Source organism: Rattus rattus, chromosome 2 (genome assembly GCF_011064425.1).
Source record: "Rattus rattus isolate New Zealand chromosome 2, Rrattus_CSIRO_v1, whole genome shotgun sequence".
Lineage (NCBI taxonomy): Eukaryota > Metazoa > Chordata > Mammalia > Rodentia > Muridae > Rattus > Rattus rattus.
Window position 1 is genome coordinate 101,265,934 of NC_046155.1, and position 62,171 is coordinate 101,328,104.

Genomic DNA, 62,171 nt, shown 5'->3' on the forward strand with positions numbered 1-62,171 from the left:
CATAGAAGGAATTCGGTAGTGCTCCATCTGTTTCAATTTTGTGGAATAGTTTGGATAATATTGGTATGAGGTCTCCTATGAAGGTCTGATAGAATTCTGCACTAAACCCGTCTGGACCTGGGCTCTTTTTGGTTGGGAGACCTTTAATGACTGCTTCTATTTCCTTAGGAGTTATGGGGTTGTTTAACTGGTTTATCCGTTCCTGATTTAACTTCGGTACCTGGTATCTGTCTAGGAAATTGTCCATTTCCTGTAGATTTTCAAGTTTTGTTGAATATAGGCTTTTATAGTAAGATCTGATGATTTTTTGAATTTCCTCTGAATCTGTAGTTATGTCTCCCTTTTCATTTCTGATTTTGTTAATTTGGACACACTCTCTGTGTCCTCTCGTTAGTCTGGCTAGGGGTTTATCTATCTTGTTGATTTTCTCAAAGAACCAACTTTTGGTTCTGTTGATTCTTTCTATGGTCCTTTTGTTTCTACTTGGTTGATTTCAGCTCTGAGTTTGATTATTTCCTGCCTTCTACTCCTCCTGGGTGTATTTGCTTCTTTTTGTTCGTGCGCCTTCAGTTGTGTTGTCAAGCTGCTGACATATGCTCTTTCCTGTTTCTTTCTGCAGGCACTCAGCGCTATGATTTTTCCTCTTAGCTCAGCTTTCATTGTGTCCCATAAGATTGGGTATGTTGTACCTTCATTTTCATTAAATTCTAAAAAGTTTTTAATTTCTTTCTTTATTTCTTCCTTGACCAGGTTATCATTGAGTAGAGCATTGTTCAGTTTCCACGTATATGTGGGCATTCTTCCCTTATTGTTATTGAAGACCAGCTTTAGGCCGTGGTGGTCCGATAGCACACATGGGATTATTTCTATCTTTCTGTATCTGTTGAGGCCTGTTTTTTGACCAATTATATGGTCAATTTTGGAGAAAGTACCATGAGGAGCTGAGAAGAAGGTATATCCTTTTGCTTTAGGGTAGAACGTTCTATAAATATCCGTTAAGTCCATTTGGCTCATGACTTCTCTTAGTCTGTCTACGTCTCTGTTTAATTTCTGTTTCCATGATCTGTCCGTTGATGAGAGGGGGTGTTGAAATCTCCTACTATTATTGTGTGAGGTGCAATGTGTGTTTTGAGCTTTAGTAAGGTTTCTTTTACGTATGTAGGTGCCCTTGTATTTGGGGCATAGATATTTAGGATTGAGAGTTCATCTTGGTGGATTTTTCCTTTGATGAATATAAAGTGTCCTTCCTTATCTTTTTTGATGACTTTTAGTTGGAAATTGATTTTATTTGATATTAGAATGGCTACTCCAGCTTGCTTCTTCAGACCATTTGCTTGGAAAGTTGTTTCCCAGCCTTTCACTCTGAGGTAGTGTCTGTCTTTGTCTCTGAGGTGTGTTTCCTGTAGGCAGCAGAATGCAGGGTCCTCTTTGCGTATCCAGTTTGTTAATCTATGTCTTTTTATTGGGGAGTTGAGGCCATTGATGTTGAGAGATATTAAGGAATAGTGATTATTGCTTCCTGTTATATTCATATTTGGATGTGAGGTTGTGTTTGTGTGCTTTTCTTCTCTTTGTTTTGTTGCCAAGACGATTAGTTTCTTGCCTCTTCTTGGGTATAGCTTGCCTCCTTATGTTGGGCTTTACCATTTATTATCCTTTGTAGTGCTGGATTTGTAGAAAGATATTGTGTAAATTTGGTTTTGTCATGGAATATCTTGGTTTCTCCATCTATGTTAATTGAGAGTTTTGCAGGATACAGTAGCCTGGGCTGGCATTTGTGTTCTCTTAGGGTTCTGTATGACATCAGTCCAGGATCTTCTGGCCTTCATAGTTTCTGGCGAAAAGTCTGGTGTGATTCTGATAGGTCTGCCTTTATATGTTACTTGACCTTTTTCCCTTACTGCTTTTAATATTCTTTCTTTATTTTGAGCGTTTAGTGTTTTGACTATTATGTGACGGGAGGTGTTTCTTTTCTGGTCCAATCTATTTGGAGTTCTGTAGGCTTCTTGTATGCCTATGGGTATCTCTTTTTTTAGGTTAGGAAGTTTTCTTCTATGATTTTGTTGAAGATATTTACTGGTCCTTTGAGCTGGGAGTCTTCACTCTCTTCTATACCTATTATCCTTAGGTTTGATCTTCTCATTGAGTCCTGGATTTCCTGTATGTTTTGGACCAGTAGCTTTACCGCTTTACATTATCTTTGACAGTTGAGTCAATGATTTCTATGGAATCTTCTGCTCCTGAGATTCTCTCTTCCATCTCTTGTATTCTGTTGGTGAAGCTTGTATCTACAGCTCCTTGTCTCTTCTTTTGGTTTTCTATATCCAGGGTTATTTCCATGTGTTCTTTCTTGATTGCTTCTATTTCCATTTTTAATTCCTTCAACTGTTTGATTGTGTTTTCCTGGAATTCTTTCAGGGATTTTTGCGATTCCTCTCTGTAGGCTTCTACTTGTTTATTAATGTTTTCCTGTGTTTCTCTAAGGGAGTTCTTCACGTCTTTCTTGAAGTCCTCCAGCATCATGATCAAATATGATTTTGAAACTAGATCTTGCTTTTCTGGTGTGTTTGGATATTCCATGTTTGTTTTGGTGGGAGAATTGGGTTCCGATGATGTCATGTAGTCTTGGTTTCTGTTGCTTGGGTTCCTGCGCTTGCCTCTCGCCATCAGATTATCTCTAGTGTTACTTTGTTCTGCTATTTCTGACAGTGGCTAGACTGTCCTATAAGCCTGTGTGTCAGGAGTGCTGTAGACCTGTTTTACTGTTTTCTTTCTGCCAGTATTGGGGACAGAGTGTTCTGCTTTCGTGCGTGTAGTTTTTCCCCTCTACAGGTCTTCAGCTGTTCCTGTGGGCCTGTGTCTTGAGTTCACCAGGCAGGTCACTTGCAGCAGAAAAGTTGGTCTTACCTGTGGTCCCGAGGCTCAAGTTCGCTCGCGGGGTGCTGCCCACGGGCTCTCCGAGGTGGCAGCACCCAGGAAGATCTGCGCCGCCTCTTCCGGGAGCCTCCGTGCACCAGGGTTCCAGATGGCCTCCGTGTTTTCCTCTGAATCAGCAATGTGTGTAGAGAGCAGTCTCTTCTGGTTTCGCAGGCGTGTCTGCCTCTCTGAAGGTTTAGCTCTCCTTCCCACGGGATTTGGGTGCAGAGAACTGTTTATCCGGTCTGTTTCCTTCAGGTTCCGGCGGTGTCTCAGGCAGGGCTCCTGCCTCACCTGGGCCCTCTCCCACGGGAGCCCAGAGGCCTTATACAGTTTCCTCTTGGGCCAGGGATGTGGGCAGGGGTGGGCAGTGTTGGTGGTCTCTTCTGCTCTGCAGCCTCAGGAGTGCCCACCTGACCAGGCGGTAAGGTATCTCTCCCACGGGTTCTGGGAGCAGAGAGCTGCTGCGGGCCGGGATCCGCGGGTGTCGAGACACCATTTTTAAAGGTAATGTATCTGGAGGTATGGTTATGCAGAATGCTTAAATTTTGCAAAAGTAATTATATATATATATATATATATATATATATATATATATCATGGAGAGAAAGAATGAGAGAGAGAGAGACGAGACAGACAGGGACAGAGACAAAGAGATACTAGAAGAAAAAGTATCAGCTTAAAACAAACATAGGAGGGAATGTTTATTGGTTACAAACAAATGACTTAAGTACGGGATTGGCTGATGATGCATGGTTCCAGCAACCAGTCATTTCACAGCTTTATCTATTTTAGATGAAGTTGCCTGTAAACGTTACATCATCTGTAGACCCTTGATTCAGTTCCAGCTACTTAGGCTTACCTTAAGATAAAAGCTTCATGCCCTTCCATTTCACACTGTAAACTATAATTTCCATGTACTTCCTAAGCTGTCACGACCAGAGGACCGCACTTAGCAAGCGTTCTGCTGACAAAGAACTATGTCTTTTCAAAATTTGAGGAATAGGAAACAGCACACAAAGGGGACCTATTTTCCCACAAGTCGTAAACCAGAGAAAGCCCAAAGTACCACACAGTAAAGTCTTCTACTCCTCTAAAAATTACTCAGGTAGCCTTGAGCTCAATGACAAAGTGCTCCCTCCTTTGCCCCTCTCCCCAGACTCCAAGAATGTGCTCATAGAGGACTTATAGAGATGGAATTTCTTGAAAATGTGAAGGAAAGAAAGGTGCTTCCTAAAAAGTGAAATATGGCAGGATAGACACCAAAATCTGGTCGTGCGAGCTGTCTCCTTAGCAATTCTTAGTGCCTGAAAGGTAAGACAGGTGTGGTGCCCAGCGACTCCTCAGAGACCCCAGTCGGGTACATGCTCCACACCACCCCAAATGCGCTGTCCCGTGAGTCCCCTTGCCTTCAGTCATCAGCTTCATCTTGCCACCGACCCTCTCCCAACTTTACTCATTCTGTGACTTGAGGCAGGAGAGTTGCCATTTAAAGGTGTTTGCTTACAGCTACTATTAAAATGAGGTTATAGAGAATCTCCATAACTCTAGTAGGACAGAATAGACTCTGTTCCACAATGGTTCTGCCTTTTAAATTCCAGTCCAAATTCCTTTCGAGCCATTTTAAACACTGACAAGTATCCCCAAGTCCCACATATGCCTCTTTAAAATCAAGTCCCTGTGCTACTCAAAACCTAGTTGCCTTTCACTAATGCATCATTTTCCATTCCACTGAGGTCATGTGACTTGGTTCCTTTTGACTACAGCAAATCACACCACACTTCTGTCGTCCAAATTTTCTGCATGACTTCCTCCTTTGCATTCTGTCTTTCTCAGTCTGTCTATTCAATCAAATCCCTCTTCCACAGATTACTTCCCCCAGGAACACTGCCCTTCGCCCTTTGTTCATCTGCATCAGTTGGGTACCAGGCTCTCCTCCTGTCATAAGGTTGGTCTGCTTAGTCGTAAATCGTCTGAGGCGATGCACCAATAACAAATTGTATCTTAAAAACCCATGTACTTCCCCCTGGTACATTTACATCACCAAGGTTTTGGAAAATGGATGTAGGAATAACACATATTTTCTACCTCTTGATCTAGGACAAACAGAATTATAGTAGTGTTTAAGTGGTCACTTTCTTTAATAACAAAAAGGGGAGAGGCATATATTGTGATAATCATACCAAGCAACACATTTATATTATGAAGTATACTTAAGAAATTGCATTGATACTAATTTGATGTTATTGGTGTGTGTGTGTGTGTGTGTGTGTGTGTGTGTGTGTGTGTGTGTGTGTGTAAGCTAAAGGTCAACACTGTCTTCCTTTATTGCCCTTCACCTTACTGAGTTCCTCTCAGTGAAATGGAAGCATGCCATTTTGGCTCAGCTGGCTGGCCAGCCTGTCCCAGAGACTCACCTACGTCTGAATCCTCACCACTGGAGTTACCGACATGCATCACAGTGTATGCCTTTCTTCAAGGGTGCTAAGGATTGAAATTTAGGTCCTCCTGCTTGCACAGTTAGCTCTTTACCCAGTGAACCACCTCCTTCCTCTATATAACTTTATCTTTTCAAAACAATTTAACATGTTTTTAATGGCATTACTATTAATTCAGTTGTGTTAAGGTGACATTACCTATAGCAAACCAATGGTAAATTAAGGTAGAGCCTAATGCTCTACTGAGAGATGTTCTGAGGGACAAGAGACATAGATAATGAACCTCTGTCCTTCCTGGAGGTGGCTGCTAAACCTGGAGATAGCATCGGAGGTTAATTGGGTAGCTATTTGTCCAAAGTTTTACCAAGTACCTGGCAAAAAGAATGCTTATTTCAAGTTGCAGTAACCCTATGGTTAGCACCCTCTACACATTCTAACGTTCTGGACCGAGTTCAAAGCCAGCTGCATGCTGAATAGATCAATGGCCAGCAGTACCAGGTTAGTACAAATATAAGCCACATGCATGGAAAAACTATTCACCTATTAAAGAAACTGGAAAGCAAAGCTTCTCTCAGACATGTTTTGGTTGGTGCGGGTTTGGGTGGATACTGACTTAGGGTTTCATCTATGCTAACCCAGTCTGAGTTGTAATACTAGAAAGGACCACAGCTTATGTCTAAATAAAACGGAAAAGATGGTTAGTCCAGTTAATTCTCTTTAGTAACTTCAGCTCCACCACGCCATGTTTGAAGTACCACATTAAGCTTTCTTTGCCCCCACCCCTCCTCCCCCAGAGAGTGTTTCTTTGTGTAAGCTCTGCTCTCCAGGAACTCACTCTCTGGACCAGGCTGACCTCAAATTCTAATACCTACCTGCTGAGGGCCACCATGCCTGGCAATTTACTTATTCTTTTTTGAGACAGGTCTTTCTACATAGCTCTGGCTGTCCTGAAACTATGTAGACCAGGATGCCTACTGAGTGCTTGGAATTAAAGGAAGGCACCACCATCCTGGCTCTTTGTAAGTTTGTGGTCACAGAGTAGCACAAAAAAAAGTGAAAAAAATAACTCTACCATCAAATTACACATTTAGTCCTTTTAACAAACATTCTTCCATCTAGTCTTCACTCTATGATAGACACTAGCACATCTTCCTTGTACATCCTGGTCCCCCAGGAACATATACACTCGAAACATACACATTTAATGCATTAGGAACAGGTTTAGTTTTGCCTTTTCATTGTTGACCATGGATATTTTTCAATGTAGGTTAGAACCTGTCTGGTAAGATAAATCTTTTTTTCACCCAACTGATACCATCCCAAAAACCTTTATTACAAAACAAAGTCACTGTAGCATTCGAATCTACAAAACAAAGTCACTGTAGCATTCGAATCCTAGTTTCCAAACTAAAACACACACAAAGCCGCCCCCCCCATTCAAATTCCCTATCACTTAGTACTAAAGCTTTAGTAGCTACTAAGAACTCTGTCTGATTAGGTTGAATCCTGTTTCTGATTTGAATTTGTTCAGCAGGTCACTTGAAATCTTAGGCCGTTAAGGGTAAGGACCATGTAAATCTGTCTTCTAATTTTATCAAATAGAATCGAGCTTCTTATGTATGGGTTGTGAAGTAAAGCCAAGAAAAATGAGGTCATACACTTCTATTCCCAATTTGCTTTTCAATACTTCAGATATAAGAAAATATATTACAAAATAAACATTCTGGGGCCTTATTAAACTGTCTTCAGCATTAGTTCACGTTATAAAAACACTTTCAGCAGAGTATAAAAAATGAGAATCTGAGCTTAAAGAAACAACTACATTTTAAAGTAGGGCTATATCAACTCTTCCAAAACCAGCCTAATTTTCAGAGAAACTGTAGCCTATATATTCATATATCCAAACGTTTAAATGAACTTAGATAATCATCAGTTACAAATAGCCAGAAGAATTAATTTCGCTTAGGTAAAATGGAATCTGGTTGTTAATCACGCCACTGTTGGCAAACACTGCCACCTGGCGGTCATTTCTCGATGGAGGCTCTGCTACTAGAGGTTTGCTCGGGAAGCTGAAGGAGTGACCTCGGGTGCCTGGACTACCCCTCATCTCCATCTTACTGAATCACAATGTGCATGAATGAAGCATGACAGTGTTATTTTCTTTCCTGTACTAGATACTTGTTAACACTGAGGTAGGAACCCATTCTAGAGTCATCCATACACTCTTCATTCTCTCTCTCTCCCACCTCCCTTAGCCACACTTCTGCTCAAACCCGGGGAAAGCTGACAAGTGTAAAAACCCTGGTAGGACTCTCTAAAACTTCTTTCCCCAGGAGCACACAGCCAATGAGAGCAGCAACGGCATGAGGCTGCGTAACTACCCCTTACTGCTTTATCTCGGCCACAGAAGTCTAAGGAAACGGAAGGTTCATTCCAACAGCCAAATAACTGTATCGCCTCACGTAATCCTAAAACCAACTCACCAATGCAGTAAACGCCAACTGTGATGTGTGCAGAAGGGGAGAGAGAACTACTTATTACACGTGAAGCCAGGACTGAGGCAAGTCACCAACGTGATTAAGGCAGAGCTCGAACATCACAATGAAATAAAAATGATGTCAATGTTTTATAATTACTGCTAATGAAGTTTTTTTTAACACAACTTATTTTAGATTTAAATCAGTTATCAGAGTGCTTAGCGGAATTACTATTAATTAGTCTTTGGAAGCCATTGCGTCTAAAGAGGGTTTATTTCCATAATTTCCATAAATACTGGCTTTGGTCTAAAAAAGACCAATATACTAGCTAAAAATAGAATTACAATATCTAAAAAAAATATACAGATCAGAAATTTATTAGTCTCCCCAAAAGCTGTCTGCTTCCAAACTCGATTTGATATTCTGCATGTTTTCCCTCCGCTGCTTGGTAAATATATTGGCTTCTCCTTTCTGCAGCCGGCGTCTGGCAGCTGCCTTCTGCTGCCTCGTCAGCTGACGCTTCACCTTCTGCTTCACCAGTTCCTGAAAAGAGTTTGTAAGTTAGTGTCACTGAGAACCATCTTGAGAAGGAGCAGAGAAATCATTAAAACAAAGATTTACAACCCTGGTATCTTTCAAATTTACATGCTGAAGATGAATTTTTAAGATCCTAACACCACCATAAGAACTAGTAGATAAACCAGGAGAAACTGTTATGGCTGCATTCCTTGCAGAAATACAGATTATACAGCAAAAGCGGTCAGTTTAAATTACCAACCACCACAGTGCCACCTAGTGACCATCATGAACACTGAGGGGGAAAACCAAGATGAAATCTTTTTCTTCTTTCTTAGTAAAAAACATGGTTTTGTAATTGATTACTTGTTTGCTTGTCCATTCGTCTGTCCATCCATCCATCCATCCATTCAATTTTTAAGGTAAACTCTCATGTAGTCTGGGTGCCCAGGCTGGCCTTAAACTGGAATGTAGTCAGATAACCTGGATTTTCTAGCTCCGCCTTCCTTTCCAAAGGCTGGAATTACGTAACAGCACCTTGTTTGTGGTGCTCTGGATAGAAAAGAGGACTGAGAGCAGCAGTCACTCATGGGAAGTCTTCACAGGGTTTTCTAGAGATACAGAACAATGTCTCATAAAAATATTCTCCCATTGATCTAGCCACATGTATATTTATTAAAAGGCAACAATTAATTATTTAATTCTGTTACATGTTTTCAAGAAGAAAATTTATAACTGACTGACTTGTTAAGAGTTTATATATAGCTTAATAGCCAATAGATAGAAAAGCAAGAGAGCACAAAGGAGGAGAGCTAGGAAGGATCAGGGGTGAAGGGAAACTGAGATCAGAATGTACTGTGGGAAAAATTATTTCCAATTAAAAAAGTTCAAGGCCGGGTTTGGGGATTTAGCTCAGTGGTAGAGTGCTTTCCTAGCAAGCGCAAGGCCCTGGGTTCAGTTCCCAGCTCCAAAAAAAAAAAAAGAAAGAAAAAAAAAAAAAAAGTTCAAGGCCAGCCTTGCCTGCACAGAAATCTTTGTTCATGGAGTTAGGCTGAAGGTCTGATTCCCCCTTAGGGACAGGCTCATGCACTACAATTCACAAAGCTCGGGACAAATCCTTGAAGACTAAAACCACAACACACTTTTAAGATCAACCCCTGCCTGGTTAAGTGGAAAGAGCCCGAGGAGCCCAGCACCTATTTAAATAAGCACAGCCACACACAGAGGGCACAAGTTAGAACCTGATTCGGATTTTGTTTTTATACTGTAAAATCAAAGAAAGAGGGCCAATAAATCCCAGGAAGAACAGAGTATAAAAGCAAAAAGGTTATTATGAAGTGCGAGAGATCTATAATGAAGACTATCTTTTAATATAATACACGCTTCTCAGGTTTTAATTTTATGTTTAGAAAGACAAGTAAATTATCCAATCCTTAGAAAGAGAACGTGAATACAATTACGTTTTGAGAATTCCACCATTATTGGTCTGGCAAATCCTAAATGTTTCTGAAAAGCCCCAGAACTGTAATATAAACTATTAACTATTTTTCATGTTATTCTGTTGTGCATGCACGCACGCACCCTTGTGTGTACAGGTGTGTTAACACATGTGTACTTTTTTTTTTTTTTTTTTTTTTCCGGAGCTGGGGACCAACCCAGGGCCTCGCTTCCTAGGCAAGCGCTCTACCACTGAGCTAAATCCCCAACCCCTAACACATGTGTACTTATGGGTACTGAAGCCAGGTCAGTTATGTAGCCTTCCTCTACCACTCCCCATCTTGTGCTCTCACTGAACTAGGAGCTTAGCAAGCTCCAGGAACTCTCTGGCCTCCATCTGTCTGTGCGGAGTTACAGACATATCCACTACGCCTGGCTTTTTATGTGCACTGGGGACACACTCTCATTTAATGTTAGATTTCAGTTTATCCAAAACATCCGAACATCCCGTAATAACATCTGAATTTCTATAAGCTTAGAAAAATGAAGTTATTCCTCTCTTGTATACAGCCATTTCACCGTCTCATTTCTTCTCAACCATTTCCTTCTTTGTTCACTATGAGGAAATTATCTCTAAAAATTAGCTTTAACAACACAATTTACTTACACAGAAGAAATGAACACAACAAAATTGGCTTTAATGTATTAAATTTGATAAATTACTAATTTGTTGCACGGCTACTGCCAAGTTTATTTTCTTAATGATAGACAGAAAATAATTTTAGGAAGCACAATTAAACAGTAGTCTTCAAAACACTGCACAATCCTGAAGTGAGGCAGGTGGGCGGGTTGTAAACTTACACAGTGGCTTCTGTTGACTGCCAAAGAATCAGGAAAGGAAGCAAACCCAACAGATTTGCTTGATTCCTGAGAGAAATAATTACTTGTAAATCCCCGCTCTTTCCAAATGTCAGATATGAATGAGACCAATCATCGTGACCCAAATATGCATGGAGTTAGAGAGAGGTCACAGAGAGGTGTCTGCTTCGTGGGGTGTGGTGATCTCCACAGCGTGTCCTGTCTAGAAAAATCCCTCTTGTACACTGTTTGGATTCAAATGCTAAATGCCCAAGGAACCAACGAAACCCTCATAGCAGACATTTAAAATCACCTATTTCCCAAATGTAAGCAGTGAGGGTGGAATGCCTCTACACTTCAGACATATTGCTACCTTTGTGCAAAGTCATATAACCTTCTTTGTTAAAAACAAAGACTGAATCACATGGGGAACTACAAAAATCCCATCTGGATGCAAAATAATTAACATTTTATCCCTAAAATTCAAACTAATTTATATCTGCCTTGTCCCTGGAAGCTTTGTTTATTCCAGGTGAACCCTCTTGTCTCTTACTAAACTTCTACACGCTTATATTTTTATAAGGTTAACATATGAGATCCAAGTATCTCAATGACCTCAAGTCCTCACAGTACCAGGGTCATGTTCTGTCCGCCGCTCTGGCACGTGTGGTACTTACTGGAGGGATTGTGGAGCAGCTCAGGACACTGCCGGTAGAAGTAACACTCAAGGTTCTTGTTCTATGCTGAGTAACGCTACTCACACTGTCTTCATCTCTAGAAAGATAAAATTTAAAAAACAATTTATCTTGTTAATTTTTATAACGAAAGATTAATGTGTATTTTTCTGCAGTGAAGCTTGAGAAGAAATGCCTCAGAATTATATTTATGAAAGTGTGAGTGCAGGTACCTGTAACTCAGTCCACTGTATTTTAACATGCATAGAATGTTCTGACACAATGTTGCCATCAAACTTTCCAAATAGAATGTTTTGTAACTGAAATGTATCCATTTCCTTACAATTCATTTGTTTTTCACTAAATTATAAAAATCTCTTTCTCACACTCTTCATATCATTTTGCCACATTCTAAACAAAAGCAGACAGAATACAGATACAATATTCTCATTCTCTTTGTGAGACTCCTTTGTATCCAAGGCTGAACCTCCTACTTCAGGCCTCTAGCCCTCAACACTAGTGCAAGGATTTCCAGTATATACCACCATGGCCAGCAGAGACAGTTCTCAGAAACTGCACTGAGTCAGAATAAATACTATCATCATGGACAAGTCTATACTTTAAAGTGCTCAATATTTTAATATAAACATGTACATGAACCCAGAAAACATTAACTTTTAATAGCCAGTATTTTTCTGAAATATCTATTTTTTAAAATTACATTTATTTATCTTTCTGTGTAGATGGCACATGCCACAGCATGCATGTGGAGATCAGACAACAATTTGTAAGAGGCAGTTTTTGCCTTCCACCATGTGGGTCCTGGGAATCACACTTGGGTCAGGCTTGGTAGCAAGTGACTGCGAAGATAAAGGTGTTCTTAAGACGCACAGATTTAACTGGTGTGGAGGAAGATCTGGAGGTGGTAACTCTGGAGCTGGCCCTGGTTATGAAAATGAAGTGAACTGGATTGGATATGGTAACCAGAGCAGGGACCACGGAATTGGTTATGACGACTACGGAAGAGGAAGCTATGGGATGTGGACATTGTTATCAGCAACACTGTAAATTTGGTCCAGTGAACACTGGAAAACTTAGTGGTAGCAGGAACACAAGGTGGAGGAAACAGGTACTGGAGATAGTTGAGGAAATGGTGGCTATGGAGAGAGAGGCTAATACAGCTTCTTACTTGCCATGGGTTCCACAGTGCACTCGGAATAGGACAGGAACCCAGAGGAACAAAATCACTTCCAGTATGGAAAAAACAACGATAAAGAAGGCCTATCTGAGTCATACAAACATCTGCAGTGATATGGCAGAAGACAGCAGAACAGACAGAGAGCGGGGCTCTTGGCTTCTCTTTTTAGTGGCTTCTAAGAGCGTAGACAGAGCATTCCCTTTTTGGTAATGCTAAGATCTCAGGTGATGTAAAATTTTTTTTTTTTTTTTTTGGTTCTTTTTTTCGGAGCTGGGGACCGAACCCAGGGCCTTGCGCTTCCTAGGTAAGCGCTCTACCACTGAGCTAAATCCCCAGCCCCATAAAATTTTTTAAAAGTGTTTTTCAAAGTTTTGAAAAGTATCAGTTGGGATCATGATACAAGGACACAAAGTTTTTGTTTTCTTAAAAATTAGTTAAGCCATTATATACTTAAAGTTTAATAAAGTAATTCTAAAGCAGTAAGCGATGTGCCCCTCTGAACAGGCACTGGAAAATGCGTAACAATACTCTGTTGATCTAGTTTTGTCAATAATGTTTCGACATAAATGAAATCACCACTGCAATAAACTATTGCCTGCCTCTGCATAAACTATCCCAAGTCTAGAAATTAGGTTTTAGGATGTTTGCTAATATGAGCTTAACACTTTCAAGACAAAAAACAAACTTAAAACATAATACTATTATGTGGATTTAAGTGCGCGTGAAAAAACAAACAAAATGCTGGAAGTCCCCAAGCTCCGGGAAACATGCTCTGTAGAAAGTCAGCACAGCAATAACATTTACCGCATGTCTCACATGCTCACACCCTCTGCATAATTTATACATTAAACTCATCAATGAAACAGAACTATTTACCCTGTCTAAAACCAGACCTACTTATTAAGAGATGTACATTAATTCAGTGAGGCTTAGTTTAAGGTAGAAGTCCGTGAAATTTAGTCAATAGAGTAGTGGAAATTAGTTTAATTGAAAAAAGACAAATTTGTTTTAATATGATAAAGTTAACTTTCATTTTTGCACACGATGATGGATGACACGATTATGTCACAGTATTTTTTTTTTTTAAATATATCCCCTTTCACAGAATCAAAGATCTCAAGATTAATGGTAAAAGCAAACAAAACTATACCTGAAAGGCCTGAACTCCTTGTTCAACGATGACAGGGCGATGAGATCGGGGAGTTCATCCTCCCCCTCTGCACAGCCAGCAGGGCTGCTCTGAACCGGCTGGCCATCATGCCTGGGATCATCTTCAGTTCTAGTGCTCTCCTCAGAAACCTCAGCAACAGACTTGTGGGTAGGAACCTGCCTTCCCACCTCTTCTACAGCTTGATGTAACTTAGTTACTTCAAAACTGGACACATCAGCACTCCCCTCAGGTAAGCCGTCTTCCTTCGTCTGTTTGCTGTCTGCAGATGAGAAGCAACAGGGGACACCTGACTCATCCGCTGGGTTTGGTTCATTTTCCAATTCTGACTTCCGAACTTTGGCTCTTTCTAACATTTCTTCATCAGAGAGTGACAAGTCGGATTCCTCTTCTGTTTCAGTAATTTTATCATCTGGACCTACTGGATGTAGCAGTTCATCATCTGCCTGCATTTCCTTCGTGTAACCACTGGCAGAGACCTCAACATCGAGAGAATCCTCTCTCCTAGGGAGCGAAGGAATCAGTATTAAATAACACATAAAAAAGATATCCGAGAGGAATAGCACCACTCTAATAAATGTGAAGAGTTCAGTCGGTCTTCCATATTTTAATTTTAAACACGCGATTTAAATTACTCAACTATGCAAATATGAAATTTAAATAAAATAAAAACACAATTAATAGTAAATTAACTTTCAAAAAAGAGCTAAAGATTGTTGTTTAAAATATGCAGCAATAAAACTCAAAACAGAGAATATCTTAAAAGCATATAAAGCCAATAGAGAAAGATTAGCTCAAGAAATATAAATAATATGAATAAAAGAACCACATCAGGCTGTAGACGCGGCTTAGCACAGCTACTGTCCTGGTGGAAGGGGCTCGTTCCGACCACCTACTCTGGACTAACCCTTCCGGCCTCCGCTGGCACTTGCGCTTCTCTGCACTTATGCAGTGAGCTAGTCAGTGTCTGTCAACTCAGCACAGGCTAGACTCCCACGGGAAGGAGCCTCACTGGAGAAAATGACCACGCTGGCTGGTAAGTCAGTCTGTGGGCATTTTCTTGATTCATGACCAACATGGTAGAGGCCAGTTCACTGAGGGTAGTGGCACCTTCTGGAAGGCTTAAGAAATGAAACTGAACAAGACACAGCACTCCTCCATGGCTTTCCCTCCAGTTCCTGCCTCCAGGTACTGCCCTGAGTTCCTGCCTCAGCTTCCCTGGATGAGTCTGTAATCTGTGAGTCGAACAAACCCTTCCTCCCTAAGCTGCTTTTGGTCATGGTGTTTCATCACCACAACTGAAACCCTAATTAAGACACAGAAATACACATAATAAAGCACAAAACTTAAAAACAAAAACAAAAAATCATCAATTTCATTAAGATTTGACCCTTGATTTCTTAAAAATAGGTATGAACATTTGATACAACATTCAAAATAAGAAGGTAAATTCAACATCCAAAACTACAACTGTAGAGTCTGGAGAGACAGCGCAATGGTTAAGAGCGCTGGATGCTCTTCCAAAAGTCCTCAGTTTGATTCCCAGCAACTACCTGGTGCCTCACAACCATTTACTATGGGATCTGATGCCCTCTTCTGGCACGCACCGTATATACAGACAGAATAATCACACACACATTGTCTGGACACTCACTTTAGAATTAAGCAAATAATCTATTGGAGGGGCTCTATCATGATAAGCAGTGCTGAATACAGACCTGATGTCACTGAAGGTTGGGTAGAGCTCACTTTCATAGTTAAAACGTTTCAGGAAGAACTCTCGAATGCATTTAACATCTCTGTCAAAATACCTGTAAAGTAAAACACCCAATAAATTGTTTTCTATTTAGGGCTCATTTACCTACTTCTATACAGGACACATACTCTTTCCGCCTCTGAACAAGCTTTGGTCTTAAAACCCAAACTTCTTCTTGAGGTCCTGTTTGAATAAAAGACTCTCTGGCTAAGAAAGCTTGATTTGAGTGGTATGGCCAAATTCTTTTAGTGATATCTACATTGTAGTTTATGTATACATAAGATAGGTGGACAGTCCGTTCCACCACGCACAGGACTAGTGTGATGATTGGGTTTAAAATTGGATCTAAGTATATTTTTTCTTTTAAAGATTTTTTCAAGATTTTCTTACAGGGTAAATTCTAGTATTTAAATATCCCTTAATTGAATAACAAATCTCCATGATTAAAACCATTTACTGATCCAAACAGAAAACTGGAAAATTATAAATAAAAAGTGATTCTATGATATCCAAACTCATCCAAAACTCAAATCAGTCTTAGCATATACCATTCAGCGTTCGGGTGGGAAGTGGAAACCATCTGTGGAAAATCAATCATGGTGATGTGGTCATCTTTGTCCAACATGAGGTTGAATTCATTGAAATCTCCATGAATCAGCCCATGGTTTCCCAGTTTGACTATCAGTTCCATAGCTTCGTCATACACTGCTGCAGGGTCTTCCACATGATGTATCTGACACCTGAGAGCACCAACAGGCATGTGTACACGGTCATCATTTCCATTCCCGATCTTGCCAGCTTCCTCCTCATTCTCAGCACAGGTACAAGTTCCAACTACTAAAAGGTCACATACCCTGTTCCAATCCTGTCTGCTTCCCACTATCACGTCCTTTCTCACATCTTCCTTACAGCTCACCTCTATTTACACTAATTACTCCATTTCCTAATTTCACTCCTTCTACTTTCAATGATCCATTTTTAATTTAATAGACTTCCTTCCACCCCGTTTGAACAAAATAGTCAAGACTTATTTTTTCTATGCTGCTAAATTCTTATTCATTTCCATTTCTAGTCAGTTAAAGTCTTTCCTCTTCTTGAAATTTCTTTCTTTTCTGAATTATCAGGGGCCAGGCCTTTCAGATTTTCTGTCCTTATCGTATATCACTGAAGCCAAAGGCCTCACTATGACCGATTTCCCACTTCTTTAACGTCCAAATGCAACCCATGTAACTATGTTGCTGCCTGGAGAACACAGCCGAGAGTCTGGGCACCTTCCTCATTTCTCTGGCTGTCTCTGAGATCAGAGCTATTACTATCTCTTGCCTGGACGGCTCTAGTTTTCCTGACATATCTTCCCTCATTACTTCTCAGCTCTTACTGTCCACAGCTCCCCTTCCTCCTGCCCCAGTCCACCTAAATCACTCTGCTCTAAACACTGGTTTGTTCCATGGCCATGAGCACCCACAGATCAATACCCTTCCTTTACCTGGACTATTGCACTTACTGATACACTAGATATTACTGTTTAGTCTGAGGGCAGGGGGAGCTCTGTCTTATTCACTGAGGTGTTTGGTATGCAACAGATTCTTCATAAATACTGAACAAATCAATGAACAAATGGCACAGATTACAAACTGGATGGAACTGGGTTTCCAATTTGCTTTTTATACCTCTTTAGAAATTTTTAACCTCTAAGAAGCAACATGCCATTAGCATACTTTACTTAAAAACCACGAGCCTTAAATTCTACTGGGACCTCTGCTTTTAAGCTTAATGGGTACTCACAGGGGGTGGCCATTGATAATACTCAATGGGTACTCACAGGGGGTAGCCATTGATAAGCTCCATGATCACTGCATGGCGATTGTAGTCAACTGGCTTTGGAACTGGGAATTTCCGCTCATGTAATGCCTAAACAGAAAAACATGAGAAGCCAATAAAATCATGTTGTTAAAAGAACAAAAGCATGTATCTTCCTTAAGTAAGGCTTTAGAAAATTTAGTCTACCTTAGGGTATTTAATACATGGTTTAGTTACAGTAAGAACTAGCTATACATAAAAACAATACAAGTTTCTTTGAATTAACTTTCCCTCTTAAAACATACAATTACTATGTATTATGTACATTAAGTCATAAACACACATGTAAAAAATTGTATAGTTCTTTAGGATATTTCCTTTCTATTGATCTGTGGATATGTGCTTACAATATTGTAATAGATTTATGTTTCCTGGCATAAGAAGTAAGTTATCTCGAAGGTCAGGCATTTTAGTCTGTAAATCACTGATGCTGCTCCTCAGAATGCACCGTATGATATACATAAGTGACAAGTGGATACAGTCTAAGCCGGAAGGGCCAATATCAGACCAGATGCTATTTATACCAATGCTTAATTTAAAAGTATCTACAGTGGATGTAGATATTTTATTTCAATCTGAACCACCTTTGTATTTTTGGTGATCAGTTTGCAAAACTCTCTTTAATTAAACTATGTAGTACAATTGAATTAGTATCAAAAGTATAGCCAGGACAGTCACTTCAATACCACCTACACACACACAGAGCTCACATCCATTCATGTCTTGGTCAATACTTGGTCTTCTGCAAAATCCTTTCCTTAAAGTCCAATCATATCCATTTATGAATTCACTCAACTCTCATTCACTTCATTCTATCTTCTTCTTTACTTTAACCTTAATATCTAAACTGTTCTCTGTGTCTGCTATCTTTCACAACTTGAAGCGGTCTAAACTGGCTAGCCCTTTGCTATCTGTTCCTTTACCTTGCATTAGCGCAGTACTTAATTTTAAAAGCTTTCTGCCAGCCACCACCTTCTGTGGATAGGAACTGACAAACACTCTACTTCCAGAAAATTTTATTTTATTTTATTTTTAAAGAGTTGCGCATCAAAATGTCTTGGCAGCAAAACAGCATAATATAATCTTAAAAATTATAAATGGCTGTCTCCAACAGTGTTTTTTAGCCTGTGGGGTGCAAATGGCCCTTAAACAGGGGTTGCCAAAGTCATTGAAAAACAGATATTTATATTTACAGTAGCACAATTACTATGAAGTTATAAAGTAGCAATAAAAATAATTTAATGGTTGGTGGTCACCAAACCATGAAGGACTGTATCAAAGAGTTGCAGGATTAGGAAGGCTGAGAACTACTGGTCTAGAATTTATGTTACAGTGTAACTCTCAAGTCACACCTTAATCTTTATCTTACTCTTTTTCCTCTTGGAAAACACTGATGCATAAAAAGCACCCACTACAGTTTGGAGGGAATATCTAACGATTTCTTACAAGGTGCTAACTTACAGTATAAAAGAAAGCAGTGTAACATAAGAATTGCTTATTTATGCTGCTTTAAGGGATTCTCCTAACACTATTAACAACTCAAGGGCCAGATTAAATAAAGTATTCAATCAAACTAAAGCCTAAGTTGTCATGATGGCCTAGTGGGTATCCCATCCCGGAGATGCTCAGTGGAAGGAAACAAGTGAGTCCCGCAAGTTGTCTACACATACACACAAATATAAAAGCAAACACTAAAGTAATGAATTCTAACACAGGGAAGTAGATCTTAACAAACGCCACTAGCCATAACTATGTTCTTTTCTTCAATTTAGTTGTGAAACAAGATTTCCAGATACCATTTTCAATAAAAAGGGCATTCAGAGCCACACCTGAAATTTGCATTACAAAAAACAACGGTTTTAAGAGGAAGCTGCTGGGAAAAGAGCATAATCAAAAGAGTTGATCCCAGGGACTGTGTATGTCTGGGGTCAGATAGATAGTTGTCATTGGGATTTTTATAAGTTTGACTAAAATGAGCTACGTTTTTCTTTCTTTCTTTCTTTTTTTTTTTTTTTTTTGAGAAATGTAAAATCATTAAAAAGTACCTTCATATAGGCAAATTCCTTCATGGCAGAGAGACGAGATAAATAAATCCAAGAAACATTATGTCTGTGCTTATGGTAATCACGCTTGTTTTTCAGATTTCGAAAGGAGGTTCTCCCCAGTCTGTGCAGCTTCAGTGCAAACTGCTGCCCTTCTTCATTTGCAACAATGTAAATATCTAGAGCAAAAATGGTAAAGGCATCGTTAGGATACTTTTGTTACAACTGGTGGAATGGTTCTACCTTCCTCTGCTTTCATCTGTATCCAGTGTCTTTCCTACTGACAGTCTTCGGCAGTTCGCTTCCTATCCTAATGACCACCCAGAGTGTGTTCTCGTGTAACTGTACAAAAAAGGCAGAGAGGTACTTCACCAATAGGTGCCCCTGCTTTCAAATACATTACATCCTCAGTCCAAGAGAGGCTAATTTAATACCTTCTATTTGATGACCAATAGGTTAGAATGTCAGAACATAACCGTATAAATAAATCTCCTTAATAAGCAGTTTGCCAACTATCAAAGTTATTTGTAATGCTGACATTTAGAACACACTCTTAAGTATTTTAAGAAATTTTCATTATATTTGTATTAAAAACAGACTGTTATACCTTACTGACAGAATATATATCATCAATCAGTAAATATTTTTGAAACTTGGTAATATCAAAATTTATGTATTTTTACCATTGTAGAATGAATTGTGCTTCTCAAAAATTCCCACACTGAAGCACTAGATTCTAATGTATATATCTAAAGGTAGGGACTACCATTACTACTCACAATGAGGAATGTATGAAACTCAAATCACTACTGCTTGGAAACTGGTAAAAATCAACTGAAGAGTATGTACCCACTGAAAACAGTGCACAATTCTGAAACAGGTATCAGCAAGAGTGAAGAGCAGACAAAAATTAAAGTACAGAACCCTGAGTAATGCTCACTTTCCCTCTTGGTTACAATCATATGTGAACACAAAAACAATCCTGAATACATGCAAATGCAGTTGTATTTACACAGAAAATTTCTCAGATTAAATAAGAAATAGTCTTAGCTATGGGATCTAATCAGCAAAACATTAACTGAAATGTGGATTTAAAATAACATTCATTTTATCGTACTTTCTATTTTTGCAACATTAATGCTTACCATTTTACCATTTAACCAATTTCTTACTATTAGAACGTACCTGACTCTTTGCCGACACCTATCTGGTTTCCAACAGACTCAACTACCTGTCTGGAAGACAGGGTTTTCAAAGCTAGGTAATCGTAGCCAGCGTTTGTCAACCGATAGCCCTGGACAGCTAGACAAAAATGAGGTAAGGGCATTAGTTGTACTGTAGCAACGGGACACATTCACGCAAGGCAAGCATTTAAAGACAGGAAGTATTAGCTAGAGAAACTGAATGACCCAGACTTGGAAGTTTGCAGTTTCTTCTCTGTTATAATGTGATTCATGTATAGATACTGTTTGAGGGTCTGTGACAAGATAATGTGCAAAAACTAAAAGGAAGTATTTAAGCTCAAAATATTTTACGTTGAACTGACAATGAATTCATGCCTGTTTTTGTATATACCCATTACCGCCTTTACTTTTCCCAGTAACTACTTTACCTTATATTTATAAAAGATCTGTGACAGGTTTTCAAGCCTTCAACCCTCATCACAGATGGTTTGAGAAGTGACCCTCTGGAGTCCTGTGACAGGCTGAATTTTCCAAAGGTGGTGGTAATGGACAACTATCTGATTTCTTCTGCAATGCACTCTAGACACTTTCTCTGTCCTTTGGGTGGGCTCTGGGATTGGTTTGACCAATTTGAATGGCAGAAGAATGTGTAGGTTCATGGCTGCCTAGTCAGGCAACCTGTATGCCATGCCCTTTGAAGGCTAGCTCTACAGAAAGCGGATTAGCTGAAGACTGACAGATGTCACATGAAATACTTACTTTTAGTACGTTCCCATGCTATAAGTTTATGCTTCACCAATTCTCTTAAGATTTTATTACAGCCACCGTGTTTCAGGCTGGCTATAGAAGCAACCAAACTGCAGGGAACAATCTCATGGTTTTTCATGCCCATTTCAACCTGAAATTAAAGGAATCATTAGGATGCGTAAGTAACACAGAGTCTTGTCTATTAGAATCTTGCTAGGAAATGAGCCTCTCAAAACTCTCCCAACTGAGTAGATCTCAAGTCACAGCTGTGTAGCCTAAAAGTCCGAGATTCTGAGAAATGTACTGTTAAGCAAATGGAGGCCACAAAGTACTAATGGACACTAGCCTAGCTATGCTGTCACTACACTGCATGATCTCAGGGGATTATTGTTGAATACATGTCCTGTGGCAAAAGAAAAAGGTTAAGGCAGCATGTGACTAGAATTCTATAAGACAGTTATTCTTGTCTCTACCATGTTAAATTCATTCTTGATAAACACAGTTAATAGTGATTGCCTCTCATGTTTTCAAAAACTACAGATATTCCAGATATTAAGCATCAATGAGAAAGCACAGTACATAGGCATGGACTTTGGTAACTACTGGGGAGAATTTTTATCCCTGGAGAATCAGAAGCAGCAGCTCAAGGCAGAACAAGAATTCTAGCTGAGAGATCATTTTCAAGAAAGGAGAGACATGTGAGAATGAGTACAAGGAAAGGACACAAAGTATTGTTGGAAGGAATTTTAGAAATGGTATCTACCTAACACAAGGGACAGATGACATAGAAGCAATTAAGACGTGATGACTGGTAGAGCCCATGCAGTTAAGGCCAGAAAACAGTTCTGCCTAAGAAACAAAAGGGCAAGTGTTTTATACTGAGAAAACTGGGAAACTCTTAAAGAAGCATTCGCAAAAGAGTTATGTAGAGAGAGACAGGTAGAGTGGCACGTGCCTCTAACCACAGCACTCTGGAGCTGAGGGAGGCAGATTTCTGAGTTCAAGGCCAGCATGGTCTACAGAGTTCAGTTCCAGAACAGTCGGGGCTACAGAAAAGAAACAAACAAAGGAGAGACAGAGAGTGGGAGACAGACAAACGTAAGAGGTTACATTTCGGACATTAATCTAGTAGAAATATACAAAACTAAAATGGACAAAAACTGGAAGGAATGTACTGGAGAATTAACACAGTGCTCTAGCTGTGGTGAAAACAGTAAGCAGTAAGGGCGGTGGTAACAAGAGGAGGGGATTAAAGAGTTCTGCTCCTTCATATGGGGTAGATGTTCCTTGTGTGGAGGGCTGAGGTTCATGTCAGGGTCTTTCTAGACTGTTCTCCATTGAATTAGGAAGCAGTGTGGAAGAGTCATACAACAACATATGAGAGGGTAAAAGGAATGAAGAGGGGTTGGGGATTTGGCTTTGCGCTAGGCAACCGCAAGGCCCGGGGTTCGGTCCCCAGCTCCGGAAAAAAAAAAAAAAAAAAAAAAAAGGAATGAAGAGTCAAAATTTTAAAGCAAAGAAAAAGGGTTATTAAAATATAAATGAGATGGGGATGTGAAAAACTGGGGGAGGGAGAGTTTACACTAAACGTGCAACAAGTCAAAAAAAATGACAATGGATACAGAGGCAAAGAAGTCCACAGACAGAGGGAGCGGGCAAGGAAGACAGCACTGGTAGGCAGCATCCATCTGGGTCCTAAACGTAAAGTTCATTGACTATGTAATTCTTTAGGGAGCTTAGAAATTCTTGAAGAAAAATCTTTTACTTTGGTGTCCCACCATAACTGAGCACTAGAAAGTTTTAACTCATAACTTATTTTTATGTTCTGTCCCCACTTCCCCAATCCTCCAACACCGTTGACCCCATTTTTGTCAAGACGCTGAGAAATGAGTGAATGTGCTGAGAAGGAAAGTCATTATTTAAAAATAGTATTTAAGGAAAAAGTCTAGGTTAATTAAGCTATAGGAAAAAGGAATTACATGCCAAAGTTCATATGGACCTTACAGTTGATTAATTTGGAAATGTTACTATGCTACAAAGGCTTAAAATAATACACGAACCAAGCAACTCAGATAACATATTCTATTATGTAACATAGTCCTTCTTATTATTAAAAGCCAATAACGTCTAAACAAAGACAGACTTATTCTAACCTTAGCTATATGTCCGATCTCTGTGCCTCTCAATACTAAAACTACACAATCATATTTTGTTGTTTTTCTAATGAAAACAGTCATGGGCTTCCATACAAATTGTTTACTAGGCCTGCAAGGGTTTATATGGTTTTAAGGGTTTATACGTATGTCCCCAACCATTAGAACCAACCATACTTTTCTTTTCTATGAAGACTTTCCCTATCATCTTTGGGTTTCTGCTCATGTGCCTCCAACTCTCTCCAAGGACACCTATTCTCCTGTAGGTAATATTTCCTTGGTTCAGAATTGGGGACAAACTTTGTAGTTTGATTAACAGCAAAGATAAGATTCTTGGATTCAGTCTCCATCACTATAAAACTCAGTACTCTTCCCTCACCTTCCAACACATGGATACTTTCTATTCCTTTATCCTTTGTTACCTTCACGGTATAATTACATTGTTAACATATTTATTGAATTGCTCCTGGAGGAAGAGGCATCCCTTATCCTCCTTTGTTTTGCACTCTGCTGAACAGCCTAAATTTGTCAGTGAAACCTGACAAATGTGTTTTCTTCAACATTATGTGGCTGGATCTATTACTGGGGGCCCAACAGGCTTCCTTCGAGGATTTAAACCCCCCCCCGACCCCCATCCCCTTTGGAAGCCAAAGATCAATGCAAGCACGTCTGGAGCAAAAGAAGAAGAAAGTAAGAACCATGCTTAGGAAAAGATAGTTCTTTTTCCACTAAAACTTCATGAAAATCAGACCTTGGTGTCCTTTACTGAGACCCCAGCTTCGGCAAACAATCCACAGATCAGAGCCCTCACTCAGCTCCCAGCGGCCTTAGAATAGCAGGAAGAGGACGTCACCGAATGGATAAGCAAGAAAGGTGTACTCCTTACCGCAGTCAGAACTCTGAAGTCATCGCGACTCATGTACCTTAGCTTGGCCACATTCACCTTCCCCATGCTTGCGCAGCTCCAGCACCGACACTCCCGGGGAGGACGCAAAGTCGCTGGGTAATCTCGCAAGCCTTCCGCCGCCGCCTGCCCGCGCACGCGCTCTGTATTTACGGTGCTTCTCGCTAGATAAGAACACGTGCTCCAGTGGCACTGAAAAACGCTATATTTTCTTGTCTTAGTAGCTAAAAATCATGCAGAAGTGATTTTTCAGCCTGTAAATAACCACTTTACATGCGACTGATTTGGCAAGTTGCAAATGTATTACATAATGTACCTCGTTACTTTTCAAAGCTGCTAGGACCTGATCGGAAATAAGGCCGGGCTTCCGCATGCAACTGTCTTACGTCACGAGAGGGGCGTGGCTTATCAGTTCCCTGCCAACTCTAGGTTTAGTGCAGCAACGTAAAGTCAGGGAAGAAAGTGTGCAAACCAGAACCCAGGCCAGCAAAGTCACTGGGAAGATGACCAAAGAGCGCCACGCACGGTCTCTCGGCTGCCCCACGCTTGTCTGGCGAAGGACAACCGGGCTAGGGGTTGCCCCGCTGGCCTAAGACGTGGATCCTAGGACTGGTTAGGCGGAGCTGCTCACCCAAATATCCAGTGTCCGCTTCCAAAGAAAGCGCGCGCCTGGATGTTTCTGGGGCCTAGGAGCATTTGGAAGGCTTTATGGGCGTTTTCCATACTGAACTTGCAGCTCTTCGCCATGCGTACCTACTGGTAACCAAGAGAATGTACCCAGGACAAAGACGTTTATACTGTTTATACCTTCACGACAGCAGCAGCTTAGTAGCAACAATGTGACTCGTATGACATTCAGTATCTGTGTTTCTCATTTCACGAATTATTTATATTTCAGTCCTTAAAGGTGCAGATCTTTTCTGATGTGCTCTTAGGTTAAGCTTGGGTTCTGTATATTAGCGTCCGCTGTTATGATCTGCTTTATCCTTGGGAGATTGTAATTACTTTTTGCGGGGGGGGGGAGGTACTATATGCAAACTACATTAAGGATTGGGATTAAGATACTCTCAGGTTCCTTCCCTGCTCCACTTCCGGTTTCCAAGAAACAATGTATTCATTTCCTTCTTTGGAGAGTGGTGCTGAGTGTTGTTCCAAGGAGCTAGAGGGCAGATAGCAGACTGTAGTATCCGATGTCTTTCCAGATAAAGTAGTTGGTACTTAAAATTATCAAATCGAACAAAAGAGCAATCCTTTGTCATCTCTATGCTCCTGCCTTTGCGGCCTTGTATACTTGAATTACCGGATACTAGGCTTATCTAATTAGGACTTAACTAATTAAGACTTTTCCAATTAATGAATTTTTCTTTCTACATTAACATTAGAAAAATGTAAAAAAAAGTTTGACGAAGCTTTGATCATCTGTCTCCTATCAGCCACGACTAATTGAGTGGATTTGGATCCAAGTTCTGCAATATTGGAGTAGAGTCCAGATTTCCCATCTTTTCAATATTTTTTTTTTCAAATAAAATTTTCTTAGTAATCAAGTCATTTATGAGGAAAGGATTCAAATTCAGTCTTCCTTTCTCACCACACTTAAACCAGTGGTTCTCGACCATGCTAATGCTGTGATCCTTTAATACAATTTCTTATGTTATGGTGACCCCAACAATAGAGTTATTTTTGTTGCTACTTCATAACTGTAATCTTGCTACTATTATGATTTGTAATGTAAATAAATATTTTTGGAGATACAGTTTTACCAAAAAGGTCTGGACCCACAGGCTGAGAACTGCTCAAACAGCCTATTGTTCATTCATTCACCATTTATCAAATACAGATACCAGATTTTTGGTAGGCCCCAGGGAAACTCAATCCCAAGTCCTAAAACTTAAACTTATGGGGAGGAGATATGTAAAAAAACACTGGATGTAACAGAAAAGCCAAGGACTCAGGATGTTGAATTTCCTTTTCCCAGACTTTGCCACTGTAGTCAAGCTCATAATACACATTTTGCTTCTCATAAAGTAAGGATCTTGTGTCTAAAGTTCTAACGTTTTTAGTCTGGAATTCAGTGTATTTTTTTTTTTTTTTTTTTTTTTTTTCTCGAGCTGGGGACTGAACCTAGGGCCTTTACGCTTTGCTAGGCAAGTGCTCTACAACTGAACTAAATCCCCAACCCTGGAATTCAGTGTATTTAACACTATATCATCCTTTTGAATCAGTTTATAATCATATCTATTTGTTCTTATGCAACTGCCATAGACAATTGTCTTTGAAAACTGGGTGGTGGCGGTGGTGACACGTGCCTTTAATCCTAGAATTTGGGAGGCAAAGGCAAGCAAGCTCTTGAGTTCCAGGCCAGCCTGGTCTATAGAGTCAGTTCTAAGACATCCAGGGCTACCCTGAAAAAACCTGTCTCCAAAACCAAAACCAACCAACCAAAACCAAAGAAAGAAAGAAAGAAAGAAAGAAAGAAAGAAAGAAAAGAAAGGAAGGAAGAAAGAAAGAAAAGGAAACAGCTTCTATTTTATACAACTGGTCCAAAAATACTTTCTACATTTTCAGTTCCTAAAATGGGTTCTAGTTATATTTAATGAAAGGCAGTCACCATGGCAAACGTCCAAATATTATAGTTTCCCCCACAGACAAGTTTATAAATACTTAGAAATATCTGTTGGAACTCTAACATGCTTTAGAAAATTTTGTAACAAGGCTCCCGACCTGAGTAAGCCTCCAGACCTTAGCACAATTGACTCCATGATGGAAGTACGATTCAGGCCACAAAACTCAACAGGTAGACAATACCGTAGACAATACCACTTGCCAAAACTAAAACAAAGGCCTAATCCATCAAAGTCCATAGTTCTGGGAAAATATCAAAATGTACTATTCATTGCTTTTTAGCTCTTTTAGTTTCACTTCTGGCTAACTGTTCTTGTTAACCAAAGTGTGTCAAATCAGAACATTGTTTTTGAGAAAGGCTCAGGGCTGCACTGGAATCTCAATCCCACTGTAGTTGCCAGCCAGCTAATAAAGACTTCCTATTGGCTTAAACCCATGACCAAGCAGTCTTCTCTGGTGAATACCACACAATAATTTTTGACATGTGAATGTTTCATGCTGGTTTTCAGAAGCTACTGTTTCTGAGACAGGTTCATGGTTCATATGACTTAAATGGCTTTCCCTTTCAAATAAGTCTTCAGTGAATGCAATTGTTGGTTCTCCTCAAATGTTCAGCTTGGTTAAGCTGCTGTAGACAGTCAAAGGACACCAAACATGTTGAAATCAGCTTTTTAAAACAGTGAAGGGGGTTTCCTATGTCACTATTACACCTGATACCCCTAACTCATTTCTGAACCTGGAGTGTGCTTGCCAAGGAAGTCAAAGGTTGTCCTAAAGTGATGTGCGGCCGTCACTCTTAGTTCTTGTTGAGATGATTTGTTTTATAGAAGCAAATATAACATATGCCTGTACGAAATAAAAGCTTTTAGAGGTCATCAAAGCATAGCTTGGTGTTGACCACTTTTAGACTTCTCACTATTTCTACAGATATTAGTGGTGGTACAAGAGGTATGGTTTGCACCTCTCGTAAAGTCACTGAAACAACTGATTGTTCAGCTTGTGAATAAATGGAAGCCATTTGGACTTTGCTGCCATGGCTGCTTTGGTCAGTTTTCTACCCTTGTGATTCATATCACATTTTATTTTTAGTTTTCTAGGGAACCCCTATATTGTTTTTCAAATTTGCCAGACAGATTTACATTTCTACAATGGATCAATGGATACAGAAAAAAATGTGCTATATACACAATGGAATATATTAACCCACAAAGATGAATAAAACGGTGACATTTGCTTGAAAATGAGTGGAATTGGAGGCCCTCACATTAACAAAATAAGCCAGATTCAGGAAGAAAAACATAACCTATGCTGAATGTGGGTTTTAAAAAGTCATGAGAGTCGGGTTGGGGATTTAGCTCAGTGGTAGAGCACTTGCCTAGCAACCGCAAGGCTCTGGGTTCCGTCCCCAGCTCTGGAAAAAAAAAAAAAGACATGAGAGTAGAGTAGTGGGCTACGGAAATATGGTTATGCCATCTCATGAAAATATTCCTGTGAATACATTAAGTTACATTAAGTGTTAAAACTATCCTGGGTAAAACTGGACTCTGTACTAGCCCTAAATTCCTAAGGTAAACTGGTCCTATACAATATGAGCTAAAGGTTACCTGCCTGACCATGTAGCTGTTACCTCTCCACTACTGTAAACAGCTTCTGCAAACAACGCTTGTTATCTGTATACATTACAATGGTGGTTTTTTTTACCCTTAAAAACTTAAACCAAATGGAACTCAGGGTTGCTTCCTCTTAATCTGCCTGGGACTGGTGGTTAATGAAGACTCCATTCTGCTTACTTAGGCCTCTTGGGATTTTTTTCTCTTCAGGTGCCCTGTAACAGTAGAAGAGGACAGAAGAGAGAGAGAGAGAGAGAGAGAGAGAGAGAGAGAGAGAGAGAGAGAGAGAGAGAGAGAGAGAAAAGAGAGGGTAAAAGGCAATGACTATAAAGTACATAAAAATGCATGTGTGATAATTGCCTTGTAAAAGTCACTATTTTGTGCAACGAATGCATGCTAATAAAAAGTACATTCATAAGATGGCATTAGGTAGTTCAATATTCATTTTTATTTTGAACTCATTCATGATTGTTGGCAGAATCTGATTGTCCCAAATACTGATGATTTCATTTTTCTTATTTTCAATAATGGCTACTCATTACCAGCTGGACACATGTTCCCTGAACCAGTGACTGACTGTCTTTTTAAGTCTTACTAGAGTGAGTTCTGGGTTGCATACTTAAGTTTTTACTAAGGGCATAACCCATATAAATTCTGAAACAGTATGAGTCTTGCATTTAAAATAATTGGGCATACAGTTCCCTCTTTGCTCAGTCTAATCTCCTGTAGATGGATTGAAGCAGCTTCAACCATGCAGCTGACAACAGTAGTCTAAGGGATTGTCTGGAAGTTAAGGTAGAACTCTCATTCCTAGGGAACCTCACAGGGAAGGCTTCCTTCTCATACTGCTCTACCTACTTACTCTGAATTTCACAAGAGAAAGGCTCTCTATTTGTGCTATTGTGGAGTCTTTGATTACATGACTTTTTAGTTCAATATATTCTGATTAGTTTCCCCCTCCTTCAATTCCCCCAGATCCTCCGTGTTAACTCAAGAGCACCACACCTTTTCTTTCTCATTAGAAGAGCTGGGTGCGATGGTGCCCACCTTTAATCCCAGCACTCTGGAGGACAAAGGCAGGTTGAGTGAGGCTTTGTTGGAGTAGTTGTGGCCTTGCTGGAGTGTGCCACAGTGTGCCACTGTGGGTTTGGGATTTAAAATCCTTATCCTCGCTGCCTGGAAGTCAGTCTTCTAGCAGCCTTCTGATGAAGGTGTAGAACTTTCAGCTCCTCCTGCACCATGCCTGTCTGAATGCTGCCGTGCTCTCCCATCTAAGGAACTGAACCTCTGAACCTGTAAGCTAGATATAATTAAATGTTTTCTACGAGTTGCCTTTGTTATGGTCCTTGTTCACAGCAGTAAAAGCATAACTATGGCAGGGAGGCAGCCAAGAACCAATGGAGGAGACCTTGGCTGGGACTCAGTACACTGATTATATGGAACCTGAAGAGGCCACATCCTGTAGCCAGGCAGGAACCCCAGTGGAGACACCAACCCACTCACAATTTCAACCCAAAATTTATCCTGTCTACAAGAAATGCAGGCATGGGCCAGGGAGCAGAGACTGAGGGAATGGCCAACCTATAACCAGCTCAACTTGAGACCCATCCCATGGGCAAGCACCATCCCTATTAATCATACTCTATTATGCTGGCAGACAGGAGCATGTTGTCCTCTGAGAGACTTCATCCAGCAGCTGATGCAGACAAATACAGACACTCACAGCCAAACAGTGACTGGAGCTTGGGGAATCTTATGGAAGAAGAGGAGGAAGGATTGTGGGCCCTGAAGGAAATAGGAACTCCACAGGAAGACCAACAAAATCAACTAACCTACACTCTTGGGGGTCTTAGAAACTGAACCATTAACCAAAGAACATACGTGGGCTGAACCTAGGCCTCCCTGAACATATGTAGCAGATGTGCAGCTTGGCTTTCATGATGGTCACGAACAACTGGAGTGGGGCCTATCCCAAAAGCTGTTGTTTGTACTTGTATGTCTACTACCTGGGCTGCCTTATCTGGCCTCAGTGGGAGAGGAAGCACCTAGCCTCACAGAGACCTGAAGTACCTGGGTGGGGAGGGATACCCACAAGGCCCGCCACCCACTCAGAGGAGAAGGGGGGGCATATGGGAGAAAGGTTGAGGAAGGGGTTGACTGGGAGGGGGCCAGTGAGCAGGAAGTAAAGTGAATAAAAATTTACTACGAAATAAAGCTTACTACAATAATTAAAATAAAAAAGAAACAAAGGAAGAAAAAACGCAAAAAGAGCACAAGAGACAGAGATAATGCATTTATATTATATATACACAGAAATCCCATAGAAAACAAAATTGGAAACCATAATGTGTAAGAAAAATATCTGTAAGGTAAAAAATGCCAAGAAAAACTTTTGTTATTTGTTTTTTTCCAGAGCTGAGGACCAAACCCAGGGCCTTGTGCTTGCTAGGCAAAGGCTCTACCACTGAGCTAAATCCCCAACCCCTAAACTTTGAAAAATAATATTAAGTTCATTTTCTGCTGGCCTTCTAGTGTTGGGAAGGTGCTTGCCCTTAAGTGTGTTTTGTATACTCAATCAGATTCAGTAGGAGAAAATGAATTCCTTCTATGTCAGCAGTTGTCAACTGAAGATAGCATTTGGGTTAGGGATGGGCTGTGCACTTCTCCTCTCAGCTCTGGGATCCCATCTCGAGTGGACATGTATGCACCCTATGCGTGCTGCCACAGTGTCTATTTGACTTTTTAGGGGCTTTCATCCTGTTGTGTCTAGAAACTCTTGATTCTTGGATGTCTTCCACTCTCACCAGTTCTAACAATCTCTCCACCTCCTTTTTCACAGAGTTCCCCAGCCCTGAGGAGGAGGGATCTGATAAAGACATCCCTTTTAGGACCCAGAGTTTCAAGAACTCTCACTGTGCATTGTTTGACTGTAGGTTTCTGTATTTGTTCCCATCTGCTATAGGAGGAAGCTTCTCTGATGATGGCTGAGCAAAATACGGATCTATGAATGTAGCGTTGTGTCGCTGCATTCCTTTTTTTTTTAAACAGACTTAATTCATTTATTTTTTATGTATAAAAAAAAACCCTTATGTGGTAGCCACAGCTGCTGCCTGCATCCTCTGAACAGAGACACTGGTGTGGGTTTTCACAAGACAGCCAGTGAATTCTTGATAAGGGGACTTGGTGAACACCGTCTCTTTCCAGAGGTCAGGGGTCAGGTAGCTGTAGGTTTTGGAGATGACATCAAAGGTGGCCTTGGCAAAGTTGCCCAGGGCTGTAGTGCAACCCCTGGCTGTAGTGTAGCAATAATCTATACCGGCCATCATCAGTAGCTTCTTGGGCACAGGAACAGAGACAATGACAGTGTCTCTGGGGGCAGGGACGAGACGCACCAGCACAGAGCCACAGCGGCCTGTCACCTTGCATGGAACAGTGTGGGGCTTGCCAATTTTGTTCCCCCAGAAGCCTCTCTGCATGGGGATGATAGAAAGCTTGGCCAGGATGATGGTCCGTCAGATGGAAGTGGCAACCTCCTTGGAACACTCAACACCAAGACCAACGTGTCCATTGTAGTCCCCAATAGTGACGAAAGCCTTGAACCTGGTCCGCTGGCCAGCCCGAGTCTGCTTCTGCACTGGCATGATTTTCAGAACCTCATCCTTTAGAGATGCACCCAGGAAAAAGCCAATAATCTCAGATTCCTTAGTGGGCAGGGAGAACAGGTAGATCTCCTCCAAGGACTTGGTCTTCATGTCCTTAACCAGGCGGCATAGCTTGGATGGGAATCCACTCCTTGTCTTCAGCTTTACCTCCCCGAGCCCCACGGCCTCGACCACGACCGACTGTGGCCCCTAAGACCGCTGCCGAATCCTCCGCAGAAGCCTCAGCGGCCTCCTAATCCTGGGCCCCCGGGGTCCTCCGGGCCCTGTCCCTACACTGGCGTCATCCGCCATTGGTGTTTTCCTGAAGAAGAAGGCTAATTCCTTTAGAAGAAGTGTTAGGTTTTCCCCCTTGGTCCGTGGTCTGTCTAGTGTAAGGTTCTTGGTCACCTGAGCAGCATCAGGCATGCATTTCGTCTCATGGAGTGGGCCGTCAATCAGGTAGTGGTTGATCGCTCCCATGTTTGTGCCACTATTACAGCAGTGTATCCTTCAGGCGATTCGCTACTGTTGAGCACAGGGTTTGTAGCTTGGTCGGTATTGACCTTTTTCCTCTGGTAGCACGCAGTGTACCTTCCAGTACTACATCAGTCAGTAGAGACGACGGATCTAGCTAGGCACCACTTTGACTTCTCCATGTTCAGTGAGTTATGTCGGCGTTGTCTTCAGCAAAAGGACTTAAGAATCACTTTGTAGAGCGCAACCAACAGCCTTGGCAATAGATTCGATCGTTTGGGAATTTTTATGAGGCCCCTCTGGTCAACAATTCAACTAGATTTGGCCCATTCCTGGCACTGGAGGCTTCACTTCGTTCTGAGGATATTTAGTTATGGATTTGTCTTCCTCCTTATTTGCTGATACCACTTAGATTTCTTTCATATTTCCTCAGTGTCTTAAAGCTGTATTGTCCAAGTCTTTTATAGGCTTGCTTACAGTTACATCTAGATAGTTTTTTTTTTTTTTTTTTTTTTTTGAGGCTATGGTGAAAGTTATTGTTTTTCTTATTTCGGTATTTGTCATTTGTATATAGAAAGACTACTGATTTTTGTGTCTTAACTTTGTAATATGATGGTTTGCTGGAAGGGTTTTTTTTTCTTTTATCAGCTGTAGAATGTTCCTGTTGTTTAAGGGTCATTTATGTATAAAATTCTGAAATCCACAAATAGAGATACTTTCCTTTGATCTACTTCAGTTGTCTGATTGCTCTGGCTAAAACTTCAAGTACTATATTGAATAAGTAGGGAGAGAGTGGGCAGCCTTGTCTTGCTTCTAGTTTTAGTGTAGATGTTTGAGTTTCTTTATGCTTTGGCTGATGTTGGCTTTCTGTAAATTGACTTTATTATTTTGAGGTATGTCCCTTTTCTCGCTAGTCTCTCCAGGACTTTTATCATGAAGGTGTGTTGGATTTTGTCAAAGGCCTTTTCTGCATCTATGAGATGATAATATGGGTTTTGCCTCTCAGTCGTTTTCTGTGGTGGATTAAATTTATCAATTTACATATGTTGAGACATCCCTGTATCACTGGTATAAAGCCTACTTGCTCATGATGGATGATGTTTTTCATGTGTTTTTGGATTCAGTTTGCAAGTCTTTTATTGAGGATTTTTGCATATATGCTCATATATGCTGTAGGGAAATTGCTCTGTAATTCTTTTCCTTTGTTAGTCTTTGTGTGGTTTAGATATCAGGGCAATTGTTGCCTCATTAAAAAGAATTAGGCCGTGTTCCTTCCATTTCTATTTTTGGAGAATTGTTTGAGGAGTACTGGCATTAATTCTTCTTTGAAAGTCTGATAGAATTCTGTGTTGAATCCATCTGGTCCTTGGCTTCTTTTGGCTGGGAGACTTTTTCTTTCTTCTATTTTACTAGAGTTACAGCTTCAATTAAATTGCTTATCTGATCTTGATTTAACTTTAATAGAATATATCAAGTATTAAATAGTACACATCAAGAAATTTATTAATTTTATTCAAAATTTTTCCAATTTGGTAGAGTACAGATTTCTAAAGTATATCCTTATGATTTTCTGGATTTCCTCAGAGTATGTTTTCAATGTCCTACTTTTTGTCATACACACAAAAATTGGTTGATTGATTTAACTCTTAGAAGTTTGGAGGTGACTTTGTGAAAGAGGGATTCTAGCTTCTGAGGCATGATCACTATCTGATCATACAGGTATCTCATGGCAAATGCTGGCCAGGACCACTGACTCTATGACCTGGTACCTGAAGGTCATAATGAGGGTGAGCTAAGGAATACAAACTGTAGTTAGCATAGTTTAAATGATTCAGATAAAGCATATGAAGGAAACCCTACCCTTTTCTTCATGGTCAAAATGCTTGTGCAAACCAAGTTCCACATCTTAACAGAGCACCTGATATTTTTCTTAGTGGGGAAAGACTAATGGCTCTGGTGTTAAGAATAGCAATGAAATAGAGATGTCAGTTCTAAAAACTTCTCTTCAGTTCATACAGAGGATAAAACAGGGGCAATAGACAAGAAAGGCAGCATAAGGCATCCAGACCAGGAAGGATCTCTATTCACAAATGACATAATTTCTATGCAGAAATTCCAAGGCATACATACACAGGAAAAAGATATATTAGAACTAATGAGTTCAGCATGCTGTGAGATATTTGGTTAATGTGAGCTGTCTTTGATGAGAGGAGAGCGAGGAGACAGCAGAACTAAACAGTACTGGGACACAAACAGCATTGCTAGAAAAGCTGCTGAAACTTGAACTTTGGTTCATTATTCCTTGTCTTTTTTTAAAATCCTCATAGTTATTTATTTGAACTATGTAGTCAATGGCAACCCGATGTTAGGTAGCTAGAGGACTACCAGAAGTCCTACTGGCTTGCCATTTGTTCTCCTTTTACGTCCTTTTTACTGTCCTTCCTGTTTCTGTGTTATTCCTTTAAATTCCCATTTTGATAAATAGACCATGCTGATAGAATTTTAGATTAGAGATTATAGGAAGTGACACCATATGTGTAACACCCCTTCAAGTCTAAAATGATCTCAAAGCACAAAAGTTTCGAGACATCTGTCATCTACACGTTTTCTTATTTATTCTGTGTGTTTTGAGTGAATTTTGACCTTTACTCCTCATAGAGAATCCATTTATCAATAATGCTGTGTGACCAGAATTTTATAGCTATCCATTTATTTTTCTTTTTAAAATGAGCAGTTTTTATATTCATCAACTCAGTCACCATGTGTTGAATCCCAGAACAGAATTCATGTTTTTATGAGAGCAGATTATCGATTGGTTGAGAAATGTGAACATTAGTGTTTATCTTAGCCAGTGTTCTCTTGCTGTGAAGAGATACCATGCCCACAGCAACTCTTATAAAATAAACCATCTTATTGGGGTTTGCTCACAGTTTTAGAGGTTTAATGCATTTTCATCAGGGCACACAAGCAGATATGTACTGGAAAAGCACCTCAGAGTTCAACATCTGGATAGGCAGGCAGAAGGAAGAGAGAGACTATGGGTTTGAAATAGATTTTTGAAACTTCAAAGCCTATCCCCAGTGACACACTACCCCCAAAAAAGTCACACCTCCTAATCCTTTCAAATAGTTCCACTCCCTGGTGATTAAGTATTCAAATTTATGAGCCTATGGAGTCCATTCTCATTCAAATTTCCACAGAGTTCTTGATCCATTGGGTAATCCCAACACAGTAAAACCCACTACTCACATTTTAATTGTATATTATAGATTATTTTGTCTATTAACACCCATAAAACTCAGATGAAGTTTCTGTGCTACAAATGGTAAACTTTTTATGGGTGTTTTTGTGTGTGCTCATGCTATATGTGGGTATGAGAAGTGTAATTAAGGTGCATATGTTGAAGAGTTTTGTGTGAGTTGGGATAGGGACTCCTCATCAACTGAGGGCCTCTCTCTTACTCTCAGTACCCTTGCTGGGCTGGGGTGGGTGGTCCAGGGTTTCTTACTCCTTGGAGGCCATGTAGGCCATGAGGTCCACCACCCTGTTGCTGTAGCTGTATTCATTGTCATACTAGGAAATGAACTTTAGAAAGTTGTCATTGAGAGCAATGCCATCCCCAGCAGCAAAGGTGGAAGTGGGAGTTGCTGTTGAAGTCACAGGAGATAACCTGGTCCTCAGTGTAGCCAAGGATACCCTTTAGTGGGCCCTCAGATGCCTGCTTCACTACCTTCTTGATGTCATCATACTTGACAGATTTCTCCAGGCAGCATATCAGATCCACAACAGATACATTGGAGGTAGGAACATGGAAGGCCATGGTGGTGAGCTTCCCATTAAGCTCTGGGATGACCTTGCCCACAGCCCTGGCAGCATCAGTGGATGCAGGGATGATATTCTGGGCTGCACCACGGCCATCACGCCACAGCTTTCCAGAGGGGCCATCCACAGTCTTCTGAGTGGCAGTGATAGTGTGGACTGTGGTCATGAGCCCTTCCTTGATGCCAAAGTTGTGATGGATGACCTTGGCCAGGGGGGCTAAGCAGTTGGTGGTGCAGGATGCATTGCTGACAATCTTGAGTGAGTTGTCATATTTCTCATGGTTCACACCCATCACAAACATGAGGGCATCAGCCAAAGGGGTGGAGTTGGTAACCCTTTTGGCCTCACCCTTCAAGTGAGCCCCAGCCTTCTCCATGGTGTTGAAGATGCCAGTTGACTCCATGACAGACTCAGCACCATCATCACCCATTTGATGTTAGCAAGATCTTGCTCCTGGAAGGGTGATGGGCTTCCTGTGGATGACAAGCTTCCTGTTTTCAACCTTGACTGTGGCATTGAATTTGCCATGGTTAGAGTCACACTGGAACATGTAGACAGTGTAGTTGAGGTCAATGAAGGGGTCATTGATTGCAACAATCTCCACTTTGCCAGATGCAGAGAAAGCAGCCCTGGTAACCAGGTGCCCAATACAGCCAAATCCATTCACACCGACCTGAATTCACCATCTTGTGTATGGGATGAGGCTGGCACTGCACGAGAAGATGTGGTTGTCTCTGGAACAGGGAGGAGCAGAGAGTCCTGAGTATCAGTTTTATCATCTTACTCCACCCAGTTGTCAAATTGTTAAAGCTGGGACATCATCAGGATTTATTGACATTCCTGATCTAGAACTTTTATTGCTTGCATCTCTGTGGCAACATCTCACTTCTGCCTTATTGCCCAGAAGGCTTACATGTTGCCTTTATGTTTAAGGGCAAAGGCTACCACCAGTGCCTTTCAATCTTCTGTCCAGCCCTGTGTTTACATGGTGAACCCTATGAGGACTTTTCCTACCATTTGTTTGGATCTGGGATGGCTGTTCTGGTTTCTGCCATCCACTCCTCAAATGATCTAATTAACCCTCATTTACTGGAACTTTCTTTTCATGTGCATTGTAAATAGTTTATCCTGATCAGCTTTCTTCAAGGGTAAATACTGAAAAAAAAAACCCTTAAATATCAGTTGGTAAAAAAAAAATGCCCTTTGGCATTTGCTTTTAATATTTAAGAAACACCAATTTTCTGAATGACAGAAACATACATTTAAAAATGGTACAGTGTTGACACTTGTTAAAGTTGGATAGTGGATATATTATTTTGTGGATACATGAGAATTTTCACAGTACAAAGTAAAAAAAGAAATACAGAGAGGAATTGAAAATACTAGCCTTTAGTCACATAGGAAGGGTGTCTAGTGGTTAAAAGCAGCACACTCCTTGTTTATCTGTCATATATAGGTTAGTGCATTTTCTATATATTGTTCTATTCTTAGAACTTCTTTATGAAAATTATACTTTTGTTTCACTTTGAAATTCTTGTCATAGTTGATTGTCCCAGGCAAGGGATTGGATTTTAAACAAAGATATTATGATTTGAATATGAAATGTTCCCCAAAGGCTGAGATGTTTTGAGTATTTGGTCTCCAGCTGGTGATGCTATTTGGGAAGGGTATAAAACCCTGCTGGAGTTAGTGGATCACTGGAGATGAACCTCAAGTCTTCATAGCCCAACTTCATTTCCTGCTCACTTTATGCCTTTTGACTGTGGATGCAATGTTACCAAAACATCCTCCTGTTCCTGCCACCATGCCTTCCCTATCTGATGTCATGTCTTCCTCATCATAATGAAGTATGGTCTTGAACTGTGGGCCCAAATAAACACTCTCTTTTAAGTAGCATTTGTCAAGGTATTTTATTATATGGTAACAGAAAAGTTAACTAAGAAATAGGCTGTCCAAAATTTGGTCCTGTTACTATCTGGAGCTGGATAATTACTGGTGTTATTGTTTGTTTGTTTTTTGTTGTTTTGAAGGCTGTCCTGATTGCTGTTGAATGTTTGGCAATATTCCTACTCTATAGCAACAAGAGACAAGTTGCCAGTGGCACTGCTGTGTGTGTCTTCTTTCCATTCCGGCATGGCAACCTAACATGTCTCTAGACATTGATAAATGTCTCTCAGGGAAAAGGTCAAAGTTACATAGAGTACCAAAGTGCTGAATTATGATGAAACAACCTTTAGGTGAATTTTGTCTCTGTATGCTAATGGGGTTGATAAAACAGTCAGACACCATAGATTTTCTATGCTAGGATAAAAGATTGGTTGTGGGTATTATAAATAACTAATTTAAGCAGAAAGTGTTGTTTCTAGAATTTTTTAAAAACAATAACATCAGTTGGTTTGATACCTGGACCCCCTCAGTTTCAAGTTTTATTTTATGTGGTGTTTCTCTTTTTGCATTAAATTCTCATAGGGTTCATGAATGTCCTACTTTTTATTTTTGATACTTTTTAAATGCAAATCTTCTGAGAGTTGCTATTTTCATCATTTGTAGAATATGACCTTTTTTCTTCCTATATATGGATACAACTGCATAGTACTAGTATTTTATTTTTTAGTGTAATGCCAGTTTCACAGTATCTTTTGCTTAGGTTTGAGGGGGTATGGAAATTTATTTGATAAATTTTGTGGTTCTGGGCACAGTGTAAATGAGACATTTTCAAGTGCTGCAGTATATAAATAAGTGAATATTTTCCTTGGCTCAGTCTTGTACCATAACTAGCCAGTAACTCTTGCATTAACTTCTTCAACTGTAAGTGCGCCCATACATACTTCTGATTTAATAAAAACCTTAAAGTAGGTTTTTGTACTAATATATTTATAACACGCAGGTGTTTGACATAGAAACATAAATTACACATGAGTAAAATTGGTTCAGGGAAATACTAAAATGTGCTAGGGAGGATATTAAAATATTATTTTACAATCCAACATGAACATTTTTCAGAACTAGTTGAGAGTTCAGGGCTCTGTTACATGATCCATTTTCTCTCTTGAACATTTCTAGTCTTAAGTGGTTTTTATCCTTTCTCAATTTCTCTTGAAAAATTTTAAATTATGATTTTACTAGTCTAGTTGTACAGTTTCTTCTTTTGGAACACATATCAAGATCTGAGTACTGAAAACAATCCATATAATTTTCCCAATGCTTTTATTTGTTAGTTCTTTTTAATTACACTTTTAAATAGAAACCATACAGTGTATGTGTCTTGCTTCATAAGAACCACAAATATGCTAGTTAGCCTATTTAGAGTCATAGGCATATTTTATGTTATGGTAAAAAATAGTGACCACATTTTAAGCTAATGTGAGAAAAACAACATTGTTATATGAATTCTGTTAAGGCATTGAAGCTGGTGAAGGGTGGTCCCTGAAATTCAAGCATGCTAATTTAATTTGCTTCATTAAAGGTATGCATTTAACATACTAATTGAGTGCTCACTAAGTGGCAGTTGTAAATTTTTATGTATTTTTATTAAATGTATTTTTATTAAATAGGGTTTATTTCACTGTGCTGCTCAGGCAGGACTTGAATTCCTGAGCTCAGGCCATCCTCCTGCCTCAGCCTCCTGAGACACTGGCCCTACCCTTTCTCTCCTTCAGCTTTCTTTTCGACAATTGTTTCTCATGAATTATACATTTTTTTCAGGTAATAAAATTTTGATATAAGGGAAAATAGGATCAATGATTATTGAGAAATTAACCAAAATTAATTAGATAACTAACAAATTGACAATCTTAATTACACACTTGTTTGCAGAATGATATTCATATGGCCAAGTTCCTCCTCTTTTGTTGTGCCCCTAGATGACCCATCTCAGGAGACTGTCTCTTATTGCTGATTTGCAAGGAGGTTGTACCCTCTACCCAGAGTCACACTAGACTCCCAATCTTCCCCGGTGCATGTGTTCTTTTTGATAGTAGCTGTGATCTGATAATATCATAGAGTTCATCATAGGGTTCTTAGTTTACTCTTCCCCTTCCAAATTTTTACAAAAATTTTGCCTAGTGTCCTTAGCATGTGGATTGGTTCAGAGAACTCCATTGTGTTACAAGGATCCTTGTAGCTGGCAGCTAGGTCTTTGCTAACAGCTATTTATGCTACTGTTCTCTGGTTCTTAGCAGTTCAAACTGAAAACCCTGGAAGATCTTTGACGTATGAACACTGACCCAAAAAGACTGATAGTCCATACCATCAGTCATTATATTTCAGTTGTTAAAATTATTGCTTATTCAAATTATAGTGACTACCATTTTGGTCATATGTTATGCCATGGGCTTCACTTGTAATTTCTGAAACAGCTCACTGTCCTTATTGTGGTAGGTTCTCGGACTAGCACATTTACTTCAGGCTGGGTAATTTGTGAAAAAAAGAAGTTTATTATCGTACGGTCCAAAGGTTCTCAAGCATGGCTCAGCATCCATTTGGTTTCTGTCAAGGGTTCTTATCGTGTATCACAACTAAAAGGAGAAATGGAAGGGGAAAGATGTGCATTCCTGAGGACGATCTAAGAAGGAAGTCATCAGCCAGCTTTCAGAATCCTCTCATTTTTAAAGATGCCTCTACTTGATAAAGATTTTCTCTATTTTCTATTATTTAACCAGAAATTCCATTTTATAATATTTAGTAGATTTATAGTATATGTCCTAGTACCTATGTGACTTTTTATTTTATTCATTTATTAGAATATTGTTTACTTAACTATGTTTTAGGGGATGAGTATGGCATGATGAATAAAACTGTCCCATCTTCTACCCTTACTGAGCTTGTAGTCTACTGGGGAAGATAGACTAATCATCAAAGGTTTTTGAAGGGACTCTACACCACCTGCCCTTCTTTTTACATCCACACCTGGCATTGTCATTTGTATTGGCTGGTTTTGTGTCAACTAGACACAATCTAGAGTCATCAGAGAGGAAGGAACCTCAATTGAGAAAATGTCTCCAGAAGATCCAGTTGTAGGACATTTTCTGTTAGTGATAAATGGTGCCATTCCCTGGCTGGTAGTGCTGGGTTCTATAAGAAGGCAGGCTGAGCAATCCAGTGAAAGCCTCCATCAGCTCTTGACTCCAGGCTCCTACCCTGCTTGAGTTCCTGTCCTGATTTCTTCCATTGATGGCGTATGAGCTGGAAGTGTAAGCCATATAAGCCCCTTCCTTCTCAACTTGCCTTTGGTCATTGTTGCAGCAACAGAAAACCAAACTAAGACATCATTGAAAACAGAAAATGTTTTGGGAACATTTAAACCTTATTCCACTTTCCACAATGCATTTGAAACTTTTCTTTATCAAGAGTTTATGGCACTAGCATTGATTATCTGGAGAATTTGTCCTTATAACTTTCTTTTTGAAGTTCTTTAAAAAATAATCTATCCATCCACCTATCTATCTATCTATCTATCTATCTATCTATCTATCTATCTATCTATCTATCTATCTAATATGTATGGTGTTTGTGTACCATGTGTAAGCTTGGTGCCTGTCGGGGACAGAAGAGGATGCTGTATCTTTCCTCTTGACTTACTGATGGTTGGGACTCACCATGTAAGTTCTGGGAATTGAACTGGTATCATCTGGAAGAACAGCCCAGACTCTTCTTGAGCTATTTCTCCAGCTCGCTTTCTTGAGCGTTCATATACTCTTGAGTTTAAGCAGTCTAGGAGACCCATAAAATAGTTTTTATTTCAGAGGTTTAAAAATCCTTCCATGATGTAAACAATGTTAATTACTTAGGATTGGACTTCCTATGCAGGAGCTCATTCCTGGGGATGATTTCTCTCTCCACAGCCATGACCATATGTGGCTCTTCATCTAGGGGTGGAATCACATGGAATTTCCTTTTTCATGTTTACACATGTTAACTGTTATTGTCATTGTATTTGGCTTGTTCAGACAATCATAGTGATGAGATTTTGTAGGTACAGTTTTCCGTGTAATTAGGGAAATTCATAGGGGAAAGCATCTAGTGAGTACTGTCCAGAGCCCCTGGCTCTTAAACCCCCCCTCTCCTCCCATGTTTTTTTCTGAGATTCAGGTGTAGAGGTTGGGTTGCAAATATATCAATTGGTGTTCAACATCCCAGAGTCCCTGACTCTGCATTTTGACCAGCTGTGGGTCTGTGTAATAATCCCTATCTATTGAGAACAGGAGGTTCTTTGGTGAGGGCTGAGAGCTATGCTTATCTGTGGAATTAGGGTAAGCATTGAAAGTACAGTTAGAAATTATATTGGTTTAGGAAAATGGAAGTAGTAGGTTTCCATCTCAAGTCTATTATCACTCCAGATATGGGTAGGGTGTAATAGAGATTTTTGGTTATGATTGTAATGCTACATGTCAATGTTAATATCCCGCCACTTTTTAAAAAATAGGTTGATGTTTCCTTATTTCATAAATGCTATATTTACTTTTTTCTTGATAAATGAGAGATAATTAACAGGATAAAAAAAGTAAAGCATTCTTTATTAACCCTTGAATAACTGAGATCTTTTCCCCATTTTTCTTTTCTCCTTGTGTTTCCATAATTATAACTCTTTCAAAATTTCATTTAATTTTAGAAACCATGGCTCTTAAAAGCACATCAGAACAATCTTGTAAAAAGTGTAGACCTTAGAACAGCTATTTTGAGCATTTATATATTTACATAAACCTGGCGGTGCTCATCTTTGTTGATCCTTGCCCAAAGGTGTATTTTGTTTGGTCTGTATGGATGGTTCTGGAAAGTGGGATCAAAGGCAAATACTTAATAGTAGAGAATTTTTATACAGACAAATTCATATTTCAATTTCTGGAAAACTGTACCGTCTGACCACAGTAAACCTGCTTTCCTTTAGAGCAGCTGTTGGCTGAGTTGAGGGGTAGCATACTCGGACTATAGTTCTGTGTGTCATCATTTCAGCCACTGCTCCCTGGACTTTCAAAATGCTATTGAATACCACTTATGGCGGGTAATTACTGAAATCTTTTACTTTATTTGGTCTGTAGTCCTGAAATTTTTTAGTTAATTCGGTTTTTTTTTTGTTTGTTTTTTTGAGACACGTGGAGCCCTGGCTGTCCTGGATATTTGAGTTTATAGTTTACAGTTTTAAAAATATTTCAGGGTTTGTCTGTACTTTCTTTAAAGACTTTAGTTTTATCCGTATGTGTATAAGTGAAATTGCTTCACAGCTCACTGATATTCTGTTCAGTTTTTAGTGTCTGATTTTTCTCCTTTCATTTTATTTTGAAGAGTTTTTCCCAGTATATCTTTTGTGTTTCTATCAATATGTCTTCAGGCTTATACCCAGCCTTGTAGCAAACTACCTGCTGTGCAGCCCTCCCCTTCTTTTGGTCCATGCAGCCCTTCTCCTCTAACTGTCCTTCCCCACAGTAATCCTATTATCCTACTGACTAACACCAGTAGGTGTTCTATAGCAACCTGCTGGCTAGTTCCATCATGGAAGCAGGTAGGCTAACTGCAGATCTTCACTTCTCCTCCAAAACCAATCTCCCAATTTCACCCCCAACTCTGAAGCAAACCACTGTCCCCCAATCTGTAGTCGAGCACAAAGATCTTCTCCTCAAAACTACCTTCATATTCATCCTGTTGTCTAAGCCAGCAACACAGCAGGTATTCCCTGGGAACCTATTGACCAATTCTGCCATGGAAGTAAGTAGGCTAGTCAGCTAAGCAGAAAGGAGAGCCTCATATCTTTTAACTCCTCCTCCTCCTCTTCTTCAAGTCCAATTCTCCAGTCGCATCCCCAACTCTGTAGTAGACTATCTGCATAACCTTTGCTCACTTTTTGTCCTCATTCTTGGGGAACTAAGAAGAACCTGATGGAACATCCTGCTTTCCTCCCTCCTATAGACACCTCCAGCCCCATCCTCTTAGCCCATACTAAGGATCATCTCCCAATATCTAGATATCAGGAAACTCCAGTGGCTACATTCATCATGATCCCAGAATTTCCTACGAGACAGCACACAGCTACCACACCCTCCTAAGAACCAGAAAGGACAACAGAATCCAAGGAATGAAACACCCACCTAATGAAACAAGACAAAATATCATCACCTCGAATTTCAATTATCCCTAAGTCAGATTCCTAGATGACAGCATAAAAACACAATCAGGAATATTTAAGACAACATGTCTTCACCAGCAGCACTACTGCAGTAGACCCTGAGAATTAGAACAGGGTTGACATATAAGACAAGAATCTTCAAACAGCCTTTATGAATAGACTAGATGTCCTTAAAGAGGAAATGAATAAATTCTTTAAAGAAATCAATGAAAGCACAAGGAGTGGAAGGAAATGAGTAATACAGGTCAAGACTTGAAAGTGGAAGGAATCAATAAAGGAAACCCAACCTGAGGGAAATCTGGAGAGTAAAAAATTTAGTGACATAAACAGGAATCTTAGAGGGAAGCCTAGTCAACTGGACAAGAAATGGAGGAGAGAATCTCACTGAGTACACAGTAGAAGAAATGTATCCTTAGTCACAGAAAATGTTGAATCTGAAAACATTCTGGCACAATACATTCAGGAAAGCTGGGCCACTAAGAAACAGCCAAATCTAAAAATAATAGGAATAAAAGGAGAAAAGTGTCCCAAGTCAAAGTCACAGAAAAGATTTTTTTATTAATTATTTTATGTTTACATTTCAAATGTCCTCCTTCCCAGTCTCCCCTCCATGAATCCCCATCCTATCCCCCTACCCTTTGCCTCTAAGAGGCACACACCCACCTACTCCTGTCTCACTCTTCTAGCAACCCCCTTTTCTGGGGCATCAAGCCTCCATAGGACCAAAAGCCTTCCCTTCCGTTGATGCCAAATAAGGCAATCCTTTGCAACATATCCAGCTGGAACCATGGGTCCTCAAAGTGTACTCTTTGGTTGGTGGTTTGGTCCTTGGGATCTCTGAGGGATCCAGTTAGTTGATACTGTTGTTCTTCCTATAGGGTTGCAATCCCCTTCAGCTCCTTCAGTCCTTCCCATAACTCTTCCATAGGGGTCCCCAGACTCGTCCAATGGTTGACTGTGAGCATCTATCTTAGGTGCTGACAGAGCCTCTCAGAGGATAACCATACCAGGTTCCTGTCTATAAGCACATCTTGGCATCAGCAATTGTATCAGGGTTTGGTGTCTGTGGACGGGATGGATCCCAAGATGGGGTGGTCTCTGTAATGGCCTTTTCTTCAGTCTCTGCATTTCTTTTAGACAGGAACAATTCTGGGTTAAACTTTTTGAGATGGATGAGTGGCCCCATAACTCAACTGAGGGCGATGTCTCTCTACTGGAGGTGGACTCTTCAGGTTCTATTTCCTCACTGTTGGGCATTTAGGCTGATGTCATCCCCATTGGGTCTGGGGAGCATCTCCCTTCCCTGGCATCTAGGCCTTTCTAGTGGCCCTCCTCCCATTCCCCATTCCTCCCTGCTACATATTTCTATTCATTCTCCTGGCCCTCTGGGCTTCTGTCTCTTCCCATACTTGATCCTGCCCCCTTTCTTCTCTCTCCCTCCCCTTTTCCACCTAGGTCCCTCCCTCTCTCTGATTCCTATGATTATTTTGGTCCCCTTGTAAATAGGATTGAAGCATCCGCACTTTGGTCTTACTTCTTGTTAAGCTTCATATGGTCTGTGAGTTGTATCATGACTATTCTGAGCTTTCAAACTAATATCCACTTATCAGTGAATACATATGATATATGTCTCTTTGGGTTTTGGTTACCCCACTCAGGATTATATTTTCTAGTTCCATTCATTTGCCTGCAAAATTCATGAAGTCCTTGTTTTTAATAGCTGAGTAGTATTCCACTGTGTAAATGTTCCACATTTTCTCTATCCATTCTTCTGTTAAGGGACATCTGGGTTGTTTCCAGCATCTGACTATTGTAAATAAGGCTGCTATGAACATAGTGGAACACATTTGGTTTGCACAGATTACAGCAAAAATATGATTTTGATAGACACTTGGGAATATATTCTTTTACTCAGTCATCATAATTGAAAAACTGGGTTATGAGATCATGCTTTGGTGATAATTAAATTTCATATTTTTGCCTTCAAAATGTTTGTGTGCATTTTCCCACAAATTAAAGGTCAGGGAATGAATTGTTTTGGTGAAGATTGCTAGCTATACTTACTAAATGCAAAGAGAATAGCTTATATAAAATTAAGTACTACCATAAATTAAATAATCTAAATTTACATTCATGATATTTTCAAGCTCTCTAAACAAATTAACATGCAATTTCAAAGTTTTCCTTAGGCTTTCTATAAAACCAAGAGACTTGTTGGGATCTCAATGTTCAGAGAAATTATTAAAATCAAAATTATATATTCTTGTATTCAGTTCACTGGTAACTGGTTTTATTGGTTCACAGTAAAACAATACAAGTTACAGTATTTACCACAAATAGTAGTTGTAAAGGACTATGGCTTAATAGGGGATTGCTTCACACACTTGTAATGCTTCCCAGAAAAGTGGAGGTTTGGGAAAGTTTGCCTCCCCTCTTGGGATAAGAATTTGAAAACTTGGTTTAAAATAAGGTTGGTAACCAGAATGGACTCTTAAATTTTACCACGGAATGAATATGAATGATATATTATGCAAGCTAATCTGGGCATGAGTTTAGGATAATTAGTTGTTTTTATTTTATTTTATTTTGTTTCCAAGACAGTGTTTCTCTACCTAGCCCTGGCTGTCTTGGAATTCATTATATATTGATCGCGAACTCATAAGAATCTCTGTTTCATCTGCTTGGATGCTAAGATTACTGGAGTGAGCTATTAATCATGGCTCAAGTATTTTTTTCTTGTGTTATTAGCCAAAGAATTTCTAAGAATAGTATTTTATCTATAATTTCTCCTGATTGATTTGAAGAAAATATTTACCTTTATTCTAAAATAAACAAATTTGTTGATGCATCGTTCTTATTATAATTCAACTTGATGGCGGGGTTTTCCTTACAGTATTTTTTAGAACTTCTGCAATAGTATTTTCCTGTTAGACTTTTTGGAGGAATTTCAGCATAGCCATTAATAGGTAGAGCCTGGAGTAGAAAGCCTGGATCTCAATCAGGGCTATGCCACTCATTAATTAATGACTTTAGGTAGATCATATTTAACCTGTCTATTTCTTTTCCTCATCTGTAAATGCCAACAATAACCATATTCTTTTAGTTAATATTCATTTAGTTCAATGAACCATATTCATTTAGTTAATATGTAAATACATTATTCTTTTAGTCTGTAACATTGCCTTTGTCCATGTTCTCTCCCCCTTCTTGTTATAAGATCATTGTAGTCTTTGTCTTTCCCTTACCTTTCTTTTGTGGTGCTAGAGATCAAACCTAAAGACTTTGGCGTGGGGATCACCTGCTGTGCCACTGAGCGATCAGCCTATTGTAGTCTACTTTGTGTTATCTTAACAGAATACACGAGGCTGAGTTTTATTTGGTTCTAGAGGAGAAGTTCATGGTTAGGGGGCTTGCACCAGATAGTAAATAGCCTTTCTGTTGCATCATCTGTGGTGGAAGGTGAAAGGAGAAAGGAAGGGAAAATGAACAAAAATTTAAAACCAAACCAAAACCAAAACCAAAATCAAACAAACAAAAAGAAGAATGGGGAGGGGGAGAAGTAGAGGGAGAGAAAGAAGAAAGAGAATTAGAGGAGAGAGGAAGGAGGAGGAAGAAAAAAGAGAGAGATTTCCCTTCTTGTGAGAAGGAACTTTATTTTTATAATAAACTTAATCTAAAGATAACCAAACTCATTCCATAACATTAATCCATGCATGATTATACTTAAACATCAATGCCCGTGTCCAATCCTGTCATATGTGTTGCACATTGATGACGTTTAGACGGCACATTCACATTAGAGCAAGTACGTAATCAATACGATCAGTAAGAGTTAGTATCTTAATGACACAAAAATAATACCTTGAGAGGAGGCTTTGTTTCTCAGTAAGGAATAGTGTTTATCCTTGGCCTTAGCTGTTGGGCTGTTACAAGTAAATATTTGAGTTTAGGCAATTTATGTATTTATAACTTGCATGTTCATTTTTTTGAAAGCATTCAGCATTGATTTTAGAAAGTAGATGTGGTGGCATTAAGTAATTTCATTACAGACTTTAAATGTGGAGTTACAAAATAAGAGTCACATTTTTCTTTTTTTAAAAAAATGTATTTCTTAAATTACTTTATTAGCATTTCAAATGTTGTCCCCCCTACTTCCTGGTTTTCCACCCCCCCCCCGAGTTCTTTACCCCATTACCCTCCACTTTGCCTCTCAGAGGGTACTTTCCCATCCACCCTCCCACCCACCACCCTCATGCACACATCTGCCTTCACCTCACACCCTCAGCATCCTCCTTTCCTGGGGCATCAAGTCTCTATAGGATTAGGCCCATCCTCTCCCACTGAGGTGAGACAAGGCCGTCCTCTGCTACATATGTGCTGGGGACCAAAGACCGACCCATGAATGCTCTTTGGTTGGTGGTTTAGAATCTGGAAGCTATGAGGGGTCTGGGTTAGTGTATACTGTTGTTCTTCCTATGAGGTTGCCAGCCCCTTCAGCTCCTTCTATCCTTCCCCTAACTCTTCCATAGCGGTCCTCAACCTCAGTCTCCAATGGTTGGCTTTAAGTAACTGCATCTGTCTCAGTCAGCTGCTGGGAAAGCCTCTCAGAGGACAACCATGCTAGGCTTCTGTCTTCATGCACAACATAGCATCAATAATAGTGTCTGGGTTTGGCGCCTTTGCATGGGATGGATCCCAAGCTGGGCTGGTCATTGGATGGCCTTTCCTTCAGTCTCTGTTCAATATTTTCCCCTGCATTTCCTTCAGTTAGGAACAAATCTAGGTCAAAGCTCAATTTGCTGGGGATGGAGGCTGTCTATCTACTGGAGGTAGTTTCTTTGGAGTCTATCTCCCCACTGTTGTGCATTTCTGCTAAGGTCATTGTCCATTGAGTCCTGAGAGTCCAGTCCCAGGTCTCTGGGAATTCCTAGAGGTTTTCCCCCAGCCCCACAGCTGCATATTTCCATTCTTCTCATGGCCTTCTGGGCTTCTCTCCTGTTTCCCCCCCACCCTTTCCCTTCCCCTTCCCTTCTCTCTCCCAGATCTCTCCCTCTTTCTGTCTCCCGTGATTATTTTGTTCTGCCTTCTAAATGGGATTGAAGCCTCCTCACTTGGGCTTTCCTTCTTGTTAAACTTCATATGGTCTGTGAGTTTTATAATCGGTATTCTGTACTCTTTTGGCTAATATCCAGTTATTAGCGATTACATTGCATGCATGTCCTTTTGAATCTGAGTTACTTCAGTCAGGATGATATTTTCTAGTTCCATCCATTTGCCTACAAAACTGATGTCCTTGCTTTTGATAGCTGAATAATATTTCATTGTGTAATGAACCACATTTTCTGTATCCATTCTTCAGTTGAGGAATATCTGGGTTATTTCCACCTTCTGGCTCTTAGAAATAACACTGCTATAAACACACCCTTGTCCTTATGTTACGGTGAAGCATCTTTTGAGTATATGATCAGAAGTAGTATGTTGAGGTAAAATTTATAAGAAGGTTTCTTTTATCTCACACTTGATCTGGCACCATAGTGTCACATGATATCAGTGGGGTATTTTCATCTCAGTCAACAAAACGTTTCACCTGTTAAACTCCATCCTATATCACACTGCCGATGGCTACTCTCTGAGCCCAGCAACAATCTCTCTACCCATCTAGTTCCTAAGGCAGGTTGCCACCATGCCAGGCATACACATCCCAATTCCGTGGCGGCCCAGTGTGTTCAGCCACCACAGACTCTCTTGAACTCAATTAAATCACCACATGAAAGAACACCAAACACAATAACCTCTGATCCAATTGATAAGATATAATTTGCTCATCTAGACATACAAAACCTTGTACACATCCATGACTTAAGAATAATCATAACAACCTGTAGATGAATCTTAACATCTGCTGCCATTTCTCTCTTGGCTGCTCCCATTTCTCTTCCAGTGTCCTCCTCCTCTAAAACTTTTCTCCCACCCACCCTTCCTTTTCGTCCAATGACAGGCCTTGTTCTATCCTATACTTGCCTTTACCTGCATAATGACATCATCCTACAGTAGTATAGCTGGTTCTTTAGGTAGAACTATTTCCAATTTTCTGAGGAACTGCCAGATAGATTTCCAGACTGGCTGTACCAGGTTATAATCCCACCAGCAATGGAGGAATGGTCCTCTTTGTCTACATTCTTGCCAGCCTGTGCTGTCAGCTGAGCTTTTGATCTTAGTCATTCTCATTGGTGTGAGGTGGAATCTCAGAGTTGATTTGATTTGCATTTCCCTGATGACTAAGGATGTTGAACTTTTTTTAAAGTGCTTCTCTTTCTTCGGTTCTTTATGTATTTTGGATATTAACATTCTATTGGATTTAGGGTTAGTGAAGGATCTTTTCCCAATCTGTAGATTGCTATATTGTCATATTCACAATGTTTTATGCTTTACAAGCTTTTCAGTTTCATCTGTTCCATTTGTCAACTGTTTACCTTAGAGTGGGAGCCATTGGTGTTCTGTTCCAGAAATGTCCCCCTGTGGCCATGTGATCGAGGTTATTTCCCAATTTCTCCTCTACTAGATTCAGTATGTCTGCTTTTATGTGAAAGCCCTTAATCCACTTGGATTTGAACCTTGTACAAGGTGATTGATATGTGTCTACTTTCATTTGTCTACATGCAGACCATGTAGACATGCTGGTTAGACGAGCGCCATTTGTTGAAGATGTTTTCTTTTTTCCACTGTATGGTTTTGGCTTCCTTGTCAAAGATCAAGTGTCCATAGGTATGTGGGTTTATTTCTGGATCTTCAATTCTATTTCATTGATCAAGCCCTCTGTCTAAGTACCAATACCATGCAGTTTTTATCACTATTGCTCTGTAATACAGCTTGAGGTTGGGGATGGTGATTTCTCCAGAAGTTCCTTTATTGTTGAGAATTGTTTTGGCTAAACATACAAGAAGCATATAAAACCCTAATTAGATTGGACCAGAAAAGAAAATCCTCCCAGCACATAATAATCAAAATATAAATTCTACAGAACTAAGAATATTAAAAACGATAAGAGAAAAAGTTGAGGTAACATTCAAACATATACCTATCAGAATCACTCCAGATTTCTCAACAGAGACTCTAAAAGCTAGAAGGGCCTAGGCAGATATTCTACAACCTCTAAAAAACCCACAGGTGCCAACCTAGATTACTGTATCCAGAAAAATCATCTGTATCAATCATCACAGAAAGAGAAAACAAAATATTTCAAGGCAAAACCAAATTCAACCAATATCTATCCACAAATCCAGCCCTACAGAAAATACTAGAAGGAAAACTGCAACCCGAGAAGGATAACTACATCCATGAAAACACAGGAAATAAGTAATTCTATACCAGCAAAAACAAGGAAACACACACACACACACACACACACACACACACACACACACACACACACACACACACCACTGCTGCCGCCACCGCCACCACCGCCGCCACCACCACCAAAATAAGAGGAAATAACAATCACTGGTCATTAATATCTCTCAACACCAATAGATGCAATTCCCTAATACAAAGACATTAGCTAACAGAAAGGATGTGAAAACAGGATCTATCATTCGGTTGCATACAAGAAACACACCTCAGCCATAACGATGAATATTACCTTAGAGTAAAGGGCTGAAAAAAAGTTTTCCAAACCAATGTTTTTTCTTGATATCCAGTTTTTGAGTTCTTTATATGTATTTTGGGTATCAGTCCTCTACCAGATGTGTAGTTGGTAAAATCTTCCCCATTCTGTAGCCTGCTACTTTGAATGATGGCGTCCTTTGCCATACAGAAGCTTTGCAGTTCCATGAGGTCCCATTTATTACTTGTTGATTTTAGTATCTGTGATAATGATGTCCTATTCAGAAAGTCCTTTCCTATGCCAATGAGTTGAAGGCTACTCCAGTAGCGGAGAAATTCTTAACATGAATTGCAGGATTGAGTCCCAAGGTTTACAATAGTCCTGTTCAGGACCTAGCACACCAACTGGTTATCCAATACCAAACTGTAAGTCCTGAAAACATACTAACTGTTAACATTAGACAGACTGATAAGACTGTACTTACATATACAGAAGTATGTGTGTGTTCATGTATGCTGTATTTAATACTAATTAATGAAAGAAAGAGGCCATGAACTTTGAAAAGAGCAAGGAGTGATATATGGGAAGGTTTGGAGGGAGGTAGGGGGAAATGATGTAATTATGTTATACCCTCAAAAGTTAAAATAAATAATTAAAAATACTCTTAAAGATAAATAAAACTCTCTTATTGTTTAAAATTGTTTAAATATTAAGTTTGGATATGATACCAGACATGTGTATGTAGGTCAATTTTGTTAGCATATTTCTTCATTATTTAATATAAAATCATATGTATTATACACATAGCTCTAAACGCTGGGAAACAGTAGATACAAAGTAATGTATTTTAAAAGTGGCTTTGAAATCAATATTCCCTAAAGACAAATCTTCTACCATACATAGAAAACATTTTATCTGAAACTGTAAGTTCATATACCCCCAGATGAAAATTTACCAACATTTTGAAAAATATCTTAAATGTATTCAAATAATTCCCACTATTTATAAGTAATCTTTGTTCTCAGTGCTGCAGAGAGGATCTTTTCCTTGAAATGCGGGTGTCAGTGCAGATAGCTGCACTGCATTGCTATGACGTAGCTTCTGACTTCAGGACGTGCTTGCCCCTCTAGAGGGCAGTGCTCCACTTCTGCATGTCAAACCCAGGGAAGCCAGGCTGCCTCCCTGAGAGGTCGGACATGGTTCTTGTGGCTCACTGTCTCTTACTCCAAATAGTCATTTAACGAGACAGGCCTTGAATCAAAAAATATCACAATTTCCCCCCAAATATTTGATTTGGAATTTTAAGGACAATTTCTTTGGCTTTTCTTCTGTGTTTTCTAACACCAGGTAGAAGGCTATTGACTTATACTCCACATTTCGTTTATAACAGAGTACTATTTCCTGAAAAATAAACCTTATTTATCCTTAAAATATGTTTCACTTAAAGTTCCATATTTGTCACCAGACATGCTTAGTGAAACAAAAATTAAAAAAAAAAAAAACAACTAGAACAAAACCCAGGAGAATTCTGGTTTCAGTTTTCTAGTTTCCGCCCATGGCTCTTGTTATTCATGTGCTTCCTTCAGTTTTGCTTAGTCTTTTAAATCTATATATAGAAGCTGGTGAAGCGTTATTGTAACAAATTTTATATTTAATATCATTACATCTTAGATTACCCCTCTTGTACCATAGCCAATCTTTCTTTCTCTTCTTTCTCGTCCACCTCATGGCTTTCCCTTCCCTCATCTCCTACCTCTTCTCTTTAAAAATTTTCACAAAACAGACTTGTTAAAGGAACGAGAACAATCTATTATCTTGCCTGTCCACTTTAAGACCCTTAAAAGCAAATATAGAATTTATTCATGTGATAGGCAGAATGACAGTTCTAAAGATCTCTGGGCCCCTTATGTCTGATTTGAAGGGATTTTACAGATTTTTTTCCCCAGCAGAACTCATTTAGTCATGAGAACCCTTTAAATGTGTGTCTTGAAATTAGAGCTGGAAGCTTGGTAGGTATATTGAAAAAAGTGACAGATTTTCTGGTCAGGAGAAGGTCTTTATTGATGGTATTGAACTGGAGGGGAGCCATGACCTTACAGTGGACTCTAGTGACCGGGAGCAGTCCCTGGTAGACCAGAAAACTAGTACCCAATTCTACAAACACAAGAAACTGAACTCTGCCAAAGCCAGTGATTGTGGAAATAGGCCCAAGCTCCAGATGAGAATAAGTGTCAACACTTTCCTTTCAGTTTTGTGACATACCAAGCAAGCTTTAGCCATGCCTAGACATTGGACCTATAACAGCTGTAAGATAATAACTAGGTAGAAAGACTAAGTATAATAACTAGGGTCTATTTTAAGAATCTAGGATTGTTGTTAGGCAGAGGTAGAGACCATGTAAACAGTAAGTAAAGTTCTTTAATATCACATGGAAGGACTTTTTGGAAAAGTGCAAGGTGTCATATGATTAGATATGAAACAACAGTGCCCAGCATGTGGTGGTTTGCCAGTGCGCAGCTCCTTTTCTCTACAGTATTTTCTCTTGGCTCAACTTCAGGCCTAGCTTCATAGGTAAACTCAGTGGGTTCATACATTTAGAGCATACTAAGCCAACATGTGACCAAAGCTCTTCTAACCTAAATAAACCTTGAGGGCATTTGGGTAGGAGTGTTGGGGTATATGCTTTTATATTCTTCTAAGCCGGATGATGTGAATGTTGAAAATTATGGGTTTTGAGGATTCAAAGGTGACTGTGAAGTCTATCAAAGGCCTTTAGGTTGCACCTGAAGATGAAGCAATTCCCACACATAACTAAGGAATACTGACTGTGGCAAAACAGTTCTTTCTAGGGAAGAGCATGACAGTTGGTCACCCTGAAAACAAATATACAAATAACGTTATGTAAATCAATCTGGGTACACTTATGTATTTACTAACAATTAGAGAAAAAGAGGCCATGGAATTGAAAGAGATCAAAAATGGCCAGGTATGGAGGGTTTGGATGGAGGAAGTGGAAAGGGAAAATATTGTAATTATATATTTTTTTAAAAAAGTTAGGTGATATAAAGAGACCAATGGTATAAAAATGCTTCTAGGTCCCTTCCAGTCCTGGATTAATATAAATGTTCTCACTGACAGTTCGTTTGACAATACACCTTCCTCTTTAAAAACATTTGATTTTTGCATTGAATTTATTTCTTACAATTAAGAATAGCTAAACTGACATACCAGCCATCAAAATCTCCTTGAATTTTATTAAAGCTTTCATCTTTCAATAAGATAATATTTTTCTGTCAAATGACTGATTTTTTATACCTTTCCCTTAGTTTTTACTTATTTTTTAAGTCTAGATATAGAAATTGGTAAAATAATTGTACTGAATATATAATATTTATTATTTTTATATGATGGAATAGTCCATGAAAATCTGAATTGTGGTTTTCATGATATTCTTGTCATGACATGTATTTGATGAACATTTATTATTGGTTTTATCTAACTTGTTTATTTGTTTCACAGTTTTTAAATGTTGCATACAAAGTTATGGACTTTGCTATATTTTCATATGTATAAATCAGCCTAATTTGTTTTATTTGCCTCTGTTTTACTAACTTCCCTTGTGTCCCTTGCCCCTTGCTTGATTCCTCTTCCTCCTCCCAATAGTTACTACATCTGCTGAAATGGCTTTGATAATACATATATATTATTTTAATATATATTAAAATAATGTATACTACATATATTCTTTTATTTTCTTTTATCTATAGATATAATTTCCCCCCAAATGATGTCATAATAGCAGACCTTATTGGTTTTCAGTTTGTTGTACCTGAGATAACCCTTTTCTACAATGATCTTTAATAATAGTATTTTAGAATGAGAATTTACTTAAAATGAATGCACAGAAAAATACTTCCATTTCTGCAAACATTTAAAAGTAGAGGGTGGCATAGCTGGATCTTGAGGTAGAACTAGTTCCATTTTCCCGAGAAACCACCAAATTGATTTCCAGAATAGTTGTACAAGTTTGCACTCCACCAGCAATCTAGGAGGGTTCTCCTTGCTCCACATCCTCACCAGTTTGCGCTGTCTCTTGCGTTTTTGATCTTAGCTATTCTGATTGGTGTGAGGTGGAATCACAGAGTCATTTTGATTTACATTTCCCTGATGACTAAGGATGTTGAACATTTCTTTAAGTGTTTCTTGGCCATTTCTCTGTTGAGAATTCTGTTTAGTTCTGTACCCCGTTTTTTTAAAATTGTGTTATCTGGGTGGTTGTTGTCTAACTTGTTGAGTTCTTTATATGTTTTGGATACTAGGCCTCTGACAGATGTAGGGTTGATAAAGATCTTTTCCTAATCTGTAGGCTGTTGTTTTGTCCTATTGAATGTCCTTTGACTTGCAGAAGAATTTCTGTTTCATGAGGTCCCATTTATTAATTGTTCATCCTAGTTGCTGGGCATATACCCAAAAGATACTCAGTCATCCCACAAGAACACTTGTTCAACTATGTTTATAGGAGCTTTATTCATATTAGAAATTGGGAACAACCTATATATCCCTCAACTGAAGAATAGATAAAGAAAATGTGGTTCATTTACACAACAGAATACTATTCATCTACTAAAAACAAGGACATACTAAATTTTGAATGCAAATGGATGGAAGCAGAAAATATCCTGAGTGAGGTAATGCAGACCCCAAAGGACATGCGTGGTATGCACTCACTTACAAGTGGATATTAGCCATAAATTAAAGGATGGCCACACTAAAATCCACAGAATCAAAGAAGTCAAATAACATGGAGGGTCCAAGAGAGGATGGTTGAATCCTTCTTAGAAGGGGAGTTAAAGTAGATATCAGAGATGGATGGAGAGAAGAAACTGGATGGGAGAGGGGGTGGGAAGGATAGTGGGATAGAGAGGGAAAGGGAAGGAAAATGTGGAAGAATATTATGCGAGGAGAGGAGGTACTGGGAAGAGAGGGCGCCAATAATAGGGTGTAGAGTGAATAAATAAATTAGTAAGAAATATCTAGGAAAAAAGTAAGGAGTAAATATGGATGACTTAGGGTTTTTGATGCTTCTGTTTATTTGCATATACTAACTAAATAAAATAATGGGTTCTATTATAACATTTTCGTGTATGTTGAGATTTCTGAAGGAAAGAACATAGAGAGAATGCCTTGCATAATAGATATATGTTTTCTGTATATGACTTTCAAAATGAAGTTTGACTATTCCTATAAGAAGAAGTAGAATACAAATTGAAGAGGATTTTTAAGGTACACAATAAAAGAAAGCACACTTTTTTAAAAAAATTGCAAGAATGCATTTGTAGGGGATGTTTTAACTTGAAGATAAAATCCATCTACTTAAGTGACATGATCGAAGAGGAAATTTGTGCAAAATACTCTTGAGCTTATGGATGCTACTAAAGCCATGTAAAAGGTAAGACGGTGAGACAAAATGGCACCCAATGTGTGCCTTTTAGGTGGGAAAAATTGCATATTAGGATTAAACATATTTTTGTGGTTTGAATATAAAACATTTGCTTGCTTGTTTGAATACTTGGTTTCAAGCTTGTGGAACTATGCTGGAAGGTGGTAGAAACTTTAGAAGATAGATCCTCTCTGTAAGACTTGGCTCCTTGGCTCTAAACCTGGGGCTTTAGAGATTGGCTGAAGTACCGCCTGTTCTGCTTCCTGAATTCAGGCTCAATATGACCAACGGCCTCCATTATTGTTGCCAACCCTTCCTAGATTTGGGCTGTGTATCCTCAAACTGTATCTCCGAAGTAAACTTTTCATCCACCAAGTTGATCCTTGTCAGTTATTTGATCACAGTAATAAGAAATTTACCTAATCAGAAAATAGGCACCAAGACTGTTTTTTTCTTCTTCTTTTATAAATCTGATGATGTGGTCCATAGACCTTTGAACTGGCTTGTCAGAGGAAAATTTAAAGAATGGATAAGAGGACACATTGAATGTTGTTAGGGTAGCTTTTATAAGACCAGAATGCTGAAAGAAATGCAAATGTGAGGCCTGGATCATAAGGTTTCAGAGAGAAACAAGGACCCTATTGAGAACTAGGCTAGAGGACATTCATGTTACATTGTGGAAAAAAATATGGTTTTAGTCTTCCCATGTCCTGGGAGCTTGAGCTAAGTTGAATTAAAAAGGAATGAGTTAATCTATTTGATGGAGGAAATGTCAAGTCAGTATATCATTTAGGCTATGCTATCTAGGTCTATAGTGAAAGAGATAAATGTATCAGAAGAATAGGAATACTGTGTAGTTTGGTGAAGAAAGGCATGCAGACAAGTTTAAAGTTCAGACAAATACATTGTGGACAAAGTATAATTGTCAAGGTGTTAGAGAAACCTGGGCTGTGTGAGGGTATTATGAAAATTGTCTTGAAGGCAAAACATCACTCATAGATTCTGTCTCGTGGAAAATGCAGATCCATGAGAGGAATGAACCTGATCTGAGTATTCCATCAAAAGAATTTCCTGTTCAAAATTAACAACAAAGAGTGTGTTTTCCCAGATTCAGCTTCAAGGGCACACAGCAACCACTGCTGCAGTGGTCCCAGAGGCCCAGGCAAATGCAGTGTTAGTCCGTGGAAGCACTGTCCGTGTGACACTGATGTAAGTGTGGTAGTTAAGTTTTGGTCCACTTGACCCAAATGAGAGTCATTCGTTGCCCTCATCAGATTGCCTGAATAGAGCACTGTGGAGTATTTTCTTTTTTCATATCTTATTATTATCTTTTATTTTATTGAAAATAGATTGTCTTTGTACAATATATTGTGATTATGGTTTCTTCACCCCCAACTCCTCTCAGTGACTTCTTTCTTTCCTTTCCATTTTGATCCAGACCCTTTCTATTTCTAGTTAGAAAACATATAGGCATTTAAGAAATAATAGTAAAATAAAATAAAATAAAATAAAACAAAACCAAACAAGTCAGAATATGACAAACAACTGAACAGAAGAAAAAGAGTCAAAGAAAAAGGCACAAGAAACACAGGTAGATGCAGAGACACACATGTTCACACACACAAGAATTCCATATAAAAATACAAAACTGAAATGCATAATATAGACATAAAGGTTATGAAAGATTTAAAAAAAATGCCCTGACACAACATTATAAGTCAAAGAACCTCCGAAGATGTCATTGAGAGGTCTCATTTTTTAATTAAAAATTTCAATTATTAATTAATTATTTTCTTTATTTACACCCCAAATGTTGACCCTTCCCATTTTCCCCTCCCAAACTTCTTTCCTCCATTCCTTCCTCTTTTTGCCTCTGAGAAGGTGCCTCCCAGGCATCCCCCTCCCTGAGGCATCAGGTTTCTATAGGATTAGGTTCATCCTCTCCCACTGAGGCCAGACAAGGGAGTTCTCTCATACATATGTTCCGGGGTCCTCAGATGAGCCTGTTTATGCTCTTTGGTAGGTGGCTTAGTCTCTGGGAGAAGTTTCCAGATTTTGTAGATAGCAGAGATGAGAATCTGAAACTACCCAAGATCACTGAAACCCAGATGATTCTAACATGAGCTCCAGATGCTGGAGATGAGGAGGCAGCATTTGATGTTGACTCCATTAAATTTTGAGAATCTTTGTCCTAATCTTCTTGAAAAATAAATACTTTTATTTTATTTCTGTGTGCTCATGAGTATTTTTGCTAGTGAATATTATATGTGTGAAGGTACCTGCTGAACCCAAAAAGATAGTCAGATTCTTTGGAGTTGGAGTCGCAGGTGGTCGAGTGTCACCTGATATAGATGCTGGGAATTGAACTCCAGACGTCTGGGAGTGCAGCAAGTTCTTTTAACTTCTAACCATCACTCCTTCTCTGGCTCAACCTTTCCTTGCTACATCTTATTGCTCATGTTTTAAATAGAAATGTCCATTTTATCTCATTGTGTCTTAGAAGCTCTGTTTTTACTTTAATAGGGAGTCATGATTGAGAAGATGCTTTAACTCTCAGAAGAGACATGTACTTTGAACTTCTGAATGCTGTTGGAATGGTCAAAGACTACAGAGGTGTCTGATTTGGGGGATTAATGAATTTTTAATTATAAGATTTACCCACAGGTGAATTTATGGGCACCTGAACCGGAATTTTATGGTTTTAGTGTAAACTATCCTTCACAGACTCATAGGCTTGAACACTCAGTGCCAGCTAGCAACAGTGTTTTGGAAGATCGCGTCACCTTTAGGAGGCAGGTCTTGAGATTTCATATCTGGTCCCACATTCCTGACTGCAGAAGCAGTGTGACCAGCTGCCTCAGTATGACAGGTTGTATTGCTGGAAACTGTAAGCCAGATAAAAAGCCGTATTTCCTTAATCTGCTTCTGATAAGGTGTTTGGTCATAGCAATAGAAGAGTAGCTAATACACATCCTAAAACAAGAGAAATGGATATGTACTATGGCCAGAGGTCAAGATGTTTGGTTAAGCTAATGGATCAAATAATGGTTTTGATATGGTGTTATTGGTAATTTGTAAAGGCTACTATAACACCAAAACATAGATTATATTGCTTAAGGAACAAAATGATTTTCTTCCTAGTTCTAGGAATCAGAAATCCATGATAAAGACCAAGATCAAGAAGTTCCCAAGGTTGTTTTTCTCTGAGGGCTTGTCACTTTACAAATATGTTTTCTTCCTACTTCTTCTATGTATGACTGTGCTTTACTTTCTTCTTATGATTTATGTTGGTTCATGGCTACTCTACTGACTATGCTTCACTTTCACCCCTTTAAAGATTCTAATGTTTTAGCATTAGGACTTCAGTATTTACATTTTGAGGATGTACTTCAGTGTGTAATACCTTAAACTTTCTACAAACCTGGTTTACCATGGTATGTATGAAGACAGAAATGACTAGATAGAAAAATAAAAGATTCATTAAAATGGATATTTAAGTTTATAAAAGGATTTAAAAGTCTTGGTGGCTTCAAAAATAAGTAATAGGAAAACATTTTTCCATCCTTGTAGTGTGTGAGTGAGAAGATAAAGGGACTCACAGCCAATGGATTTTTAAATGAAGGGATTTTGTTGGGAAGAAAATTTTGTTGGGAAGAGGTATTACCTCTCAGAAGAATAATGAGCACCTTAAGTGCCCCTCATGTGGATGCACGACTTAGCAAACATCTTGAACAATCCTTAGGTTTTCAGTAAGCTTTAACTCATATTTTAAATATGATTTAAAGATCAAATTGTAACTAAGCAAGAACTGCGTTTGTGCTCCTTAGTGCTTAACCCAGAACCTGATGCTTGGATAAATGGAGAGAATAACAGAAAACCTCAGTCTCAACCCACTTCTACTCAAATACCTTTCTATGACCTTGGAGAGTTAGGCCATGCCTTTTTAAAAAATAGCTGTCAGTCTAAATTTCATTGTAGAATTGATATAGAGGAAAAGCATAAGAGATGAATATGAAATTATTACCCATAATTGAAGTTACTGGAAGAATACCTAGGGATGTCTGTCGTCAGGCCAATGAGAGAATCTGTCACCAAGTTGGTGAAGAGTATTCTTGAGGATGACACCTTTATTCATGCCTCTCCCTCATATGAGCACCCCATAGGAACGTACTTGGGCAAGAAGGAAGATAAGAAAGTCTAGCACAGTTTCTAAAAATCACAAAGTGGTACAACTCTTATTTTTCAGATTTATAACTTGTTTCAGAGGACTGTGTTCATAAATAAACTGCATGAAATAAGATATAACAACCATTTATACAACCACAAAAGCCTGAAACTTGGTGGTCCTCTTCAAGCCTTATATTTACTATAAATAAACAATTGGTTTTTCAAAATCAGTAGTTTTTTTCCTTCATAATCTAGCTCAATCCGTTAGCTTATTTTAAAACATTACCATGTTACTTGCCCACACATCGGTTAATCTGCACCCATGTTCCATGTTGAACATGC

General features: G+C 39.3%; 1 protein-coding gene and 2 pseudogenes across 1 annotated transcript; all 3 read right to left on the minus strand.

Annotated features, from left to right (window-relative positions):
- Positions 1-7,967: 7,967 nt before the first annotated feature.
- Riok2 (RIO kinase 2) lies at positions 7,968-24,521 on the minus strand. The gene is made up of 10 exons (XM_032893144.1): positions 24,311-24,521; positions 21,284-21,422; positions 20,526-20,642; positions 19,344-19,519; positions 17,261-17,349; positions 15,987-16,178; positions 15,401-15,493; positions 13,665-14,186; positions 11,320-11,416; positions 7,968-8,374 (listed from the first exon to the last, which is right to left on the minus strand). The coding sequence occupies exons 1-10, from the start codon at positions 24,374-24,376 to the stop codon at positions 8,210-8,212; spliced, it is 1,656 nt and encodes a 551-aa protein (XP_032749035.1). The 5' UTR covers positions 24,377-24,521; the 3' UTR covers positions 7,968-8,209.
- A 7,125-nt stretch (positions 24,522-31,646) lies between these two features.
- LOC116893980 lies at positions 31,647-32,513 on the minus strand (annotated as a pseudogene).
- Positions 32,514-36,179: 3,666 nt separating this feature from the next.
- On the minus strand, positions 36,180-37,101 carry LOC116893981 (annotated as a pseudogene).
- Positions 37,102-62,171: the final 25,070 nt, after the last annotated feature.

Bases quoted from the DNA above. Each gene is read 5' to 3' on its own strand.
- Riok2 (XM_032893144.1), bottom strand. From the start codon at position 24,376: ATGGGGAAGGTGAATGTGGCCAAGCTAAGGTACATGAGTCGCGATGAC. The intron at 20,643-21,283 runs GTAAGTATTTCA...ATTTTTGTCTAG, and splicing joins AGCATGGGAACGTACTAAAA to CTGTCCAGGGCTATCGGTTG. The intron at 15,494-15,986 runs GTATATGCTAAG...TTTACTTTACAG, and splicing joins TCCCACCCGAACGCTGAATG to GTATTTTGACAGAGATGTTA.